This window comes from Quercus robur, chromosome 1 (assembly GCF_932294415.1).
Source record: "Quercus robur chromosome 1, dhQueRobu3.1, whole genome shotgun sequence".
Classification (NCBI taxonomy): Eukaryota; Viridiplantae; Streptophyta; class Magnoliopsida; order Fagales; family Fagaceae; genus Quercus; species Quercus robur.
In genome coordinates, this window is record NC_065534.1 from 51,608,907 (window position 1) to 51,680,995 (window position 72,089).

General features: G+C 34.3%; 4 protein-coding genes across 6 annotated transcripts; 2 read left to right on the forward strand and 2 right to left on the reverse strand.

Annotated features, from left to right (window-relative positions):
* Window positions 1-4,894: 4,894 nt before the first annotated feature.
* On the reverse strand, window positions 4,895-5,413 carry LOC126712970 (uncharacterized). The gene has a single exon (XM_050412532.1). It carries the CDS (start codon window positions 5,411-5,413, stop codon window positions 4,895-4,897), a length of 519 nt encoding a protein of 172 aa, XP_050268489.1.
* Window positions 5,414-26,651: 21,238 nt separating this feature from the next.
* On the reverse strand, window positions 26,652-28,622 carry LOC126712973 (uncharacterized). The gene has a single exon (XM_050412542.1). The coding sequence runs from the start codon at window positions 28,620-28,622 to the stop codon at window positions 26,652-26,654; it is 1,971 nt and encodes a 656-aa protein (XP_050268499.1).
* A 14,580-nt stretch (window positions 28,623-43,202) lies between these two features.
* On the forward strand, window positions 43,203-58,143 carry LOC126691545 (protein LUTEIN DEFICIENT 5, chloroplastic). 3 transcript variants are annotated; one of them, XM_050386579.1, is made up of 17 exons: window positions 43,203-43,267; window positions 44,205-44,393; window positions 44,476-44,638; window positions 45,036-45,252; window positions 45,373-45,444; window positions 45,519-45,629; window positions 46,696-46,887; window positions 47,024-47,185; window positions 49,161-49,256; window positions 49,332-49,433; window positions 50,099-50,131; window positions 50,242-50,322; window positions 50,420-50,502; window positions 53,922-54,053; window positions 57,101-57,161; window positions 57,283-57,348; window positions 57,730-58,143. In XM_050386579.1, exons 2-17 carry the CDS (start codon window positions 44,276-44,278, stop codon window positions 57,916-57,918), a joined length of 1,878 nt encoding a protein of 625 aa, XP_050242536.1. In that variant the 5' UTR covers window positions 43,203-43,267; window positions 44,205-44,275; the 3' UTR covers window positions 57,919-58,143. The 3 variants fall into 3 exon arrangements, with proteins under 3 accessions (XP_050242536.1, XP_050242532.1, XP_050242529.1); XM_050386575.1 differs by lacking the exon at window positions 43,203-43,267 and adding an exon at window positions 44,028-44,044; XM_050386572.1 differs by lacking the exon at window positions 43,203-43,267 and having other exon boundaries at window positions 44,054-44,393.
* A 9,785-nt stretch (window positions 58,144-67,928) lies between these two features.
* Window positions 67,929-68,479, forward strand: LOC126714324 (uncharacterized). The gene is made up of 2 exons (XM_050414424.1): window positions 67,929-68,080; window positions 68,181-68,479. Exons 1-2 carry the CDS (start codon window positions 68,018-68,020, stop codon window positions 68,433-68,435), a joined length of 318 nt encoding a protein of 105 aa, XP_050270381.1. The 5' UTR covers window positions 67,929-68,017; the 3' UTR covers window positions 68,436-68,479.
* Window positions 68,480-72,089: the final 3,610 nt, after the last annotated feature.

Below are 72,089 nucleotides of genomic sequence, written 5' to 3' on the forward strand. Positions count from 1 at the left end.
GTGGCCAATGGTCCATATAATTATTGCACAAAGCTCTGACTTACTTTAGGAGTATATTTAATGGAATTATTATGATAATTCTTGATGTTAGTATTTAATATAATTTATTTGGATTGAATTGTCAAAAAGGAAAAATCTAGAAGTACTTTTGAGATGTCTTTCTCATGCTTTGGACCCCTTTGGGGTTTAAGGCATGACAGATAAGCTCCCAACAAGTGTAGAAGGAAGGCCCTGGCCATATGGACGCACTCCTCCGTAGTCCTTTATGGGAGAAGCATGTAATACGACACCAAGTCAAAGTAGTAGATGGTCTCGATAGAGTACTTCCTCCCCGACATGTCAAGTCCCAGATAGATGCCTGACACGCCATCCAAGTTGATGATGGCCCCTTTGAAGCTAAGACCAGTCATGTAGTAGAAGTCGTAGGGAGTAACAATCATCTCCCATTCAACAATATGAAAGCTATGAGTAGTATCCCACCACCTCTTAATGAGGCATTGCACCAAGGTTGCACTTGTGGACCTTTTCGTAGGAAGGCCAATGATAGACTCAAAGCCCGCTTCTTAGATATAAGCCCTAGTCTCAAGAACGAGGAGGTTGTACTACTCCACCACCTTGTTGGTGCTTCCCCTACCAGCATAAGGGGATAAGGACTACGAAAGAAGAAGATAACATTAGATTCTTGATTCAAGCAAAAATGATGAGAAATGATGTTTTTGATGAAAGAATAAAGATAAAAAGAAGGATGCAGTGATGTTCAGACGTAAAAATGAAAAAACAAGGTGTTAAGATTGCATATAGAAGTGAAATAGTTAAAAAAAGAAGTGGAAATGGGCAGAATAAGGCCTCTGCCAAGTGTCTCACATACGTAGGTCAAAACCTACGTATGTAAACAGCACCCCACGTGCACAGGTTCATCCCCACATATGTAGAGCCTCAAGAACAAACTTGCATACATAAGAACAAAGCTGCGTACGCAGGCTCGAGCCCACACACACAGAAGCACAGACAGGAAGACTCCTTCGACATTTTCTAACATATATCACCCAAAATCATTCCTAAACATGTTCCTACCCCTCCTAATGTGTCAGGTTTTCATTTAAACCCATCTCACAACAAAACTCAAGCATTTACATAGCCAAAAACACATGTGAAAACGGAAGATTAGAGAAATTTGAAAATGAGAAAAGTTTGAAAAACTTATAGATTCAACCACAGGAATTTGATTCTCTGGCCAATATGTCAATGGAGGCCCCATCAATCTCACTACCCCACTCCAACGAGTGAGGTGGAATGCCTCAGAGGAAATGACATAAGAAGACTTCTTGGCCTTGGGTACCAGTGGAGGAGATGAAGAGAGTTTAGAGAGAAAATGAGAAAATAAGGGAGTTTAAGAGAATGAGAGGATCAAATGGTGTGAGGAAAAGAGAGAAGAGGGAAGTTCTTATGGAGAGAAAAAAAAAGTTATGAAGAATGTGAAGAGATGAGGGAGATGAAGAGAATGAAGAAGAAAAAGAAACAGTTGATAACTGTTAAGAAAAATGAAAAGGCGGGAACAGACCTATTGGCCAAACTACATGTAGTTTAGGGCTCACCACTAAACTACGTATAGTTTAGTCATGAATAGTAAAATAAAAAATAAATAAATAAAGAAGAAAAACATCTCAAGGTTGCCCCAATTAGGCATAAAGTCACTAAGGACCTCCCTAGCGAGCAATAAAGGAAACAGAAGACTCTTCCCCCAATGAAACATGTATATCCCAAAACCATTTCCAGCAGATCACATAAAATAAAGAACACTATCCCCAGCAAGGAAACATAAGATTCTTCCCCAGTAGATCAAGCATATCTAGAATATCATCCCCATGAAGGAGGCAGAAGATTCTTCCCCGATGGATTAAACCACATTTAAACTATCCCTAGTAAGGAAGCAGAAGATTCTTCCCCAATGGATCAAGTACATCTAAAGTATCCCTAGTGAGGAAGTAAAAGATTCTTCCTCAAAGCCCTTAGCATACCATGAAGGAAGTAAAAGATTCTTCCCCAATGGACCACACATCTACAAAGTTACACTACTCCTCAACGAGTCCATTTCTACTACACATTAGCGAGTTTCTCATCCCCAAGAAAGAGGTAGAAGATTCCTCTTCATGCATACCTACACCTCAGCGAGTTTCCCATCCCCAAGTAAGTCATGAAATAGGCAAAAGATTCCTCCCCATTCATACCTACTCCTCAGCAAGTTTTCACCACCCCTAATGGATCCAACAATCAAGACTACTCGTGCACATATCCTCCAGAAATTGAACGAACATGCAGGCATGGTAGAAAAATGTAGAGATAGTGATAGAAAAAGACACCAAGGTCAATCCGAAGCAAAAGCCTCACTAGTAAAGGTAGAGAAAGAAGCAAAGAAGGCAAGAGGAGTAAGTCACTAAGAGAAGTTTAGGGCAAGAGCCCCGGATGGACACCATAGAGACTATATCCTTTTGTTGTTTGTTAGGTTAGCTCGAAGAGCTCCCTTGTTTGTTTTCTTTTTCTTTTTAAGTGACTCTAAGATAGTGAGTCACTCGCCATTTGCTTATAAGTCGCAAAACAGGTTTTAGGATAGCAAACCTATCATTACTCATTTCCCGAGCAACAAAGGTGGGATTTCGGACATATGAATCCCACGCAGCTCTTTGGAGTTAGACCCCGCCCCATGTATGCATGATGTGTGTTAGGTGTGTGGGTTGGGCTCGAGCCGTACGTCGAAACAAAATGTTTTGTCTCTTATTCTTTTGATTTCATTAGTGAAGCTCATAAATCAAAAAAGGGGCATTGTAGACACCGCATTTTGTACCCCTTACGACTCGAGTCCCCGTTCCCCAATAATGCCTGAACTTTAAAGCGCAAGGCCAATTTAAAGCCCAATCAAATATCAAATTGACTTGAGGAGTGTTAAAATGGAAAATATAATTTTTTAAATGAGCAAAAATCTATTTTTGGAAATAAAATGACCAAAGTGTTCCTCAGCCCATGTATGTGGACAGTGGCTTGCGTACGTGGGCCAAAGCATGCATATGCAAGCATTCTCTTGCATACGTAGCTAGGGTTTCAGAAATATAAAAAAGACAATTTTTCTGCAATAATGGTTGAGGTTTGGAATGAATCTTACATCGTTTAGGAGCCGTTCCAAGCCCCATTTTTTTGCCACTATATAAAGCCTTATATGGTACATTTTAAAAATATAAAAAATCCTAAGGGAAAACCTAAGATTTGCTAGAAAATAGTGAATCAAAAGGGAGTTTTTCACAAAACACCCTCAAGTCATATTTATTTGATTGGGACCTTTTCTGGCCCCAATCCTTTTAGTTTAAAGTTGCTAATCACATTTTTATTGACTTGTGATAGCTTTGACTGAGGGAATGGTCAAAATCAAAGTTTGGGAACTCCTTTTTGAGGTATCAAGCTTCAACCTTTCTTTTTCTTTTTAGCCTTTCTTTCACTATTTTAATCTTGTTTCCTTGCTTTGTTTGTGCTTATATATGTTTGTGTAGTTTAGTTTTATGATCTCTTTATGTTTGTGAACATGTTTGGTTGTTAGAATTAGGGTTTTAGTTCATGCTCTGTTTTCTGCTTAGTTTGTTTCTGGGTTAGGGTTTTAAACAACCCTGCATAAGTGTGCCATGAGCATGCGTACGCAAATCAAATCTTGTGTACATGGGATTTGGCCTACGTACGTAGGCCTCTATCTGCGTACGCAGGCCATTGCCTAGAAACCCTAATTCTTTTGTTTCATTCTTTGCTTCATATAACATGTTTCTGTTTTGGGTCTCTTTCCACATGTTTTATACTTTAAAAGTTTCTGTTTGCTTTGTTCACATGCTTGTTTGTCCTTAACATGTGTAGATTAGGGTTTATGCTTTCGTTTCTTAGTTTTAATATCATGTCATTCATTCACACATCCATGCATTGATGCCATAGGTGATGAGTTGTTGCAAGGTAAGTAAAGGTAGGTCATGCATTGATATGAACGTGCATCTTTTGTGATGAATATGTTTGTATGATGTTTGGTCTTGAGTATGGATGTTTATATGATCTTATGATTGCCATGATTAAGTAGCTACCTCGCTTTAGATGTATGATAGAGTTTCACATGCTAGGGTTTCTATATGCGTATGGGTTTGGCTCTCTTTCATCTATGGGTAGATATGTATGTGTTTTGGGATGAATGATGCCATGATTGTATGCTTAGATGTATGCTAGTGTGCGTGTGAGTATAGATACAAGTGTTGAACATGTTTTTAATAAGGTTAGGACATAAGACACAATGATGTGAGGCCAATCTTAAGGTTGGGCAATCTTAGGTGCTTAACTCCTTCCCAAGAACAAAACTAATCTCTAAACCCATATCTCTGGTAGTAAGATCAATGGTTCTTCCTTAGGAGGACGCTATATATATGGTTCCTAGACCATTGCAAAAACTAGGTGGCGACTCTTTCGTTGTATCCACACCTATCACATTATTGATTCATTAATGGATCCTTCATGGCTTAGAGGTTTGCTACCAGAAATTAATAGTTTAATTTATATTCCATCAAAGAAAGTATTGTGTTTGCTTTCTTCAGGCTTTTGCAACATTAGTTTCACTCTCGGAAATAGACTTTTTTTTTCTTGTAGTGACAACAAAAGAATTTTGTTTACAATAATAACTTCTACGAGTATTGTACCTCAATTAACACTTCGTGGTGTTTCTAGAAAAGATATGCCAAAGGTTCAAAATCTCCATCCCCATATTGTACTTATCGAATTTATCAAAAAAATAAAAATAAAAACATTACTTTATAGCCAACTTTTAAAATTGATCTCTTTTTTTTTTTTTTTTTTTTTTTTTTTGAGAAATAAACTTCATTCATTTAATCATAATAATAACGAATCTTGATACAAGGCTTCCAAAGCTGGTAGGGGAGTCCTCCAACCAATACAAATCATATTCTAAATTTCTAGCATGTTGAGCAAGAACATGCGCTACCTTATTGCCTCCCCTCCTAATCTTACTAATTGTAACCCACTGTAAGCCAGACATCAAATGGTGAATATCATCAACCACATTGCCTAGGAATGAATAGTTAGCCACATCTGAAGAAATAGCCTGCATAACATTGTTATTATCTCCCTCTATCATTAATCTAGTGAAACCATCATCCATAGCGAATTCAAGAGATCTTCTGCACGCAAAGAGTTTAGTTTCCTCACTTGTATCCACCTGTGGCCCAATAGCAGACATACCAGCTATAACTTCACCCTTCTCATTTCGAATTATTGTTCCTATACCAGATTTCTCCATCCTTGAAAATATTGCTGCATCAAAGTTTAACTTATATACCATTGGTGGAGGTAGCTGCCAGACTTCACTGCTTGGTTGCTCCATCAGACTCACTGTTAAATGCACTTGGGCTTGCTTAAACTCCTGCAAAAAACTCCTTTGCTCTCTTGTTAAGACTGGTCGGGTTCTTCAGTTGCCCTCCATATAGTACACAATTACGTTGGTTCTGTTGGAAAATCTGGTTTTGCATCTCATACAAAACACATAGCGGAAGCAACAATCATGGATTTACTTTATTCATGAGAGATAACATGTAACCTTGAATTCTAGAACAAAGAATAGAAAGCGTACCTTGATGCAGTGAAATTCAAAACCAAGACTTGAGAATACCTTTAATCTTCATCTCAATTCCACACGGTGCCCAAGAAGTATGGTCTCTCAATTAGTCTTTTTGTACATTGATTCTCAAAGAAAAATCCTTCTTTTTCTCCTTGCAGAGAAAAACTGTTTTCTTTTCTTTTCATCATACGTACATACTAACTAACTTGATAGTTACTTTATTTAATAACTCTTATTAAATAAAAAATGATTATCTAATTGGGTTAGCCTTTTGGGCCTACCCAATTAGGCTTTAGTTTATGGCTTGAGATGGGACTAAAGGAAACAAATAAGATTTTAGTTCCAATGGGCCTTGGTCTTTTCCGTCAACTCTTGACAAGTCCAAAGTTACCATTAATTATATTTAATACCACTATATAAATATAATTGCACTCTAGGCCTTATTAATAAATTATATCCCAAGACTTTATTATATATGCAACCCCTTCATTAAAATATTCATAGTAATATAAAGTCATGAATGTTGACTGTCACTTTGAAGATTATTACATATTAATCTTTGAATACCTGGTTTAATCCTTTATGTTATTCATCATATATTTATGAAATCCAATTTCATAAATATATTCTTTAGTAACTCCTTACTAAAGTGGTTGGGCCTAACACTCTAAATAACCAAACCAATTAAACTTATCTCAAGGGAATATTTAATATCTCCATAAAGAGATTATGAATTCCATCTTGAGAATATATGTTCCATCAACACTAAATGTGGCTGCCCAACATACTGAGGTTTTGATCGTGACTTATAGATCTCACTCTTGATATATCAAAGCAACCTACACCTCATGATCAGGTTCATTATTCTCTCAGGATTTAGAGTTGATGTAAATAGAAATCGTGAGATTTATTATTCATTTGACAGTCGTTAGGAGAATAATAAGTCTCACAGTGGTCCAGTTTAATATGTCTTAACTCTTAAAACATATCAACTAGAAGTCTCCACTTCCATGATCAAAACAAATTATCTTAGTTGATATGTTATAGTCTTTGTAGATGAAATGCCCAATTTCATCACCGACTACGAATTAAAATTTTGAGTTTACAAAGAATTTGTGATTTATATCTTCTGTGACTAAATCACATAAATCACATACTATGCATCTCATGGACTAAGATAATGTTCCATTAGTTCATTTATAAATAATCTCATATAATTAAACAATTTAATTATTTATGACATGACAATAAATTGGATTTTAGGGCATAAACCCCAACAAGTTCCATATGAGCCAACTATGAACCCAAAACAGCTCCATTTCTTCAGTTGAGAGCCAATCCACCAAATGCTCCATCAACTGCATTATATCTTGGAAACTGAAGCTCCCTTCTGTAGTTTTGGGATGCTCCCTACCCACACATCTTGCACCGCTGCACAACCCCATAAAACGTGTACTACTGATTCCGCCTCCCTAGTACAAATGTGGCATTAATCTTCATTGATAATTGTTATCTTTACTAGGTTGCACCTTGTTGGTAAGATGTCATTGCATGCCCTCCACCCGAAAATTTTAATTTTGTTTAGTATACAAAGCTTCCACAAAACCGGCCAGATGAGTTTCCCAACACAACTCCCTGAAGATTCAGCCCGATTCCCATTGCCTCGCATTCTTCTTGCTACCTTGTATGCAGATTTGATAGTGAACTTCCCATTTTTATTGTGTAGCCAATTGATTGAATCTAGAACAACCCTTCTGCTAAGAGGAATCTTGGTAATTGCATCAGCATCTTTTCAATGGAAAAATGACATGATCATATCACTTCTCCATACATGCACCTCTAAATTAATTAATTCTGAAACAGCCATCTCATCAACCAGCTCATTAATTGGATGAACTTTATTTGTGGGATGATTGGGAAACCATTTATCCCCTAACACACTTATTGAAGACCCATTGTCCACCGTCTAACAATAGCCCGATCTAAGAATAGGAAGTGCAGCCAACAAACTTCTCCATACATAAAAACATCCAGGAGACTCTTTAGCATCAAGAAAAGAGGACCAAGGAAAATACCTTGCTTTGAAACACTTGTATAACAATGAGTCATTGCCTTGAATCATTCTCCAACCTTGTTTAGCCAACATTGCTAAATTAAAATCTCTCAAATCCCAAAATCCCATACCACCCTCCATCTTTGAAGTTGAAAGCTTATCCCAATCGTCCAATGAATTTTTCTTTCATTGCCTACTTGACCCCACCAAAATTTGGCACATAAATTATCCAGTTCATCACATAATTTCATAGGAAGTTCGAAAACACTCATAGTATATGTCGGTATAGATTAAGCAACTGCCTTGATGAGAATTTCTTTCCCAGCTCTAGATAATAACATTCCTTTCCATCCTTGCAGCTTCTTCCATATTCTGTCTTTTAAATAAGAAAATGTGTGGTACTTAGCCCTTCCAATCAAAGTTGGCAACCCTAAGTAAGACTCAAATTTCATCATTTCCTTGACACCCAAAATGTGCAACATCTGCTGCTTCTGAACTCCTATTGTGTTAGTACTAAAATAAACAGAGGACTTCTCCAAATTTATGCTTTGGCCTGAAGCGTTTGCATATGTTTGGAGAATCTCCACAATGGCCTCCCCTTCATTCTATATAGCCTGACAAAACAACAGAGAATCATCTGCAAACGATAAGTTAGTAACTCTGGGTGCTCTTCTACAAATAGAAACTCCTTTTATCCTCCCTTCAAATTCTACTTTTGCCAATAAAGCTGTAAAGCCTTCTGCACATAACAGAAAAAGGTACAATGACAGTGGGTCTCCTTGGTGTATTCCCCGTGAAGGATGTACCATACCATAAGGTTTGCCATTCACCGAAATAGAGAAGGATGGTGTGGTTAGGCCTATTCAGATTTCGCCAACAGTCGACAAAATGGGCCTACACCGATCTGAACCGCACCTTACAGAGCTCCACCAAAGGTGTATGGCGCAGTGGTCGGAGGTGATTTCCAAGTACCAATGATAGTCGGTGAGGCGAACAGTTGTAGATTTTGCTTTCCGATGAGTAACCAAACCAACCGCCCTATATATATATATATATATATGTGTGTGTGTGTGTGTATATATGGATAATATTTAACATATAAATATATGATTTATAATCAAGTTCTGTTTTAAGAAATTTTCAAAAAGAGAAAGATAGTACTTGTGCTACTGTGCAATGTGATTAAGAAAGGAGGCGTGATAACAGAGAGGCGTGAAATGTGAAGGAAGAAGAGGAGAATATAGGGTTAAGTTAAATGAGTTATAAAACGATGTAGTTTCATTTTTTTTTTTTAAATTTGATACAAAATGACATCATTTTGGACATAATATTAATTTTAATTTTAACTTCAAAACTACGTTGTTTCAGTTGGAGTCTAGGTTAAGTTCTGAATTTTTTGGTTTGGATCAATTGATCCTCTTTCTGCCGTTTGCCCCTCTCTCTCTCTCTCTCTCTCTCTCTCTCTCCCTCGCCGCCACTGCTGTTTGCAGTTCCCAGCCACCGCCGTTTGTAGTTCCCCACCACCATCATCAACTTTAACTTGATTCCGCTGTTTTCCAAGTTTCCCTCTCTTCTCTCTACTCTCTATCATGGTTATTATCTAGAAATTTTTAGAAAATGATTTGTAGCTCAATTTTCAATACCTAGTTACTATGCTTTCTACAGGTATGTAGAGTTATATAATGCTTAAGACCTAGGCTACTTATCTAGTTATCTTCTCCTTGCTATGGTTTCTAGAAGATTGTGAATTTGTTGAAAATTTTGTGTGGGTATTAGAGAAATATTTTGAACACATTTGTTTATTAATATTTGAGTTTTTTGAAATTTTTGTGTGGGTTGTTTGATGATTTTGATGTGATTTTTTATTTTTATTTTTTTGCACCAAACTAACTGCACCGCACCGCTATAGTGAACCAGTGTAGACCAGTTACTACCATCCACATGTGAGTTGTGGCGAGCATGAGGGGAAACTGCACCTTATAGGTGTGGTGCAAAAATTCCCCCCATAACCAGCCGCACTGCACCGTGTACAAGCCTAGGTGTGGTGACACAACTCATCGCCCTCTCTATCCATTGTGTTGGGAAGTCCATTTTCTCTATAATCCCTTGAAGGAATTGCCATTCCACCCGATCATAAGCCTTGTTGATATCTAACTTCAATGCCAAGGTCCCTTTCTTGCCCTTCTTCCTAGCATGCACTATATGTAGTGTCTCATAGGCCACCAAAATATTGTCTGTAATCAATCTTCCCAATACAAAAGCACTTTGTGTGGGCGAGATAATATGTGAAAGTACCTGTTTCAATCTGTTTGCCAACACTTTGGAAATAATCTTGTAAATCACATTACATAAACTTATTGGCCTAAAATCAGACATTTTTTCTAGGTCTTTCACTTTAGGAATTAAAACAATATTTGTGTGATTTATATATGGTAACATATTTCCATTATTTAAAAAATCCAACACAGCAAAAACAACATCATCACCAATTATGTGCCAAAATTTTTGATAGAAAAGGGCATTCATATCGTCGAGTCCTGGGGCCTTGGTAGGTCCCATTTGAAATAAGGCCACTTTGACTTCTTCAGCAGTGAATTCACTAGATAAGACCACCTTCATATCTTTAGTCACCTTTATATGAATAGCATTCAAGCACTCCTCCATCTGATCACCAGCTCCAGCATGAAATAAAGTGAAAATAATCTGAAGCTACCTCCACCACATCTTCTATTTCCTCAACCCACAGCCCTTGAGCATTTTTAATACCCCTGATGTGATTCTTCCTTCTTCTTTGTGTAGCTTTGGAGTGAAATTTTTTTGTATTTTTGTCACCATGCTTCAACCAAGAAACTCTAGACCGTTGAGCCCAATAAATTTCTTGTTTTTGGAGAAGCTTATCCATCTTTTTGCTTAATTCCAAGTACTCAGCCTTGCTGGTTTCAGATATTTCTTCTTCATTCAATCAGTCTAATCTTTTTTGAGTCTCTTTAATAGCTTCAACTTCTAGATCAGTCCATGCTAAACCCCAACTCAATAATTTTGAGTCTTGACGATTTCATTAAAAAGTTATATAATTATATTTATATATAACTCTTAATGAAATCATCAAGACTCAAGAGCCTTATAACTCAATTGATTGACACCTCATAGGTTTCTAACAAAAATATTAAAGGTTAAAATCACTCATTAAAAAAAAAAAAAAAAAAACCTTTAAATGAAATCAAAATTTATCAATATGTCATGGTAAGGCTGATAAGTACTTATACCATAGGAAATTTACAAATAGAAATGAGGAAATTTCCTCGTAACTTTGGTGAAAAGTGAGCACTAAAGATTCTATTGGATTTTGTTCATAAGTCATGCTATAGTAACCACACCATTCTGTTTTTGATTATCTGGAGTGTTTGGTAAGGTATTTTAAATAACGATTTTCAGTATTTAAACAATAATACATGTATTTTTATACACTTTTTCATCTATATATATTTTTAAAAAATACAAACAACATTACTAGAACAACATTACTAAACACCACCTGGTATCATGGTCAATGTTGGTCAATTTACATCTCTCTCTCACACCTACCATATTTCATTGTAATAAACCTTCCTCCAATCATGAAAGTTGACTAAATCGTCTTTAGATATATTAAAAAACAGCAAAATTTGTTAGATTCATTCATTCAGATACTTAAGGCAAGTACAACATTGTCTTTAACCATTTACCACAATTGACTCTCGTGATACATTGTTTGTACAATCTAATTTTTTATAAATAACTTTTCTTTATTTGAAAAGAAACAGTTGTTTTAAAACCACGTGGCTTCTTGTACACGTTTTTCAAAACTTCTTTTTTTTTTTTTTTCGAGGATAGATACTCAATTTGACCCCAAAAAATACGCAATTACGTGGGTAATTTTTTTTTTTTTTCTTTTTTCTTTTACAACGACTTTACTTTTATTTACTCAATGTACTTGATATCTTTGTCATTCCATATAGGATGGTTTAGGAATATAAAGGTGAAGTATATGTGATATCTATGTTATTTGATGTTAATGCTCTCTCTCTCTCTCTCTCTCTCTGCCATTTTTTAAGGTACAAAATAAAGTTTGTCTCAATTCACAGGAGAAATAATTGTAAGTATTTCTCGTTCCCAATTTATTATCTTATGATTTTTGTGGTTCCATCTTTAATTCCTTCTTCTTTTTTCTATTTCTTACATGCAGAGTTGAAGATATTTTAGCTCAATTTCTGGAATTACTAGAAGAAACAAGACAAGGTTTTCTTTCTAGCAACAAAAATATAAAAATAAAAAACAATAATATGTTTCGTTAGCACTTATGTTTTCAAATTTGAGGGAGGCACCGATTGGTGTTAAATCAAATTACTTTCTAACTTTCCTTCTGGTGTTACCTGTTAAATCCGGATTATTTTACTTTTTGAGATTTTGGATACTGCCAGCCTTACGCCAAACCCAGAGGTGCTGAACTTATTTCTTTGTCTAAATTCTTGTTGCATTTTATCTCCTTGGGAAAATAAATAAATCTTGTTGGATGTTGCCCCATATATATACATGAATACCTTTCTTTCTCTTTTTTTTTTTTTTTTTTTTAATGTGATCTATGTACATAATTAGGTGATAATAGCATTTCATGTAATAACTCCCTAAGGTATTTGAGTTATGGGTTTATTGGTATAAGACATGATGTAAACTTAGGGGTTTTAGGTTCGATCCATCACACTATATTTTAGTGGTATCTCCTGGATAGAGCGTGGAATAGCTCGACTAATGATTAGGATATAACTTCCTTACATTAGAAAGTTTCATAGCATGCTATTTTAATCAAATTGTGATGATTTTTGTGACTGATTTTCTGTTGGACATTTCATGAACACAAGATATCATTGTATTCTACATGATACTTTTGAATACTATGAATTCCCACCCCCCCCCCCCCCCAAAAAAAAAAAGAATACTATGAATAGGGTTTTTGTTTTCATTAGCAAAAGAATACTGAATAGGGTAATTTGTGACTTTTAACAAAAGTTGAGTAAGATTATAATTGTTTCATAACAATTAAATTTCATAAAATTATCTTATAGTTTTTTTTTTTTTTTTTTTAGAAACGAACACACACACAAGAAGAGGAAAAGAGGTTCTAATACAAGGCACACCACAACTTCACTTAAAAGTCATGATAACTTTTAAGTGAGGTGGTACAAGTTATACTACACACAACGCACTCTCTTAAACAGTATGAAACAATTGCTCATTCTTTTTTTTTTAGAAACAAACACACACATACACAAGGGAGAGAGAAAGAGATTCTAACGCAAAAATACACTACAACTCCACTCAAAAATCATGTTAACTTTTAAGAGAGGGTGGGTCAAGTTATAAAATTATCTTATAGTTAGTTATATTAAATGTAGGAAATATTAACGACTTATAAATAGCATTCTTTCTCTTTTATTTTTTAAACAATTTTGATCATATATTGTTTCTAATATATATATATATATATATATATATATAAAAATTGATCTAATTTAGCATCCTTCCAAAAAAAGGACTAAAGTGTAAAGGAGAAAATTATATTATGCTGGGATCATTTGTTAAACACAATATTTATCTTTCTTCAATTTACATAAATCATAATACTAACAACTTAGAAGTTGCTTCTAAGTTCTAACCATGAAAGTATCATAAGCCTTCTTATATATATAATTTTTCTGGAGGTATGATACATTATTTTTTTTTTCTTTTTCTTTTTTTTTTTTTTGAAAAATGAGAGTATCTTGTTGTCTTAGAGTGTTTGACTAGTCCCTCGGATTGACTAGCTTATGATAAGTATATTCCTCTCATTTTTTATCCTTTAGGGATTAATATAAAACACCTTTAAAAACCATCTATGCTAAAATTATGTGTTTTATCATGTATGTAATTTGCAAATTTATTTGTTTAATCTCACTCTCTCTCTCTCTCTCTCTGGTGTAGGCATCAAGGCAAGTTGGGCAAAAGGACGTCAAAAAGATCAAAACTGACAATAGGTAAATCATATTGTCTTCTTTATCTTTTTCTTTTTCTAAATAAAATTGCATTGAAATAGCTCTATACCGTTAAAGACCAAATGTTTGTCCTTTTCACCAAAAAAAAAAAAAAAAAGACCAAAAGTTTGTCATTGGCTACTAAATGCAAATATATAATTAATGGTTTAGACCATCTTAATTTCTTAAAGCGAGGTTACCAAGCCATGCGCCATAGTTGTGTTATAAAACACCTAAGGACATTTTTTTTTTTTTTTAATTATTATAATTGCACTAAGAATCTCATAACTCAATTGGCATATTTTCATATTTCAATAGAGACGTTTAGGGTTTAAATTTCTTATCCCTTATTGTAATTATTGATTTTATATTTATATATATATATATATATATATATATAGTCAGCATATAGAATTTAGATAGAGATTTGAACAAATTTGAAGATATCTAGTTTTTTTCCCTCCTAATTATGCATCTGCTTTTTTTTTTTTTTTTTTTTTTTAAAAGTCGTAAATCCTAATTGTATAATTTATGTAAAAAGTAAGGTGTTCCATAATCAATGATTAGCTAGTGGTAGGCTAGATCTACATATAAGTTGATTTTTTGCCTTTCCCCTTTTTGGCAAGGCCAAGTTAGTGTAAATTCCTCCGTTTGCTTTCTTCTATAATTTATTTCTTTTCTTTTCTTTTTTCGGACACATTGTAAAATGTTCAAGAACACATTACAGTATATATATTTTTTTTCTCCTTGTATTAAATTATTAATGATAAAACACTAGGAGCCTACCTGCTGGTGCTTCCAATTCAGGATTCAAATCCTTTATATCCAACTATTAAATTATCAACAAAATTAGGGTAAATTACAACTTACCCACTTGATGTTAGCTCAGTTAAGGTTCTATAATCCACCTCCGTTGAAAACATGACTGAATATGTAATTTTGCTTCACTTTTATATTTCCCTCCTCCAAAAACATAAAAATATAAGATAAAAAATATGTTGGTAAAGATTTTTTATTTTTTATTTTTTTGGTTTCAATTGATTTTCTTTTCTTAATATCGTGGGTTTCTTTTCTTCTATTTTACACGATTTAGAAGGAAAGAAAATTGGTAATAAAGAAGAAAAGGTTCATTCGACCTGTTCCCTATACAGATTGTAGTTATATTTTTCGGTCATCATATATAAGAGCATCCCATGGTTAAAACTAAAACCAAGAAGTGGAAGCTAAAATTCGGCTCACATCTGTGTTTTGCGAACAAAGAAGCTGTAAGATGAAGAGAGAAAAATTAAAATAAAACACAGCCGCAGAAAATGATACCAAGAGGAGATACACACCATTTCAATTCTTACTGAATCAACTATACCTGCCAAATTCCAATCATATTTGGTCAAATTTATAAAGCTTACAAAGTTCATGTCAAAGGTCTAAAATTCTGTTCATTACCTTTAACCATGCATGGATTTTTTTTTTTTTTTTTTAAGAGAGTTTTAACCTATAACGTCCATTCTTAATAATAGCTCTTTATTATCAAACTAAAACACCAATCGACTTTTGATATAGGTGGAAACTGAATCTCAGATCTCTTATTCAACCATTAGAGACTTTACTAGTTGAGTTAACTAGAACTCACAACCATACATGGACCTTAATCACTCTATTCATGTTCCATCTTCTCATCTCTATTCTATTACACCATCTTGCTCTGAAAAAAGACCAATTGCTGAGATAGTTGAATAATTACTTCTTGAAAAACATAGCAAGTTCACGCAGTTGTACATGGATAGCACAATGTCACAACCCCAACCAATCCACCGTTGACAAATGACAATGAATGAAAAACTATTAATCAGATTGTGTTGGGAAACTACCGAAAAGAAAATATTACAGCAATGAAAAAATTAAAATAGTAAAATTTTCACATACTTTTGAATTGCCTGGATATATATCTCTTCTTATCCTTGTCCACTTAAATAGTTACTCTTATTCTTCTCCATCTTCTTTCTTTCCTCGTTTGAAATTCTAGTGGAGCAAAATCAAAGAAAAGAAAACCATTTGAAACAACCAAAAAATAAAAATCTTTACCAACATCTTTTTGATCTTATTGAAAATAAGAATTACATATTTAGCCTTGTTATTAACAGAGGTGAGTTACGGAATCTTAACTGAGCTAATCTTAAGTGGTTAAAGTGTCAAATTTTAAACCACAAGTAAACAACTTAAATTTCGTTTAAATTACAAGTGGGTAAATTGTAATTTGCCCAAAAAGTTAATAATAAAACACCAATCTAATCCGGAAGTAACAATGTCCTCTTCAAAGGTAAACACTGATCGTGTAACTTTACTTTTTTTGATTCACTATCAGTCTGTTAGTCTCCATTCTGTTGATGAATCGGTCCACATCTGTAAATATCATCTTTATAATAATCATACTTAATTAAGTGAAGATTATTGATGATTGTTTCCTATGTTTATAAGATAATCAACGCCATTTTGCACGGAATAGAATTAATTTAACTTCTCCAAAGTTTTAATTCATTATGATGACAACTTTGAATAAAGTTCTAGCTACCCTGCAAAACCGAATATAAATGCACCATGCTTCCTATCATGAGAAACTATTTGATTTTGATAAGGTTTTTCAATTAATAGTTTCGGGAGGTGGGGGGAAGCAGTTTAAACATAATATTTTTGATTTACAAAAAATGTTACTGCATTACAAGATAGTAATGAGGGGAAGGTGTGAAAGATTATTTGTCAAAGAAGTGGGAATTTATGAATGAATATATATATATGGGAGGTTTACATATTAGCCATATTTATGTCATCATAATTCTCCCTTTTTATTTGAATGTCTAATTGCCATAGCTTGGCTCTTTTATCCTACACATTTATGTTTTGATTGACTTTTTAACAATTTTGTAGCAATTAACTTTGACTCAATTTTAGATTTCATCATGTCAATTGAAGACGCTGAAGCTCGGGAGAGGGTCCTTGGGGACAAGTTAAAACATGCGGCCGATGGAGGGGTAATGCTTAATTGTTATTCTTTGACACTTCATTTTGATTGTAGGATTTTTTTAAAGAGAAAATTTCGTTTCTATTTTTTTTTTTTTTCAAAGTAGAGAATTCCTAACATTTTTACCATTTTATTAATTACTATTTTCCTACCTGAAAACTTACTAATTTCCTCTCTTCCCTCAATTAAAAAAATAAATGAAAACAAAATAAGTACAGGAATAATTAGTAATCTCCTAATTGAGACTAATTTTTTTTTAAAGGCAATAATAGAGGCTAGATGATTTAATTCAATATTCCATTTGTTTAGGTTTAGATATATCATAGCTCTATTCATAGCCCTTTCCCCAAGGTATTTTGATGCATTTGACAGCCTGAAGCAAAAACTGAATTGATGTCATTTATATATTTAACTATGAATTTTTTATTTAAAGAAAATCTAATTATTAATTACTTAAACTTATTCTCTTGTTTTAAATCCAAAATTACTAACATATGAACAACGTAGATTTTTTTTTTTTTTTTTTGAGAAAATCTATAGACACAAAATTTGACCAAATCTTTCACATTTATTAAAAAAACGATGTTAGTGATAGACCTAGATGAGAATTAGTAGAAGTTTGCCAACTCAACTATTACGAAATTTTTGTGTATTGCTCTTTTGTTTTTTTAGAAGTGCTAAATTCATAATATTTTCATAACAAATTTTAAGCGTTAAGTTGTTACTAGTTTTAATTTGAACCCACCACTAAAATTACTTTTTTGTCCACCAATAACAAGCAGTAACAATTGCCGCTTAGATTTTGTTTTTAAAGTTTTGTGAAAAATGTTGTGGACATACCATTTTTTTCCTTGTTTTTCATTTAATAAAAAAATATTAGTTTATTTATTGTCTAATATTTGAGTTTAATTAATACTATTACAATGAATGAATGGTTAAAACTTAGGGGCCTTCTTTTACTTGGATGCCTTCTTTATTTTGAGTCTTAGGTGACTGTCTTACTTACTTATACTATACGGTAGAGTAGACCCTGCTTTCCCTCCAACCTTCATAAAGTGAAATATATTTTCATATTTTTTGTATTATTTTAACAACATGACCAACCACTGTACTATAAAATTTAAAACAGAAAAAAGATATATTCCGAGATGACAATTTTTTTTTTTTTTTTGAACTGTTCCTAGATGACAATTAGGAGTTTATAAAATGATATAAACTTGGGGTGTGCCTTAAACCTAGAGGTTCTAATTTCAATCCACTACTATAACACCGGATCTAAATTTTTTTCAAGATTAATCACTGGTTTAGGCTTTTTTAGAGGAGACACAGGAACCCTAAATGTAGAATAAGTAACTCTCCAAAGGTCCTTTTCACATTCTCTAGGTTTTTGCTTTAAAGTTTAGCCTTGGTTGTACGAAACCCTAAAAACCTTAATGGTGTTTTTTTTTTTTTTTTTTTTTTTTAAATTATTATGTATATACAAAAAACTTAATGGGTTGAACAAGCTGCATTTGCAATTCCGACTGGCACATTTCAATTGACTGAATTAATGGCTTGATTGATCGAAAATATTAAATCTCGATCTATCCAATAGCTGTCGAACAAGATTTAAACTTGAATCTAATATGCAGAACTCTAGGCATCTGTATTGACTCTGAAACAGACTTCAGCAAAGACAACCACAAGACACATTTTTGTTCACTGTTTTCCGACCTAAACTATAAACCCACATGCTTTAACTTGAATTTTATTTAATTATTTTTCATCTCTCCAAATATATATATATGAATTCTCACTCAAAAATTAATAACTGTAACCATCTTATACAGTTCCATAAATTTTATTTATTACCTATACTGTTTTTATTTTTCGGAAGGAAATGCGCGGAGAGAATATTGATCCAGCTCAGCAACCAAATGACTTGGTAAGATCACTTATAAAATCATAAGGGACACGTTAATTCCTTATTAAGTTGGAAAAAAATCATAATGATAACTTTAATTTGTTAAGCAGGAGCATGAAAAAACAAGAGATTCATCCTCTTCTTCCTCAGATGGAAGCAATGAAGCTCAACAAAGCCAGGAGAATTCTGAACAAAATATTGCTCAATCTACAACATTGCTCCAAAGGTGTGGGTCTCTCACAAGAGATTCCACCTCTGTTGTTTATGAAGCTAATTACAGAAGCATATGTGTTCTAGCACTGATACAAGTACTAGATGTGTATGCATGCATTGAATTAATCGTAGCTATTTTTAGTCTCTCACACAAGAATTAGGTGTATATATATATATATCGAAACTTCCACTTATGCAACACGTACAGCTTATAATATATATCTGTCATTGACAACAAACTATATAATATATTCAGAATTTTGCTTCCTTGACACGCTCCATGTTATTTAAGGCTTAAACTATGTGATTGTACTAGACCACAAGGAACATTTGAAGTACTCGGCGTTGCAAATACAGCACACATGCAAGAAGCAGGAAGATCAGTACTCTCCAATTCTACATCAGCCATAACAACACAGTCCTTCCACCCCACCACAGTATGATTCACACAGCTTGAATCCTAGATTATAAACTTCAAAATTCATATATATATATATATATATATATAGTTCTACAAATTAAATGTGAAAGATAAGGATATGGGATGTACATTTGATTTTTTTCTCTCACAACTAACCTAGGTAAATTATTATCAGATAGAGTCATCACAAGAAGATGGAGTCCTTCAACCATTCAATCATGGGCGAGACATGAGTTTGATCCCTAGAAATCAACTTGGTCTTGCTTCCCAAAGTGCCTTTCATGTTGAGAATTTTGTTCCGTATGTTTGAATTTATTTCATGACCAGTTTTTTTTTTTTTTTTTTTTGAGAAGCATATTAGATTTGACATTGAAAATTTGTAGGTCTCGGACAAGTGGAATAGTGCACCATGGTTTAATATTTCCGATAAACCACCAAACACAAAATTTTGGAAGTATTAACACCTACCAACTTCCCACATCGAGCTTACCGCCCGAGTTTCGCTTGGAATCTTCCTCTAGAATGCAGTTACCCCAGATCCAACAGCCACAATCTCAAGTATCGGTGAGCATTGTTTTGTTTAATTAATAACTTTACCAACAAAACTTATACTATTAACTTTTTTCAACAACTTATGAAGTAATCCACTGGATAATCACTTTTATATGGATCATCACGTTTTCCTTTTTTACTATTCACAATTAATTACTTTAACAAGCTGTAAAAAAGAAAAAGAAAAAGAAAAAGAAAATTCAATTGTGACGAAATTTGTGTTTTTAGAATTTTACGATATAAAATTTAATGACTCTCTTTTTACATCAAGCGTTTTTCTTTTTTAATTTATTGCTACATTTGCATAAAAATGTAAATGATACCTTAATCCTTGTTTACTTATAGACACCACTACTACTAGGAAGTGGAAGTGGCGGATCACAATTCAGGACGACACAATGGGCTAATTGGCATCCCCAAAACCAAATCACTATGCCTGAGACATCAACTACAATAGGGTATAGGAAATTTAATACGTCGGTTTATTATTGATCCTTTCAATTACCATACATAATTCATATATATAGATATTATTGCTGATTACATCTTTCTATTTAATTATCAAATTTATAGGTCACGAGAAATTCAATTCCAAGGATTATTGACTGATCAGGCTAAAGGATCAAGCAGTTTTTTTCCAACTGGAGTCTCTTCCAGTCAAATTCAAATCCCAAACATTCCAATTCAGCAAGTATATATGTGTATTATCTTCTAGTATTTTTTTAAGTTTAAGTTTCATTTACTTCTTACTGTTCTAAAGTTTTGTTTTTGGGTATTTTTATTTATTTATTTAAAGGGAACGGGTCTTAATTATAGTATTGGATTGTCACATCCTTCTCATATAGAAAGCTCTTCTGCTGATTACAGTAGGGTATGATCTATTTTCATAAAGAAAAGGAGAGAAATAGAATAATATTAATAAAAAATTCTTAAAAATGAAATATTATTATTTTTATGTGGCGAACATATTTTTTCCTTTTCATGGAAAACAGATTGTTTGTAGTTTTGTTCGTACTAAAAAGATATTTTTGTTTTTTAAGTAGATGAAATTTATTTATGAATTTTAACCATATATATATATATATATATATATATAACTCGTATAAACAAACTGCACGAACATTTGTGTATCTTGGAATGTGTCTGTAAACCCAAAGCTTCTTTTCCATCACTTCTATTTCTTCAAACCAAACTGAGTTTGTTTTGGAAATCCTTTTCAGAAAAGAATGCAGGGAAGTGCTATGACTACTAGCCAAAATGGAGTGGAAGAGCCATGGAAGAGGAATGTTAGGGTATTGCATTATTGTGGTGGCACCGTTTCCATTATTGTTACCAAGTGTCCTATTATTCTAAATGATTATTTTCGCAAAATTTTTCTACATACTTTAACTTGGTCAACTTTAATGAGTGTAGATGAAAATGGCTTGGCAAGAGAACAATCCACCAATGTCCAATCTTCAGCTACCTAATTGGATTTCACCAGGTCAAGGCCCTCAAGGCCAGAACTTTGGAATTCCTAATGCCTCAGGCTCAAGCTCAAGGTAGTTCACATCATTGTAGACAAGTTCAAAACTTTTACAAGGACAGTTTTTCAATTGATTTAAAAGAACCTACTCCAATCCATTAACTGATGATTTATAAAATTATTAACGAATTAAATAGGCTATAGGCTATGTAACTACACGTTCATCTGAATTATTTTATCAACTGTTACATAATAAATCGGAGGAATTTTCTTTTAAAACAATTTAGAGATGAACTTTTTTTCTAGAATCATTACTACTATCATTATCACAAAATTTGACGAAAAATCTACATACAGACCTAGGTCTCTTAAGAATTCGGTTTACGATCAAATGTACGAATCAATGGGTTTGCATGTGGACCCTCATTTACGCATGTTTGTGGCAAGACGCGAGACTGGTAATTCTGACATGTCTTCTTATTTGTCTAATTGCATATTTTTCAAAGTTGTCACACAAAGCTATTGATGGTTTATTAATATGTTCTCCTTGGTTTCCATCATACCAGGCAGCAGTGAAGCACAGTGAGAATCAAATTGATCAAAGGAAATCCTAACATTTGTTGTTGCTGTTAACTATGACTATGTCTACACAACCCTAAATGGGAGTTGTCAAATTTTTAACATATATAGCATGGATTATATTAGTCGTTTGGTGGAGTTAATTTGAAAATTGCCTCATATTGAAATGTTTTAGACCTATTTCGTTTTTTACCATTTGCTAACTAGGTCTTTATTTTGATTTTGGATCTTACTTCTTTATTTAAACTTTATTATCATTTGAGAGGTTCTAGTTCGAGTTCTTAAATATATCAAAGGTTTTGATGAATTGTGCTTCAACAAGGAAATTAAAAGAAAAAGAAGCGAAATATATATCTACCTTTCAGTAAAGAAAAAAGAAGAAGCAAAATAGAAGTTCACAGCATCTCCAATTTTGTTAGCATATTAATCAACTTAGTCTACCAATTGTTGGAAAAACATAGTTTGTATCACATACAAAATATACGCAGCAAAAAATAAACAGATCTACTTCATTTACAATTAATAACATATACTATATAAACTTCAGAATTTAAAAACAAGAGAGTGTACATTGGTGAGGTGAAATTCAAAACCAAAGATTAGAAATACTTGTGAATAGTTTTAATCTTCACTCCAATTCCACTTGTGCCCAAGAAGTGTAGTCTCTTAATCAATTATGTATATGTTCAAGGGAGAATTAGAGAGTGGCTTACACTCACATACTCATCATTTTATTCTTTTATAAAACTCTGTATGTTTCTCTCCTTATAACTGATTATCTAATTAGGCTAGTCTTTTGGGCCATTCCAATTGGATTTTAGTATGTGGTTTGAAGTGTGACTAAAAGGGAACAAATAAAACACGAGCTCCAATGGATTTTGGACTTTTCTGTCAACTCTTGACAAGCCCAAAATTACCATTAATTATATTTAATACCACTATATAAATATAATTGCAATCTAAACATTATTAATAAACTATATCCCAAGACTTTATTATACATTCAACCCCTTCATAAAATATTCATAGTAATACAAAATCATGTATGTTAACTGTCACTTTGAAGATTACTACATCTAAATCCTTGAGTATCCGGTTTAATCCTTTAAATTATTCATCATATACAAAATCATATTAGGCATCGCTTGCCTTAGGTGACACAGACTGTGACAATCACACCGGAAGAGGGAGCAAGTATACATATACATACATCATGCATAATGCAAGCACACAGTGCAGAAAAGTAAATGCCTACATCCCTAGAGCACGGCCCAAAATATAAGTTCAGGAAAATAAACACGATTCGCCATGCTTTAGAGATAAGGACGAATGGTACACGACATAATATACCTAATACAAACCATCTAAGAGAGAAAGTGGGGAAGAAAGAAGGGGGTTTAAATAGAGTACATAACCAAAAGGTAGAAACTGCTTGCTCACTCCTAAGTGCAGGAGATCGTAGTAATATAATTCTCAGAGTACCAAGGTTGAACCACAAGGAGCAGGGTAAATTCAAAGACAATATAATTAAATAACAATTTGAGTAAAGAAGAAAAATACTTTTGCTTGGTGATTGTTAACAAAAATAATAATAAAAACTTATTTAAATCAATAATGTAAATACCAGGGCATCAGGGTGTTTCCCTATATCGATATAAGATTCTTTGTGATCTAGGAAAATATCTATTTCATAATTGATTGTTCTTATACAACTAAAAACTTATGATTCGGTTGAACGGAGACAATTCAAGAATGCATGATAACCTCGATTGATAATACGGTTAGAAAAGTTTTCAGAAAAACTCATTCACTTTAAATCCTGATTTCTATTTGAAACTATTAGAAATTCATCTAAACAATAAGAAAAACATGATTGAACTTATTGAAAGCATGGAAGAACTAATACATCAAAAGAAATCTAATTGAACAATCAAATATGTTGTAGATAAAATCCTAGAAAGAATCACATTGAATATTCATATCGTATAGAAGAAACATAACCCCTAGCCCTAGCAAAGAGTTTAGGCTGCCATTAGAGAAAGAAAAATACAACGTTTTCTCTCCAAAATTCGTTCTACCAGCCTCCCTTCAAAACCCTAATGTCTAAGTGTCCAAAGAAAATAAAACATTTACTATTTTAATTTTCGTCCAGGTTTACAGCGGTAACTTGTGAGTTAATTTCAGTCTTCAAAAATTGAGAATTTCGAAAAACTCAAAACTGGAAAGTTGTAGATATTTAAGTCACGGTTCCAACCTATCTAGCCTTGTGTCAATTGGATTTTTGAGGAGAGAGATACACCCAAAATAATGATCAGTGCTCAAATCAGATTTTTCCTTTTCAGATTCTGCTTCTTTGATTTCTTTCCTTATTTGAAGTTTCCAATCATGGTAGACGATCCAAGCACTCCAGCTGCACCTTCTTAGACATTTAAGCATGGTCCTTTAGCTCCACTTTAATTCTAGTTTGGCCCCCATTCTCTCACAAATTTCTGTAAACTCATCTTTCTCATATAATTTCCTGAAAGTAGAAAATTACACACAATGAATAGCATTTTATTCAAAAAATTATATAAAGATAAATAATGGGGACTAATGCAAATCATGGCTTGATTATACAAATTAAGCATAATAATAAGGAGATAACGCCCATATAAATATATAACAAGTATACATTTTAAGGTGTTATCACACCCCCAACTTAAATCTTGCTAGTCCCTAGCAATCCACAAAGCACCCATGTGTACTAAAAGTGAAAAATTAAAACTAAAATATAAGCCACTTTCGTAGGCTACACGACTGCACTTCCCATGTGCAGCAAGTCTTTGAACCCCTAAGTCACCCTAGTGGACGAGTTTACTCTCGTGAGGGTTTGCAGTGACTCTACCCACAAAAGTCAAAGGTTTCCTGAAAATTCTTGCAGCAAATGTTAGTCTGCTTTATCATTATATCATACAAATAAATTTTCAATTTTGAGTTGGGATACTATTCATCATATTAAAAAGCTTTCACTAGCTTCACTTTTGGAGTGTGTGTGTGCATAGCCCATCCAATCAAACTGGCTTTTCCAAACATGCATAGACCAAGAATAATCTAGATTAGAGCCTCTACTCCAAAACCTCTCTTAAGTCATCAACACTCTGAAAGAACACACATAGAAGTAATGGTTTCTCTCTTCAAATCACATGTGACCAAAAAGGAAAGAAGAAGTTTTAAGAATATCACATGTGTATACAAAAACAGCCGCTAAAACAATGGAAAAATATCTCTTGGAAAGGATGTTGAATTCCTGGAAACATGAGGTTAATACCATTCTCATCCCTAGTTTTTATCCCAAACACATACCAGCCATGCAGTTTTAGGATCAAGTAGGACTTTAAGCTCAATGGTAGTATAATGTTATGGCTAGGTAAAGGCAAATTGCTCTCTTTGAAATATTAGGTATATGAATCAAATGCAGAAAATTCAAGCCAAACCCAACTCATAACAGTAACAACCAACTTGAATCAAAACACCCTTTACTCAACCATATAACCCTTCTGAAATACATGAAAGATGTGTAAGACACCAATGATTTATTGATTGGTTATGTATGTCTCCTCTTTCTTTTTCTTTTTCTCTCTTCTTTTTTTTTTTTTCTTCTTCTTCTTTTTGATTTTTTTTTTTTTTTTTTTTTTTTTTTTTTTTTTTTTTTTGAAGAAAAGAGAGACAATGGTGGTATCTAAGCACATCAATTGCTCAAAACTTGAACCCCCATGAGAATACCCATAAATAAAAATGTTTTGTGGTATTGTAGAAGTATTTCTCATAGCTCAAATGATGGTGACAATGGTTAATGTAAAGATAGGCTGAATATTTGTTTAGCTGGTGACAAAAGATTGATGGCCTTAAGCTCTCATCTCCTAAAATTCCACATAAACCAGCATGCCTAAGGACAAAAATAAGTAACATCATGGTATATCTCCCTATAATGTTTCCAGTAGTCAACCAAAAAAAAAAAAATATAGAGATCTTTTACAAAAACTGAAGCATATGAGAGAAATTTAAGAGTTCAAACAAAGATATGCTCTCACAAAGAAAAGTAAGGCTCAAGAACTCTCCATATGGGTTGAGTTTTAGCTTATATCTAGCTTGTTCACGATCCATGCATATCCAACATCCAACCGTCCGCTAACCTAGCTATTGTGCTCAAGTGTTTCCAATTGTGCTTTTCATGAAAGAGTCTTAATATAGCAAATAGTATAACCAACTCAGCATTATTCATTCCATCACATGATATAAAAATAAAACTTATAACTCTACTGCATTCAAATTCAAGGTTTTTTTTTTTTTGGCACAGAAAGAAAGAAAAATAATGCAAGGTGTAGCAAAAAGTGTAGACCTCTCCCCCCAACTAAAATATTGCATTGTCCTCAATGTATCAAAGCCAAAATAAATTCAAGTATAAATGGAAGAAGTTACCTTAAGCATTTAATTTTTTTTTTTTTTAATTTCTTTCACACCTGCAAATGTTAGCTCACAAAAAAAAAAATAATAATAATAACAAAACAAAAAACAAAACAAAACAAAAAAAAACAAAAAACAAAAACAAAAACAAAAACAAAAGGCAAAAACAAAAGTAAAACAAATATGGTACAACTTTATAAGGCTCTTTTAGAGTTCACGTAGCATCCCAATAGGAAGGGATCTTCAGTGACATAGTCTCCTCCTCTGGTATAACTCCCCCTAAGAATGGTTTTAACTTTTGTCCATTTATTTTCAAAATCCTACCATCTCAGGGTCCTCAACTACTACAGCTCCATGGCTAAACACTTCCCTTACAATGAAAGGGTCATCCCATCTAGGTTTTAACTTTCCTGGGCCTAAATATGCATATTTAAGACCACTGGGCAACGGCTTAAGCTCTAGCTGTGGTGCCTCTTCACTTGAATGCACGAGCTTTTTTTCATTTTCTAGTAGCTCCTCAAACCAAGGCTTCCACCCTTTATTAATTGCCATCATCTGTTGTTCTTCCAAAACCTGTGAGGAATCCAACAAAGAAAAATTTTCAGATACATGAATATCACATTCTAAATCATAAGAACGAACAAAATTATTAAGAAGAGTTTCAAGAGGATCAGAAAAACAATTCTTATTAAACTCTTCTTGAACCACCGCCCCAATGAGGTTCACATAAGCACAGTCATCATCCTCATGTGGTTGTTTAGCCACATGAAATATGTTTAGCTCCAAAGTCATGGAACCAAAAGTGAGTTGCATTCTCCCATTCCTGCAATTAATTAAAGCATTAGTTGTGGCAAGAAAATGTCTACCCAAAATAATAGGGATATGAACATTAGGATGTAAAACAAGTTGGTAATCTAGAACAATAAAATCAACAGGATAATAAAATTGTTCAATTTTCACCAACACATCCTCAACAATCCCTCTCGGTTCCCTTACAAAGTGATCAACCAACTGTAAAGTTATTGAAGTAGGTTTCAACTCACCAAGTCCAAGTTTTTGATATACACTGAAAGGGATCAAATTAACACTTGCCCCAAGATCTAGCAATGCATGCTCCATGATGTAATCTCCAATAGTACAAGAGATCATAGGACAACCTGGATCCTTATACTTTGGCAGGGTCTTATGTTGGATAATTGCACTTACCTGTTCTGTTAGGAATGCGGTCTTCTTCACATGATGCTTTCTCTTGATGGTGCATAGGTCCTTAATTACCTTGGCATATGCAGGCACTTGCTTGATAACATGCAATAATGGCAAATTTATCTTGACTTGATGCAAATGCTTTAATATCTTAGATGCGGTGTCCAATTTCCTAGGTAATTTTAAGGCTTGGGGAAATGGTGGTGGGATTGGGCATTGTTCAATGTCATCAAGCCCAAGTGGCTCAATTTTATCCTTCTCTTTTTCAACTATGGTCTCCTTAGATTTCTTAGTTACTAAAGGAGAACTTTTATCAATCTCTTTACCACTACTCAAAATGGTCACAGCTTTTACTTCCTTATGTTTATCCTTAAAGCCAATTTTTAGATTTTGATTGATGGGATTGGGTTGAGTTTGGGAATGGAGCTTTCCTCTCTCTATCCCACTCAATGAATTTGTAAGACTGGTTATATGACTCTTGGTCTCTCTTACCTCTTCATCTAGCCTAGTGATCATGGATTCAAACTTTTGATTTTGCTCACTTTGCCTTTGAATGAAAGTACTAAGTGCATCCTCCAAGGAAGGTCTAGATGATGATGATGATGATGATGATGATGCATGTGGTGAATTAAAATTCCTTGGAGTAGGAGGATTCAACACATTGTCACTCTTATAACTCAAATACGGATGGTTTCGCATATTTGGGTTATAATTGTCAGAATATGAAGAATTATTTGGCCAGTATGAATTAAATGCATGTACTTGTTCTTCTAGCACATTCAAGAATGATGAAAGTGATGCACATTCATTTGTAGCATGGTTTATCACATGACAAATTTTACACACCTCCATTGGGTCCTCTCTAAAGATAGCACTAACATTCCTACTTCCTTTCATTTTGAGTGCCTCAATTTCTTTAGTTAACATGCTGATTTTTGCACTCATGTTATCATCTTCCCTCAACTTGAAAACACTTCCACTAGAAGTGGTAGTGTTAGTTCTAGTCCTATCAGTGGAGTCCATAAGGCTAGGTCCAGTCCATGTGTTAGAGTTTTCAGCTATCTCATCAAGATAATCCATTGCATCTTCGGGTTCTTTTTGTAAAAAGTCCCCTCCGCATGAGAGTTGAACAAACTGTCGGTCCCTAGGTGTAAGTCCTTCATAAAAATAGCTAACTAATCTCCAATCTTCATACCCATGACTTGGGCAGAAATTGAAAAGATCTTTGTACCTTTCCCAAGCTTGGTATAAGGTCTCATTTTCTCCTTGGACAAAACTAGCTATCCTTCTTTTTACTTGCTGGACTTTGTGGGGAGGAAAATGTTTCTTAAAAAACTCTTTGGCCATCTCCCCCCAACTACCTATAGACCTAGGTTTCAAGGTGTAAAGCCAACTTCTTGCCTTATCCTTAAGAGAAAAAAAAAAAAGAAACGTAACTTAGCAGTCTCAATAACATTTTGTGCATAGAAACTACTAATTACCTCTTCAAAAGCTCTAACATGGACATAAGGATTTTCATTTTCTTGTCCCCTAAAGTCAGGAAGTATTGCTAATAAACCTTGCTTCAATTCTACATGTGGTGCATTAGGTGGAAACATGATGCATGAAGGAACAGAATTTTGTGTGGGATGCAACAATTCATACATAGTTCTTCTATTCTCCTCATGATTATTACGTGTTTCATCACCCATGATTGATGAAGAAGGTGAAGGCAAAGGTGTGTCAAAAAGATTACCAAAGTAAGTTTCAAAATTTTCTAATCTGCCTCTCTTGTTTCTAACCCAAATGCTCATGCAACAATGAATGCACAATAAAATAAAATAAAAACAAACAAATAAATAAAAACAAAATAAGGGAAAAAAAATGGAACGAAGTTACCAATAGAAGAATTTCCACTAGCTATGCTCTGCTCCAAAAAAAATAGCCTCTAAATCCACAGCAGCTCCCCGGCAACGACGCCAAAATTGCTTGCTTACTCCCAAGTGCAGGAGATCGTAGCAATATAATTCTCGGAGTACCGAGGTCGAACCACAAGGAGCAGGGTAAATTCAAAGACAATATAATTAAATAACAATTTGAGTAAAGAAGAAAAATACTTTTGCTTGGTGATTGTTAACAAAAATAATAATAAAAACTTATTTAAATCAATAATGTAAATACTAGGGCATCGGGGTGTTTCCCTATATCGATATGAGATTCTTTGTGATCTAGGAAAATATCTATTTCATAATTGATTGTTCTTATACAACTAAAAACTTATGATTCAGTTGAACGGAGACAATTCAAGAACGCATGATAACCTCGATTGATAATGCGGTTAGAAAAGTTTTCAGAAAAACCCATTCACTTTAAATCCTGATTTCTATTTGAAACTATTAGAAATTCATCTAAACAATAAGAAAAACATGATTGAACTTATTGAAAGCATGGAAGAACTAATACATCAAAAGAAATCTAATTGAACAATCAAATATGTTGTAGATAAAATCCTAGAAAGAATCACATTGAATATTCATACCGTATAGAAGAAACATAACCCCTAGCCCTAGCAAAGAGTTTAGGCTGCCATTAGAGAAAGAAAAATACAACGTTTTCTCTCCAAAATTCGTTCTACTAGCCTCCCTTCAAAACCCTAATGTCTAAGTGTCCAAAGAAAATAAAACATTTACTATTTTAATTTTCGTCCAAGTTTACAGCGGTAACTTGTGAGTTAATTTCAGCCTTCAAAAATTGAGAATTTCGAAAAACTCAAAACTGGAAAGTTGTAGATATTTAAGTCACGGTTCCAACCTATCTAGCCTTGTGTCAATTGGATTTTTGAGAAGAGAGATACACCCAAAATAATGATCAGTGCTCAAATCAGATTTTTCCATTTCAGATTCTGCTTCTTTGATTTCTTTCCTTATTTGAAGCTTCCAATCATGGTAGACGATCCAAGCACTCCAGCTGCACCTTCTTAGACATTTAAGCATGGTCCTTTAGCTCCACTTTAATTCTAGTTTGACCCCCATTCTCTCACAAATTTCTGTAAACTCATCTTTCTCATATAATTTCCTGAAAGTAGAAAATTACACACAATGAATAGCATTTTATTCAAGAAATTATGTAAAGATAAATAATGGGGACTAATGCAAATCATGGCTTAATTATACAAATTAAGCATAATAATAAGGAGATAACGCCCATATAAATATATAACAAGTATACATTTTAAGACGTTATCAGAAACTAAACTCCTAAACCTAATGATTGTAGCCACTCGACTCAAGTCTACGTGCTCGCACCCGCGCCCTTTTTTGCTTGTGCCCTAGAGACCGTGCCCTAGCTCTAAGCATCCTGGCTCCATGTGTGTACATGCAAAGGCAAAGACAAGAAACCAGCAGACAAGCAATGGAAGGAAAATGTGCAAAGAGTGTATGAAAGAGGCATAAAGCAGATAAGCATGTAGACATGGCAAGCATAGAAACAAGCATGCGAGCAAACAAGCAAGAAGGCAAATAAGCAAGATAACAAGCAAAAAGGCAAACAAACAAGAAAGCAAACAAAAGGTGGTATCCACGAGGGACAAATGTAGGTTTGGATCAGATGTTCATAACTTTATTGTGTTGAAGCATGGGTGACACACTAGCAAGCAAAACTCATGCATGAACATGTAAGTAAGCGTGTAAAGATGCATAGAAAGCTAACAGGTGGCACAACAAACATGGCAAGCATATCATCACACAGAGCAAAAAAGGGGATAGGTGTGCACAAAGCAACCGGCATCATGGCCATGCATCCCAAGTGAAGAGAAAACCAAGGAGAAGAAGATCGGGTATAAGAAAAATATCTTGTATTTTTGGTGAAGAGAGAGGAATCAAGAGGTTTTGATGTGTTTTTGTGTGTTTGGAAGAGAGGAAAAAAAGCTCAGAAATCATCCAGGCAAAGAGCAAAAACCTAGAAAATTATGTATGATTGTGTTTATGGTTATTTTTGTTTTGATTGTTTCATAATGCATAAATTTATGTTAAGAGTAAAATTCTCTTCATAAAAAAATATTTTCCATATTTTTTAAACATATAAAAACAGAATTGGTTTTTCTGTCATCAAAAAACCATTTTTTAGTCCTTAAAAAAAAAATCTGATCTTTTATAAATCAAAGGCCATTTTTCTAAATCATTAAAAATAGATCTAGTAATTTAATGAACCAAACTCTTTTTTTTTTTTTTTTTTTTTTATCACTAAAGCAGATCTGAATTTTTTTTTTTTTACAAGGAAGAGAATGAATTCATAAATAAATTTGTGTAATTTAATTTTTGTGTCACATATTCAACATATCATTCATAACATACATAAAAAAAGGTACATAAGTCACAAGAGTCTAGAAGACCAGACTCTGTCTGGGCAGAATGGGTGCCTAACACCTTCTCATTCCGCAACCTAGCCTTCGAATTTAGGTCTTTGGATAAGTAGATCTAAGTCTTGTCTTTATTTTTATTTTAGGTAGAATGTAACTAGGACAAGAAGCTATGTATTTTTGGTAGATTGTAACTAGGACCCAAAGCCATGTAATTTTCAATTTTTCAATTATGTAATTTTTTTATTCAATCAATGAAAGGATGCTATTCAGTCATGTTGTATTTAGTTTTTCTTATTTTTGTATAAAAAGTAAGTAGTGACTCTACACCACTTACCCAAAAAGAGAGATGCCTTAAAAAGCACTCAAAAATCTCTCTCTTTTTTGGGAGACCTAATTTTCCACGGTCTCTTACATGGGCCTCTGCTTGCTCAAATGACAATGGGTTCACTGCTATCTATATCATCCTACCAATCAATCTCCCTTTCACACACTGGTGATAGGTAGACAAAACTAGATGATGCTTGTGCAACCATGGTCTTCCCAATAATATATGATATGAAACTTTTGTTTTCACCACATGGAAACTAGCCAAGGAGGTTATTGGTCCCACTTTCAGCCATAGCTGAATATGGCCTGCAGTATACTCACCTCTTCCTCCAAACCTCGTTACTTCCATTGGACATCCCTGCATCCTGCTTTTTGAAATTCCTACTACTTATAGTGTGCTAAGTGGGATGAGATTCACCAAAGCGCCCATATCAACTAAGGCTCTCTTAATGGGGATTGGTTAATGATGGCTGCCAAGTAAAGGGGCCTCTTGTGGTTTGAGTATCCTATTTCCATGTCTTCATCATTGAAAGTAATCTCATTGGTGTCTTGTAGAAATGCTCTGTTAGCTCTAGTTTCCACCGTGAGACATTCTACTCCCGTTCCTAAGGCAACACTTTCCAAAGCCTCCGTGGCAATACTTCGTGTGTTGGCTGTAAGTTCCAGCTGATCAAACAAGTTCTTAAACCGAAAACTTTTTTGCAAGGTGGTAATGGCTGTGGTAGGCAGAGCCGGCCTTTCTTCTTCATCCTCTCCTAAATCTACGCAAATAACGACTACTGCTACTCCCTTCCCCTTGTGGTTCGGGAGTGGGTTCCTCTGCACTTTTGGCTAGAACTCAAAAGTTCCCTCTCTAATTTTGCGGGGCACTAGTCTGTGGAGTGCCCAACATTCCGCGGTAGGATTCAGCACATAATTATGCAAACGGCAAAAACGTGAGTCCCTCCGTTCTTCCTCGGTGAGTTCTCTGGAAACTTCATTGAGTTTGAAAACCCCATCTACAATCCATTTACCCAAAAGCACATATAGCTCCGTTGGTGTACATAGTATTGGCGGGGGGTTCTCGTACTCCTTTCCATCTAACTTCCTCTTTTTCTCACCAGTGAATACTGCCATCACCTATGGCATGGATCTCCACTCCTTAGGCTTGTTAGAACTCAGCCTGATTGATTGAGCGATCTTTCTAGCTTTTTGCAGCAACTGCGTGAACTGTGAAATTTCCAAGTTCTCCAAGACAGCTTTGTATTCCATGATCATGTTTCCCATGCATATTTACACCAACGTCTTTTCTTCATAGTGATCATAGCAATCGAGGGCTATGTCCCTGAACCTTTTGATGTACTCCATCAAGTCTTCACCATTCTTTTGCTTAGTTCCTTGCAAAGTTGCAGATGTTACTGTTTCTTCTCCGTGAAAATACTTGGTGCAGAACATGTTTACCATATCATCCCACGTCGGGATTGATCCTAGTTTCAAGCCAGTGTACCAGGTGTACGCCCCATCACAAAGGGATTTAGAAAACTCCCAAAGACACAAATCCTCGTTTGCTACATAAGGACTGAAGGTGTCAATAAACTTACTCACATGCTCAATAGCACTTCCCCTTTTGCCATCGTATTGTGCGAAAGTTTGCGGTTTATATCTCTCAGAGTATGGCTCACTGAGTATCCTCAATGGATAAGGAGGTCTTCGTGCGTAGAATCTCTGCTTGGGCGCTTTAGCCCTTTCTTGCTCTAAAAGTGCTGCAACTTCGACCATTGTAATGAAACATTGTTCTACATTCTGTAGGCCACCACCTACAGGGGTTTCTTCCTTATCTGCCACATGCTCTGGGTCATATTGGCTTCCTTTCTCTTTAGTCTTGTCCGCCTTCAGTTGGCTAATCTCTTCCATCAGCTACTATTGGGAATGCTACATAGACTGCAGTACCTTAATAAAGAAGTTGGTATTGTCAACGTGAATTCTTTGCTACTGTTGTGGCACAACCCCCGCTCCATTAACACCTTCCGCTTGATTAGGCTGGTGAGGCATGGCTAGCCTTGATTCTACTTGTGATGGTACGATACTCATGTTTCACGTCGTCTTTGATCTTGAGGGCATAACTTGCGAGAGCTTTATCTGCTTTCCCTGTCTTTTTCCCAAATCCCTAATGAAGTCGCCAATTTGAATATAGTGGGCCTTTTTTGTGTTTTGAGCTGGATTTCTCCTACTATACCACGTTTGGTGATTCTAAGGTAGGAGAGTTGGGGACTGGCTTAACTAAAACACACTATAGGCCAGATTGTGCGCAAGTTAGGCCATCCCCACATAGACACGCCTTGTCAAGAGCCTTAGATGTATGTACCGCATGTTCATGGTAGGAACAACTGTTACAGATGTTACAGCAGAAAGCACGATGCGGCAAGATAACTAAAACATTTCTACTAATTAACAATAATACATAAATAACATGACAAGGGAAAGTAAAGAAATATAATCACGAATAACAAGATTACAGCAAACAGTTTAGCAGTGGGATAATGAGTTAGTCATTTATCAGCCAAAATAGGATTTGTCTACCAAAAGAATTGGCCTAGCTGTTTAGTGGACACAAGTCCAAAAAGGGAGCCGATTTATAATTTGGATAACCTTAGAGGGAGTTCCTGCTGTAGAGATTACACACTTGGAAAAAATGACCTAAATGGCTGAAACATGAGTTCTTAGCTTATCAGAGAATGGGTCTATTGAGAGGGAGAGAAATGGGTAGCCTATTGATGCATGTCTCTATTCCTAGCACTCATGTTTCTTCCTTTCTTTGGGATTTCTATATCTTTCCTTTTATTTTTTATTTCTTTGTTTGCTCTGCTTTCTTTTCTTTCTTTCTATCTCTCTTTTATTGTTTGTCGTTATTCCTCCTTTCTTTCATTGTTCACGCCTATGGCCTTTTATACTGGTTGTTGTGACAAGATTTACCATTTTTACCCCTTAACTGCTTTTGGCTCATTGTGGGCGTCCTTCCAATACTACCTACTAGCCTGCCGGCTGCCCAGCCACTACCATTGCACTGTGCAGGCTTACACCATGCCTCATTCCCAAACAAAAATGGTTTTTGTTTTGTCTCTTACCTCTCTTAATACTCTCATTCAGATAAGGGATAAACCTCTCCCTTACCTACCTCTATGACATGCATCTAGTGATTCCAGCTCATGTTTACTTCTTTTGGGTGAGATGTCATCCCAGCAGAACATCTTTCCCCAAAAGAGTTTGAGCGGGAACCCCAAAATAGGTTCCTCCTTTTTCTCCACCGCTAGACCACAGGTAGGTAGTGCTTAAGCCCTGTGTGCATGCTTCACTTCCATTTGAATCATTTACTTTTCTAGCCTTCATGCATTTGCCATTGCCACTGCGTTTGTCTGATTCTACTGCACGTTCTAGTATTTGTTTAACTCTTGCAGCGTGAATGATACATGGGCCTTTAGGCTTTCGTTCTCTGCATTCCATCTCCTCTTTGGACTGGGCATTGTTTGGGTGTGGGCCCTCTCCCTCCTACCTGGCCCATGTCCATTTTTGTCCTATGTCCATGGGCTAGCTAGGGCTCCTGCCATGCCACTGCACTGCTCCTGCTATGATATCACTTATTTTGTTATTACCTCTGGGCTTATGGGTTGAAGGTCCTGCCAGTCCATTTCTTACATTCTTTCATCTTTTAGGCTTCATTGGCCAGCTTTTCTACTGGGCCAGCCAATTCTATGCCTTGGGCTTCCTTGGCCCATTTCATTCCTTGGGCATCCTCGGCTCATTTCATTCATCAGGCTTCCTCAGCCCATTGTCTTCTTCCTTACCTCTTTCACTCCCATGAGTTTTTGCTAAATCCTTTAGGCTTCCTCGGCCAATTACCACATCCCTACCTCTTATTACCTTTCGGGCTTATTGGCCTTTATGCCAACCCTACGAATTTACTAATTCATTTCTTGGGCTTCCCCGACCCGTTTACATCTTTTCTACCTTTTACTATTCCTATGGGTTTACTACTTTTCTTTGGGTTTTCTTGGCCCATTTGCTCCTTCTTGGCCACTTATTATTTTTGTGGGCCCGTTGACCATTATTCCTGCCATTTTAGCCTACTGGTCTTTACTTTACTATTTTCTCCCCATCTTTTTCATATTGTTGGGCATTTTCTGCCATTGGGCTCTTTTGTCAAAAGTGGGCATCAACAGGGTATAATATCCAAACACCCTAAAACTTTAGGGAGTAAAATCCAAACACTCCCAAAATATAGAGGTAAAATCCAAATTTTAAAACGTAAAGGTGTAAAATCCAAACATTTCCAAACTACAGGGAGTAAAATCCAAATTCTGAAACTTCAGAGTATAAAATCCAATCACCCCCAAATTTTAAGGGTGTAATTTGCAATTTACTCTATATAAATAAATAAAAAAATTTCCATTTCTATTTTTCATTGTAAATTTGATTTAATAGTCGATAATGGTTTCTACTATCTTTAGGGATTTATAACCTCAAGCCCCATCAAGCAAGGGATTCCTCGTCGGATTCATTCAATCCATTACGAATAAACAATTGGTAAAATTCTACAAAACAGAATAAAGTTAAACTTTTTTTTTTTTACAAGATAGAATTCTACTCTAGCCTAATCTAAGTGTACATATGTGTGAAGCTCCCTCTTAAGACTTGAACCTCGACCCTTACCCTCCACACCCCACAAGCACTTATACCTATGGAGTGACCATTGCACCAAGGGTGTGCAATGGTAAAGTTAAACTTTTAGTAGTCTTACACTTTGAACACGCTTAATTATATATGGAAAAACTGAGAAGGACAAATTTGAGAAGGCTCAGAACATGCTTAATTATATATGGAAAGTACTTACAAGGCAATGCAATTATACATGTCCTTATAAGACTGGAAACTTTTTTCCTTTTGTAATTCATTTGACTCAGTTAATTTCTCCACAATAATTTGAAGAAATTTTTTTTTTTTTTTTAACTCGATAATTGAGAAATATATATTTGAACCCTACACATCTCTGTTAAAAACACTAGAAGCAAAAGGTAACGGCAAAGCAAAAAAATCCATCCAAAAGGGGCCAAAATGACTAATAAAAATCTTATGTAAAAAAAAAGGATTATTTATTTACAAATTAACTTTAACCAATTAAAGTTGTCATTAAAAACTCATTTCCATCTTGTTACAAAATTTTGTTTTGACAAGTTTCATGGTTGAAAATATACATTATGTAGTTACGGTTGCAATAACAAGAGTAATGATAAACCTTCAAGCTTTAAAGAGAGTTCAGTATCAAAAGATTTAACAATTGAGACAAAGGATTGAACACTAGTTTCTAAATATTGAACATTTTCTGTGAGGAACCCCTACAGGTATATAGATAATAATTGTTGTAATGTTGCATTTAGTTAGTATTTGGTTAGTTAGTTACAATTCCAAGCATGTTAATCACATTTAACATATATTGAAATTATTAATACACATGGGGAATAATAGAACCATTAGGATAAAACCATGTGGGCCAATAGAATAGTTTCTCTATGGATGGTGACTACCTCAAATTAAATCAATTTCCCTGTAATTCTCATACATTCCCCTACAATTCTTACCCATCACCATTTGGAACCACTAGGTTCCTAACAAGTGGTATCAGAGCCATCGATATTGAGATGACTGAATCCATTGCAACTTATCAAGTTTTCATGGAGTTTTATTTCAGAGGCAGAGATCTTTTTCGGTGACTTATCAAGCTTTATGAATTCATTGCTCTAGACAACACACCACCACACCGCATGGTTTTCATTGCCTCTTATTACATGGAAGGAGAAGCATGGAACGATTCCAAGATGCGGAGGGCATCGGGTTTATGCACAAATTGGGTGCATTTCACATGCGCCCTACAAGATCGGTTTCAATTGCATTAATGGGGACTACCAACCAAGAATCTAAGATTCAAGTGTTGGAAAACATAATTTTCCATCTCATGCATAACAAGTAGGGAAAGCAACACAATGATCTATTTTTTTCATGAGAGATAACATAAAACCTTGAATTCTAGAACACAAAATAGAAAGCTTTCCTTGATTTAGTGAAAATCAAAAACAATAAATAGATTGTATCCTGAGAAGACCTACAATCTTCATCACAATTTTACATTGCGCCCAGGATGTGTGGTCTCTCAATCAATTCTTACGTATATACTCTTCTTTGTTGAAATGTGTGTTCAAGAGAGAACAAAGAGAAAGCAATTTTCTCTTCTTTTAATTGTACATACATTTTAACTGCCAAAGACAGTTATTTTATTTAATAGCTCTTATTAAATAAACAACCGATTATCTAATTGGGTTAGCCTTTTGGGCCACCCTTATTGGGTTTTAGTATGTGGCTTAAGATGGGACCAAAGGGACAAATAAGGCTAGCTCTAGGGTTTCGAGCTTCCATCAACTCTTAACAAGTCCAAAGTTACCATTAATTATATAACAAGTACCGGTAAGGAAATATAATTACACTCTAGGCCTTATTAATAAATTATATCCCAAGACCGTAATATAATATCATTTGATATCTCCATGAAACATCCATGATGAACAAAGTCATAATAAATTGTCACTTTGTAAATCATTATTTATTCCTTGAGTCCTCGGTTTAATCTTTTAGTTATTTATATATTTTATGAAATTTGATTTCATTAAATACAAACTTTAGTAACTCTTTATTAAAGTGGTCGGGCCCAACTCCTTGAATAACCAATTCCCATTAAAATTATCTCAAGGGGATTTTTCATGTCTTTATAAAAAGAGATTATAGACTCCACCTTCAAAACGTTGATGTTGAAAGTAATGTACAACTCAAACCAACATATGTAATAAAGGAAAACAAAAGGAGTTATTTAGTGACTACTACGGAGCAACAAAGGAAGAAGATACAAAGAATACTTTAAAGTTGTCTTTCAATTTATTTGAAATATTGATTAAGTAGTTTTTTAAAGTTGTGTTTCATACATTTATTGGATAATTGAGAATGTTAAGGATTGGAATCTTAATTTTAATTTTAATTTAAGTTTGATTTCTATTTTTCATTACGTAGTTTAATGTTTCATATCAAGGATAGGAAATTTTGAGAATATAATGTACAATCAACAACAAAGAGACAAAAAATTGCTTACATTTTCATACATAATAGCTTTTCCGTGCATGGCATTGGTTAGCTACTAGTTTATATAGAACTGCAACAAACCTTTTGGATGGTTTGGGCATTGGGGCTTGTTTAGTTCGCTACACACCGATATCTAAGAGCATCAGCATCAACTATGCTAAAGAAATGCTATTTTTTGACATGTTAAAAAGTTACTTTATATATTTTAACACACCATTTTACAATACGCTCTACATTAGATCTTTTATTTTAAGATTACAACACATTAAAATATCTTAAAATAATAACTCCTACAGTATAAACAAAAAAAAAAAGAAAAAACCCAACAATCCAACCATCACCATGGCCAGGGCCGGCCCAAGGCCTAGGCCTAAGGCCCCACCTAAAAACAATTCCCCTTGGGGAAAAAGGCCCCACTTCCAATGGTTAACGGCCTAAATTTTTATTAAATTATATATTTTTTAAAGGTTGTGTATTTTTTTTATTAGTGATGTTAAGGATACTATAAATTTTACTATTAACTTATAAATTGCTATTTGACTAATCACAAAAAAGTGATTTAAACATTCATTAGTTAGATTGATGAATTTCATCAATGAGAGTCAATATCACATCATATTGTGAACATTTTATAGTGATTTTAGCACATTTTTCCTTTTTCATTTCTATTAAGACTTTTAATGTATGTGACCAATAGAACTCTAACCCAATTGAAACTCTAAAATGTTTAAAAAAATGTTACAAATGTGTTAAATCATCAATTATAAATTAATCTCCCCTAATAGTTTGAGACTTTAATTTTTGTAAACTGATATCCTTCAAAGCCACACACCAAATAATATCTGTGGGGATCGGCCCAGAATAATAGGTTGACTGGGCCCTGGGCCGTCCGAGGAGACATCCGTCCAAGGAGACATCGTGGCCCAGAATCCTTATTTAGGCCCACTGGGGTAAAGAGAATATTTCCGAGGAGTAATTCCTCCTCGGACATTCCAAAATCCGGATCAAAGGTGCGTCCCAACTACTGTAGTCCTCCCTCCAAGTACGTAAAAAGAAAGGAAACCCAAAATATCTCAACAAAGGCTGCCACCACCATATTAAATGCACCACAACTACTCTCCTGGCCGCATTAAAGAAGAGAAGACCCCTGAACAGTGCTACCTCGGCCATTGCAACTCACAAAGAACTGATAAGGGTGTCTGATGGGACAAGTGCTCAAGTAGGGGTTTAGATGATCAACAAGTGTAAAGCCCAGATGATAGGAGAGGGCCTATATAATATGTAAAAGTCCCCCAAGAGTACGGGACGGAAAAAAACAGAGGAAAAGAGAGGAGAGAACACGGTAAAGAAATTTTATTTGCATGAATCTATGCCCATTGATCAAGTTTGAGACCTTATCATTTGAGAAGGATCTCTCTTCATGGCAATCTCTTTTTGTTCTTGTTTTTGTATCCCCTGAACCCATGCAACAAACCGTTTAAGCTAACTGGAACCAAGTTCTTTAGCCCATACTCTACAAAAAATTCATTGTGGGGGACTTTTTGGGCCAAGACTTGACCAACAAGGATCGGGTCAACTAAAATCGTGTCCCTACAATATCTATCTCCCTCTCTTAAAAACAAGATATAAAATTAAAAATTAGATTTTAACTTTACTTAACTATGTATCATTATATATCCAAAATAAAGTTTTTTTTAATAGTATATTTTTTTATATTAATATTTATGGTTCAACTATGATATTCAATTCTCTATATGAAATTTAGTTGGTATTGTTCATCAAATTATGTATTTAATGTATCAAATTAATCTTAATTTGATTAGTATTAAATAATTTTGTTTAATTAATATTTACATATTAAAAGCCCCACATAAATTTTTCACCTTAGGCCCCAAATAATGTTGGGTTGGCCTTGACTGTGGCCATCACCAGACAACCACCAAAATCAACCTAAGCTACAATTAAAAACCTAGCAAACCACAAGTTTTAATACAATACACAGAACCCACCAACTGAGACCTAGCACCTATAGCCCAACCCACCACCAAATCAAAACCTGCAACTAGATTAGGACCCACAAGGGCCACAACTACCCCAAACCCACCACCACTAACCATCATTAGCCACCCACTAAAATCACCTACAGCAAAAAAATTGTTATCAGAACTAACAAACCATAATTAGAAAAAGAATGCAATGAGAAACAACCCAATGTTGTCATCTAGTCATGGTGGTTGTTGGTGTAAAGGAGGCTTCATCCTCAGCAAGGTGTGTAGTGGAGAGAGGAGGGAGAGTAAGTGTAAGTGAGAGGGAGAAAGGAGAGGGATGACCATGGAGATGGGACGAGAGAGAGAAAGAGAAAGTGAGAAGAGATATGATATTTTATTAATGAGCGAGAGAAAGTATAATAAAAAATTACCCAAATATTATAGCATACTTGACTGTACTATTCCAAAGATATAACTGCACTGTAGCTTATGCCAAAATTTTTTGACATTTAAGAAATCTGATGGAGCAATATTTTTAGTGTTTGGTGTGCTAAATGTTATACATTTATCATTTAGCACACCTTATGGTAATGCTCTAATTATCTCAAAGAATCCCAACAGAAGTAAGAAAGCCCACTTAAAAAATTCATACAAAAAAAAAGTCCATTTAAAAAAGATTCCCAAATTGTCTTTTAGCATTTAAAGAGACAAACCCAACGTTCGGCTTTACTTTGAGAGATTTTGCAGATTAGAACAGTGAGGGGAAAATATATGATAAGTTAACATACGTTGGGAAGGATTTTGGAAACTAGCATCTCGAATTTTGAAAACTCGAGATCAATGATGGAACTCGAGTTTGAAAGTCTCAATTTAGCCACATAGATCTCAAGTCTATAAGACTCGAGTTCTAAAAAGCAAAACCGAGTCTTACAAACTCGAGTTCCATAGAAGAAGAAGATGAATCTGAAGAACATGATGAAGATCTAAGATTCTGAAGAAATTGAAGATGAAGAGGAACCCACAGAAGATCTGAAGAAAGAATGAAGAGACACTGGGTGGGCAATCTGGCTGGAGAAGAACGCTTTTTAGAGCGACTAGCGACGAAGAACATAGAAGAACACGAACAGACACAAGGAAGAAGAAGGGAAATCAAATGGTGGAACTTGAGTGTTAAAAACTCGAGTTCCACATCACCTCCCACCACTTACAAATTAACACTTAGAAACTCGAGTTTTATCTTGGAACTCGAGTTTTAGACACTCAAGATACTAGTTTTCCATATTATTTTGAAACGTGACAACTAACTAAATGGTTTGATATTTAAGGTTATTTGGAAAAAAAAATACGCTTTATTTTATTATTTAAAGGTCTATTTGGATAGAACTTATTTTGTTGAAATTGAAAACTGAAAACTGAAAATACTATAGCAAAATAATTTTTAAATGTGTGAATAGTACCGTGAGACCCATTTTTAATGAAAAAGTTGCTGAAAGTGAAGTTTTTGAAAAGTCAAAACATGCTGCTGAAAAAAAAAAAAAAAAATGCAAACATGGATCCTTGCGGATCCAAACGGATACTAAGGTCTGTTTGGATAGAACTTATTTTGCTGAAACTGAAAACTGAAAACTGAAAATACTGTAACAAAATAATTTTTAAATGTGTGAATAGTGCCATGAGACCCATTTTTAATGAAAAAATTGTTAAAAAGTGAAATTTGTGGGTCCATGAACAGTGAAAGGATACACTGTTCACGGACAAAAAGTCAACAAGTGCGGCTACCAAAAAAAAGGAAGAGCTGAAACGCATGGAAAACTAAACGTGGACGCCAGAAGCTGAATCCAAACAGTCACTAAATATTTATTCATTTTTCTTCTCTCTCTCTCCGTTCAGTCTTTTGCTCTATAAAGTTTAAGGTAAGGAGCAATTAATTCACCTCAAGCAACAAAAGCACATCTTCATATCCATCAAAAAGGCAAACGTGGATCCGCAAACGCCCCCTAAATATTCATTCATTTTTCTTCTCTCTCTCTCTCTCTCTCTCTCTCTCTCTCTCTCTCTCTCTCTCTCTCTCTCTCTCTCTCTCTCTCTATCTATCTCCGTTCAGTCTTTTGCGAATTTTTTTTTAAAATAACAATAAATATTAAAAAATTTAGTTAATTGTCATATTTCAAAACAATTTTGAAAAATAACATCTCGAGTATCTAAAACTCGAGTTCCAGATGGAACTCGAGTTTTTAAGTCTCGATTTGGAGAAAAAAAATTGCGCTAAAAATCGAGTTTTAGAGACTCGATTTCCATAAATTGCAAAAAACGCCGCTATATGGCTTTAAAACGTCACTATAGGGATTAAAAACGCCACTATAGGGCACCCTAAACCTGGTACTTACAAAAATTTTTTGCAGGAAAACGCCGCTATAGGGATTTAAAACGTCACTGTAAGGCTTAAAAACGCCACTATAGGTGAAATTTTTTGCATAAAACTCGAGTTTTAAAGACTCGAGATCTATGTGGCATTTTCCCACTCAGAACGCGAGTCTTTGAAGGTCGAGTTTTTTAAGTGGATCTCGATTTTTTGAAACTCAAGATGCTATTTTCTAAAATTGTTTCAAACGTTGTCTAACTTACAAAATAGAAAGGCTGAAAAAGGTTAGTATGCTCAAAACCTCGTCTTTTGCTCTATAAAGTTTAAGGTAAGAAGAGCAATTAATTCATCTCAACCAACAAAAGCACATCTTCATATCCATCAAAAAGGCAAACGTGGATCCGCAAACGCCCCCTAAATTTTCATTCATTTTTCGTCTCTCTCTGTCTCTCTCTCTCCGTTCAGTCTTTTGCTCTACAAAGTTTAAGGTAAGAAGAGCAATTAATTCATCTCAACCAACAAAAGCACATCTTCATATCTATCAAAAAGGCAGTCTTCAATGGCTGCTCATTTTCCTTTGCTTCATGCCCCACCATCTCTCTCCGCCAAAACTCTTCATTTCTACAGGTCCAAACCCACTACCCCATCTTTCTCTTCATACCCCAAAAGACGTAAAGGTCAGTTCCCTTTAAGCAAGCCTTCAATGTTAATAGTTTTTGTATATATTTTCTCTTTGTTTTGAGCGTGTAGTTTTTGCAGGTTTGTATGGTTTATCTACAATCATATACTCTTCTTCCAATGGTCGAGACCCTAATTCAGTGGACAGTGGAGTCAAAAGCGTTGAGAAGCTACTGGAAGAGAAACGCCGTACCGAGTTGTCTGCTCGGATTACCTCTGGAGAATTTACTGTGGAGCAATCTGGGTATGCTTTGGAATTTACTATGCTTCTCTTTTTGGCTATTTTCATTGTTAATGTGGGAATTCGTTGTGTTTGCTTATTATTTTACCTTTTTGTGTTAAAGAATTGTGTGGATATATGCTTGTATGGCCGTGGATAAGAATAACAAGGCCTTCCATTTATATTTTTGCTTATTGTGGTGAAAGCTTTGACTTCATATGAATAAGTGAATCCTTTGGTCTTATTTCACTCATGAATTCAAATTTTCACTTGGGTATGCATCTGAACAAAAATCATGATAAGAAAATTTATGTTCATGTTGGATACAAGTTTATTTCACTGATGGCCTTTTTTCTTTTCTTTTTCTTTTTCTTTTGGGATTGTTATTTATTTATTTATTGTCTTCTGTTTTGGATTCAAGTTTTCCATCTGGAGCAAAGAAGAGTTTGTCGAAGTTGGGGGTTCCTAGTGAGATTCTGGAATTTTTATTTAGTTGGGTTGATGCCCATGAAGATTGTCCAAAGATTCCGGAGGCAAAAGGAGCAATTAGTTCCATTCGGAGTGAAGCCTTTTTCATCCCCTTGTATGAGCTTTTCCTGACATATGGAGGAATTTTCCGGTTGAATTTTGGACCAAAGGTTTGTTTGTTTTTATTTTTGTGTATGTGTACATTTCTTCTTTAATCTACTAGATTGTCAAGTGGTTATTGTCATTTGTCCATTATGGATTTTTGATGGATGCCTTGATGTTGGTTGTAGTCATTTCTTATAGTTTCGGATCCTACTATTGCAAAACATATATTGAGGGAAAACTCAAAGGCTTATTCAAAGGTAATCGAATTGGCTCTCTCTCTCTCTCTTACACATACACACACACATAGCGGCAGATAACACTTGGTTTTCAGGGTATCTTGGCTGAAATTCTAGAATTTGTAATGGGGACGGGGCTCATCCCAGCTGACGGGGAGGTATGGCGTATTCGACGACGTACTATAGTTCCAGCATTGCATCGGAAGGTAACTCAAGTGATTTGTGAATTCGATGATGATGGTCTTCACTAACCAACCTTCACATCTTCTTTTGATTTGAGTCTTAAAATTAGACAATGCTAGTGAGTTGATCTATAATGTATGTGAAGTTAAATGTTTTCAATATCTGAAGCGAGTCATGACATTGCACTCCCTAAGGGAACTTCTAAACCTTTTGGGGTTATATATTGATATAAATAGTAAGTAGTTCTTAGTTATGCAAATAGACAAGTGTGATTTATATAATAAAGCATTCTATCGTTTGAAGGATATAGGAATAATGGATATTTATCCATTATAGTTGCCTTACAATTTTTTTGGATTAGATCCTCAACAAATTAGTTAGGGTCGGCATATGTATTCTTTCTACTATTCTATTCCATCCGAAGTCGTAGTCTTTGTTACTTGCTTATTAACATGTTCTCTTTTACCACTTCTACTAACGTTAATTTTGGTATTCTTCTACTCTTTGTCGATTGTATAATTTATGTAAAGTAAAATGTTTTTAATAGCCGAAGAGAGGCATGACATTGCACTCCATAAGAACCTGTCTAAACCTTTTTATTGCTATATATTGATATTCATAGTAAGCAGGGGTTGGTAGCTATGCAAATAGATGAGTATAATTTATATGACTATAAGTAAGCATTTCATGATTGAAGGAAATAGGAGAAATGGTTATTTATCCATGACAGTAGGAATTGCGGATATAATTATTATAGTGGGAATTTTCTTCAAGAAAGAAACATGGTAAAAAATAAAATATATCAGAAAAGAAACTATGCTTACCTTTGAAGTGGTGATTAAAAAAAAAAAAAAAAGACACTAGGACAAGGATGGAAGTAGCATGCCTTTGGTTATGCCTCTAAGTCCGACAAATTTTCTAACAAGTGCATTACCTACTTTATATAATGTTTTGGTACTTTGGATCTGCCTCACCCTTAGGTGAGCCTTGATTTGGGTCTTAAAAAATGTTTTGTGACTTTTGTCATTGTTAGGGTTGACCTGTTTGCCATTGATTTCCCTTTTCCTTTGTGTGGGTTTTCGTCTGTAGTATGTAGCTGCTATGATTAGTCTTTTTGGACAAGCTACAGATAGGCTATGTAAGAAGCTAGATGCTGCTGCATTTGATGGGGAAGATGTAGAGATGGAGTCACTTTTCTCCCGTTTGACATTGGACATCATTGGCAAGGCAGTATTTAACTACGATTTTGATTCATTAACCAATGATACCGGGATAGTTGAGGTATTCTATTGTCCCCCCGCCCTTTTCGGTTTGATCTTATGTTCAGTTTGTATTAGTTCATTCCTGTTTCAGTTCACACCTTCAATAATTTTTCATTAATTTTGCTATTGTACAAATGCTTCACTGGCTAGACCAGGCCGTTTACACTGTCCTGAGAGAAGCAGAAGATCGGAGTGTTTCTCCAATTCCATTCTGGGAGATCCCAATATGGAAAGACATTTCACCCCGGCAAAAGAGGGTTTCCGCAGCCCTCAAATTGATTAATGATATACTCGATGATTTGATTGCAATATGCAAGGTAAATTTCTCAATTGATGGAGCTGCATAAACCTTTGCTCTTCAATTTCTTACTATATATAATGGTGTACTGTAGTGGACACGTGCTAATACTACTATTTTTGTGCCTATATATGTTCTACCATGCATACATGGGCACATGGTGGAGAATGCATGCTGAGCTCACTGACTCTTCCCTTTAAACTGGTGCCAGATATATCACATGCAATGCTGAATATAGTTTAAAGGGTTCACTTCAGCATTTTATATGAGAACTATCTTAATGAGTTTGGATTAGAGATGTTCTTCATTTCTATACTTCTAGTGTACTAGGGTTGTGCCCCCTTTTTGTGCTTTTTTAGTGAATCTTATTGCTTATTTGATGAGTGTGGGTTTGAGATAAGCCAATTTGCAGTGTCTTGTCCATAAATCGTATGCCAATGCCAAATATATCAGAAACTGGTAGGGGTTCCTTGAATATCCAAGCTATCAAAAGGTCCCTAATACATATATACATAATGTGTATGTATGTAACGTAAGCATTAGGGCTTTTGTGATAAATGGAAATTTATCAAGGTAGCAAAGCAAGTGGTTCTTGGATCTTGTTTTGAATCCTATCTCCAGTCTAATACACTTTACCTCCCATTTAAAAAAAAAAAAAATGAAAATTCTACGTGGTCATACTTATTGAGGGAGAATTTCAATCCACAAGTGAGGGAGTGTTAGAAAATAATGGTAAAAATGACTAAAATCACAGTATCCTATTAGCTTAATCTTTTAGGATAGGTGATAATCATCTGTGTATGTAATTATGAATAAGAAAGAATTATGATCAATTGCTTCTCTCTCTCTGTTAGAATGTGAATGTGATAAGGACTCAAGAAAGGAAATAAAAACCAAAAAATATTGCGAGGCATGATTCAATGTTCTGCTTGCTAAAGGAACAAAAGCAGTGAGAAGGAAGTTCTGCAGATTCTTATGCTTACAATTTTACCATAGTTGAGTTGTAAAATATGAAAGATTAGGGTTGTGTGTGCGTGAGAGAGAGAGAGAGAGAGAGAGAGTAGAAAATTATTTAAGGTTTTAATCAATTAGTCCTTCAACTTAGCACATATTTTTATTAGAGTGATATTACAATATTACTAGAATATCCTTATGCTAATATAAAATAATGACAAGCTAATATAAAAATAACAAGTGTAACTTTAACAACCATAAGAAGCTTATCTCCAAATATAATATTCTTTGAATCCTAATTGTCTTCCAACTGTGTCACATCTATCCTATCTCTTGGATAGCAGCACCATGGAACTTTTCCAGATCTACTTTGTGGATTTAAAAATAATAATAATAATTAGCCTACTCAACTATTACTTCATTGGTAGTAAAATTTCTATTCAAATGTAAGAAACTTTATTTATAATGATATGATTCATCAATTATGATATGGCTCAATTATTTGATAAATGGCATCATCTGTCAGGGTACAAAACACATTGTCCAAATAAGAATTTGGAGATTCTTTATGCTCGAACTTGAATAGAATTCTGGCTTTTTTCAAGAAGGCCACTAACAGTGTTGATCTTCCCAAAGTAGGATCCTCAAGGAGAGATATAAATGCCCTTAATCTTCAGCAGTTTCTCTAAGATAAAAATGTGAAAAAAATTAGGTGGTGTTTGAACTTTGATTGGTAAAGAATTACAGCTTAAAATTTTTATCTTTAACTCTTGTATTGATGAAGTGGACCTTTTTTTATTTTTTCCTTTTTTGGTAAGAAAATATGAATGGCTGATGTGAAACTAAATAGTTCTTTATGGCTGTTTTTCTTAAACTGGAAGGTTTTGAAGGTTAGTTTTCTGAATCTATTTTTCTTATGTGATTTTATTGAGGTGGAAGTCCATGAGTTATCAAAGTCATTTTGTGGGTCTTTTGTATGTACTTTGATGCTAAGTTTGTGGGTTTTCTTTAGTGTAATATTTTATTTCTTTCATCTGCAGAGGATGGTAGATGAAGAAGAGCTACAGTTTCACGAGGAATATGTGAATGAACAAGATCCTAGTATTCTCCACTTCCTTTTGGCGTCAGGAGATGATGTATGTTACTAGAGATCATCAAATGTTTTGGTTCCAGCCCAAATAATTGAAGCTTTTCTCTCAAACTCTCTGTAGGTTTCTAGCAAGCAACTTCGTGATGACTTGATGACAATGCTTATAGCTGGGCATGAAACATCAGCCGCAGTATTGACATGGACCTTTTATCTTCTCTCCAAGGTAAAGTTTGGTTAAGGTTTAGTTGTTTCTTACTGATACACTACCACTTGTCCCAATGGCCTAATCTGTTAGGAAATGATGAATTTTATCATTTAACCATTCTTCTAATACTTACACTGCATTTAACAATTTCAAATCAACTTCCAAAGTGCATAATGTTTTCAGAAATTCATTAGGATGGAAAATTTTTAAATTATTATTGTATATTTATACATTATTGGAATTCCTTTTATGAATAAAAATTTATGTTAAAATATAAATAATAATTTTATAAAGAAAGCTTAAAGAAAATTGTCTAATCATCCTTCATTTGACAGTGTTTGCATTCTAGGATATATTTGTTGTTCTGTGCAGATTCTACCTGCAATTAATGTATCAAGAGATGTCATGTAGATTTCTAGCAATCCTCTTTTTCTTTTTCTTTTTCTCCTAATCTCTTCCTCTTTGTCAAGTATGGTAATATATGCTCACACAACCCTAATTTTGACGTAACAATAAAAGGAAATGAATCTAATGGTAGTATATGCATATACATACATGTAAATATGTGTGTTAGCACCTGTATGTACATATGTATGTCTATGTATGTGAGGACAACGATTATGTCTTTCATGAATGGCTGCTTTGTAAAAGTAATCATTTTCTTTCTTTGTGATTGAGTGCAGGAACCTAGTGTCGTGTCCAAGCTTCAAGAGGAGGTATCTTTACTTTTCTTATGCATATGAGATTAGTATCAACAGAAAGCAGAGTGATAATATTCTAATCTATATTATATTATGTAATAGAGTTTTTCTGCTTTACTTTCTAGGTTGATTCTGTCCTAGGAGATCGGTTTCCAACAATTGAAGATATGAAGAAACTCAAGTATGCAACTCGAGTAATCAACGAAGTGAGAAGATGACTTTTAAATAATAAATAACAGTTGGACTTCATTGTTTGTGTTCAGGCATTGACATTTTTTTTCCCCTTTTTTCCCTTCTTTGCAGTCCTTGAGGCTTTATCCACAACCACCTGTATTAATTCGTCGTTCACTTGAGAATGATGTGCTTGGAGCGTACCCCATAAAAAGGTCTTATCCTTTTAAATCCATTGCCAATGCTACTTTTGTCTGTCAATTAGTATACTATTTTTAAAATATTTTATTACCTTCTTGCTTAGAACCTTTTTTTTTTTTTTTAATTATTTTTCTGAACATTATTTGTTTATTTTTTATTTTTGTAAGTTTTTTTTTTTAATAGCCCTTCCCATTTTCTATATGAAGTTCTTCTGTATTGTAGAACTGTAAGTGTGTTCCTTGGTAGGGAAAGGAACCCAATGTCAGCGAATCTTCACTATTATCAAGGAATGTACATATATTTCCCTATTATGTTATGTTAGAATTATTTATCAAAAAAAAAAAAAAATGTTATGTTAAAGTTAGCAAAAAATGATTTTATTTTATTTTATTTTTTTAAAAGTGGTTCTTTTAGAAAAACAGCTTTGACTGCTCAGTAGTCAGTACTCCTGTAGCTTTATGCTCTACGTTGTACTTATTAAAGTGTATATAAAAAAAAAAGTTTTAAAAAAAATTAGAAAATATACAATTAGTGATATTTTTTTGAAAAAGGTTCTTATATAACCCAAATGAAATGTAAATTGCAACGAAAAGAATTCTTACTACATAGCTTCAAAGTTGGTTTTGGGTTCAAGAGACTCACTCCTCTGGATTTGATAGCGTTTGCCAATGTGGAAATTGTGATGCCCCAATTTGAGTAATTGTGTGATGTGTATGGGTGTGTGATAAGTCTTACATCGGGCATATACTAGGTTGAATTGAGCTTTATTAACTACTACAAGGAGCCTTAATTGTGACTAGTTTTTTTGAGGTATAGCACAGATGTGGCTAGCATTCTTTCTTGGGTCGTTACATATGATATCAGAGCCAGCTTGATAATCCCGTGTGGGTTCAGAGATACTAACCCCACAAAATGTGCCCTAACGAGGATGTTAGGGATTTAAGTGGGGGGAGATTGTAATGCCCCAATTTGATTAATTGTGCGATGTGTGTGGGTGTGTGATGAGTCTCACATTGACATATACTGGGTTGAGCTTGGTTTTATTAACAATTACAAGGAACCCCAATTGTAATTAGTCCTTCTGAGATATAGCACAGATGTGGTTAGCGCTATTCCTTAGGTCGTTACATATGGTATCAAAGTCGGCCCGATAATCTCTTGTGGGGTCGAAGACACTACCCCACAAAGTGGGCCCTAAAGGATGTTAGGGATTTAAGTGGGGAAGATTATAATGCCTCAATTTAATTGATTGTGTGATGTGTGTGGGTGTATTATAAATATCACATCGAGCATATACTAGGTTAAACTAGGCTTTATTAACAATTACAAGAATTCTCAATTGTGACTGGTCTTTTTGAGGTATAGCGCAAATGTGACTTGTGCTATTCCTTGGGTCATTACAGAAATGTCATTTATAATATTTGTAATGATGGAATAATAAAATAAGAAATGAGAGGTATAAGGGTTCATCTAACTTGAAAATAAATAGTTCCTTCTAGACTAATTGTTTAGAAAACAAATTGTATATGGTAAAAGAAAATGGACAACACAATTTTTTGCCCTAGTGCTTTAAGCTTTTTCTTTAGCATTCAAAGATATTGAGTTTATTTATTGCAAAAAGTTGCTAGTGTACCAGAGCAGATTTCTATAGCAAAAACTCAAGTCACCATAAATTGGCTTATGTCACTTAATAACAAGGCAAGATTACTATAATTAATGAAACAAATTATTAAATGGTCGCACTTTTGGGTAACAATAGCTACTTACTGAGATAAGAATGCTTAATGAAATTTCATGAGTTTGCTTATATAGATAGTTTTGGTCTAAGGGTCCTCCAATGTAAGGAGAGAAGTCTCCTAAAATTCAGCATGAAACAAAGAGAAAAAAATTAAAAATTAAAAAAAAAAAAAGGTTTTTTCTTGGGAGGTAGCGCAAGGAGAGAAAAAAAGTGTTGGGTGGTTTTGATATGGGGGTCAGAGGTCATCATGGGTTTTGTGAGGGTTGTGATTGGATATGGGTTTTTGGTTGTTTGAGATTTTTGGTGTTGGAGTTTTTGTGTTGGGTTTATGATGATGTGTGACTGGTCTTTGGCTAAAGGGGTGAAGCTGCAAAGAACCTTTTATGGGTTTTGGAATTTTGATTTGTTGGGTATGTCATTGTGGCAACATATATACAATTTTGTCAACCTTCAACCCTTATTCCACTTTTTTCCCCTATTCTTTGTTGGTCTATTAGCGTGAACCATTAGAATTGTATTCAGAATTTTGAATGTGAGGTTTATAATTTAATAGATTTGAGAAATAAAATGTATTAGTTAACATAAAGTTATTTTATATGTACTTTAAAAATTGTACTAGATCTTTTACAAGTTTTTCTTTGCCATTTGCCTTATATAATATTTGGGTGCTTGCTTCAATTTTTGCAATAGTAGGACATTGTGTTTTGTGCTTTTAATTATTATTTATAAATTTCACATTCAATTAATCAGTTTGTGTTTTATTTTGTCAGTTTAGATAGAATATTTTCTAACATTATTAAGGCAAATCAATCAATAGTTGGAAACCACTTTTGGGATTAAAAAAAAAATATATATATGAATTAAGATGATTGAAATTCTAAGCATTCAACAATAGTGTGAGAAAATCTTTGAATTGCATTCTTTCCTATATCCAAAAGTTCTCTCCCTTCGGAATCAAGGATTACTCCCTTTCCTCTTTGTGACTAGGATAATATTATTTTAACACATGGCAACATTTTATTGGTTGCGGGACCACTAGACACTATTGACTTGACCCTCCGATTGTATTGAAAAATTTTTCCCACAATTAAAGTTACTTTCTTACCTCACACATTAAAATTGTCATGTAGAAACATTTTACAAAAAAATGTGGGTATAAAAGGCATTGGATATTTTTTACTTAGAATGGGCACAATGTACATTTTGCCATCAGGTTAAAAGAAAAATGGATTTTTTTTGAATAAGGATGTACATTTTGCCTTCAGCTTAAAAAAAAAAAAAAAAAAAAAAATCTGTAACATACTAACTAGTTTAGTGATGTAATTTGTGACAAGCCTCTTTTTTTTTTTTTTTTTTTTTTTTTTTTTTTTTTTTTTTTTTTTTTTTTTTTTTTTAAATGATAAAAAATAAAAAATAAAAATCAAAAAAAGTTATCAAAAAGGTATTATAATTTGAAATTATAAAGTATCCGCACAACATGCGGGACATCATCTAGCTGTAATAAATATTTAACAATTTACTCTTTTTTTTTTTCTTTATTCTTTTTCATAAATAGTATGCATTTTCTGATACAAAGCTTCATGTGTAATCTATTTGATTTTATCAGCGTAGCTTTCATGTTCAATGCTATGATGTCTTCAATACAATTTTTGTAATCTATTGAATTTATTTATCTTCTTCTATTATTATTTACAGGGGTGAGGATATCTTTATTTCTGTTTGGAACTTGCATCGAAGTCCAAAATTTTGGGATGATGCAGAAAAGTTTAAGCCTGAAAGATGGCCTTTAGATGGACCCAATCCAAATGAAACAAACCAAAACTTCAGGTATATTAAATCTTTGTTGTACAATTACTATTTTGTTGATCTCTCGTCTTCTTACAGCTGGTCAGTTAAGTGTTTGAATTTGTTCACGTTTTGTTTTCCCTGTTTGAGTCTTCCTGACTTGTATCACATTGTTGTAACTTGTAACAAGCTCAATGAAGTGGCTTGCTAGTAGTATAATCAAACTGTACAAGAGAACCTCCAAATATTTGTTGGAGTTAGGAAATAACTATCCACAGAGTTCAAAAAACAAGTTCCTGCAAAAATGTTGGATGAAGAGGACTGCAGGAAAGTACCTATAATACTACATTAAACTTGTCCTCTGGGCCCAGAGGAGGGCTGTGATGTCCCTATGATTATATGAGTGTGATTTTATGTCCAATTCTTGCTTATTTGCGACAGGCCAGCTCATTAAGTTATTAGATTTGCCATTTCCTGGCCACATACTGTTTGTTTGGTTCACATCAGTCATCATTTGATTAGCTTACTTGCACAACAGTTGTTATTAAATATTAGGTAAGGTCTATTTGGGTCATTTGATAGGCTAATTTGGCCTTGGCTCCTTTCAAGTCATTTGATTGACTTTCTTGAGCTGTTTTTCTTTTAGATATTAGTTGGTGAGTTCAATTTTTTATTATTATTATTATTTTTAATGATAAGGAACAAGGACCTAGTCTGAAATCTAGATTTCGATTGTTTGTGGTCTAAGTTATGATTTGGTGATTTAAGAGTGTGGTTGAGATCTCTGGTGTCAGAAGTTAGATTGTTCGTGATTGTGGTTGTCGACATCAGGATTTCAACTGGTTGTGGTCATCAATGATGTGCAATGCTGGAGTTACTGGTGGTGGGTGGTAAAAAAACAGATACACTATTCATGGAAAGGAATAGGAGAGCTTTTTCAAGAAGATCTATCTATAGAGAGACTAAGATCTATAGATTAATCTTAATTTTTTGGGTCTCTACTCTATTGGACTTATTCGTTGGGAATAGACCCCCCAACAATTTCATAGACTCATTGTATTCAGGTTCTTTGTCGGGCAACTCTTGTGTATATTACCAACAGCAATATACACCATCTGTTCCCGATGTATCTTTTGTACAAATTTAAATCAATAAAATTGCTTCTTTATTTTATTTTATTTTACTTTATAACAAAAACTTTCCAAAACTGACCTTATCTTATTCATTGAAAACTTTTGAAAATCTAAAAAATACTACTATTATTAAGAAAGTTTTCTTTTTGTTTTTATTTATAGTTTTTATTTTCTCAATCCTTTAACATGTGCTCACCAAACCCACCATACCTCTTCCTCAGACCCTACAAATCCAACACTGGGACAGGAAATTGACCAGTCCAGTTAAATATTCCCTGCAACTCATATCTTCACTCTCCAACTTTCAATCTCATACCTTTGTTCATTTTCCTTAAAATCATAGGACCAACTAAATACAATCATCATCATGTTTTTTAGAGATGCAAATGGAACACCTTTTTATCCTCAATCTCACCTTTCTCAACCATCAAAGCCTTAATATCCACCATTTAAAGCCTATGTCATGGTTACAACTCTCTAAACAAGCAATTATATTCGGGCTGAATAAATTGGTTGCCAACTTCCTCCTTAGAATCCTTCTCTACTCCCATACAATGAGAAGTATTTAATCAAATAGTTGCAGTGATGATGTGGTGAGGGTGATGCTCGTGCAGGCACTAGATCATGAGGAAGTGGGACTCAAGGTTGAGGGATGGCTTAGTGAATTCAATTTGAGATGAACTGAAAATGGGAGGGTTTTTTTGAAGTTGGTTGAAGAATGTTGCCAACTTGATCAGTAATGGTGGTCAGTTGACATTCGTCATCAGTGATGATGGTGCAATAGTTGCATAGAAGGAGAGAGTGCCAATTTACCCCTATTTTACTTGGATATGTTGGTTATGTTTTGGAACTACCAGAAGAAAATTAGTCCTTTGTTAATATAGAGGATCTTACTGCATATCATGCTACCTATGAGGATCAGTTAAGCCAACCATCAGCTCCACATCTGCAACGGGTTTCAAAGGAGGCTTCATATTGTTTGTACTGAAGATGGAGACTAAAAAAAATAAAAAAATTCTTCTGGATTGAAAAGGTGACCCTGAATCAGATAGCACTTGGATAACATTAGAAGAGTTTCAGGCAGCAACAGGACTCGTACAAGTTTATAGATTGTTGGCTAGCTGCATGGTCATTAGATTGTTGGCTAGCTGCATAGTCATTAGATTGTTTATGCAACAGGATTACTTAGCCCTGAAGTGTGTCACCATGAAGCAATCTAATCTAGCTGAAGTAACCTCCTTATTGTCTATTTGCTAACAACCTTTTCTTTTAGTTTTTCTACTTTATTTGTTTATGTACACTTTTTTAAAGCCTCATTTTTTTTTATAAGGTACAACTATACCTTAACATGTCAATATAAAAAGGAGTAACTTAATTTTTGGTGATGAAAATTCTGAGATGTAATGCATCCCTCTTGGGTATGATACTCATCCCTCGTTTGGGAGGAGGAAACTAGGTTTATCTATGTTCTTTCCCATGGTTACTTTTCTAATTGCTGCCTGCTGTATTCTGATCCTTATTCAAAGTTTCCCAGCCAAAAAACAAATGAGTTCCATAATTCAAAGATCACCTAAATATCTAAATTAATACAGATCCGCAACTGATTGTTACTTCTCCCTAAACCAGCCCCAAAATATTAAATCTTTAGTGGTTAGGCCAAGCAAGACCCGCTTCGGATTTTTTCAAAGCTCATTGTTGTTCATCTTTTCTCTTCCTTTTGATTAAGAATTTGTCTTGCTGAATTTTCATACTAATTGCATTTGGAAAATGAAACTACAGTCAAAGAATGCTTATTGCTTCCTTTCTGGGGAAGGTGAGCCCTAGCGCTGGTTCTTGCTTAAAACTTATTTCCACTCCATGTGTATCTCTACTTGTTCCACTCAGGAGCCCTTTTTCTCAAATGTTACTTTTTCTATATATGTATATTAGTATATATATGATACTGTCTTCTTTCAGTTATTTACCCTTTGGTGGAGGACCCCGAAAATGCGTAGGTGATATGTTCGCTTCATACGAGGTAATTTTGTTAAAGGTTTCTTGCATTAGAAACTTGTTAGAAGATCAAATGTTATGATATAAATGATTTATGATGCCTTTTGTTTAGAGTTAACTTAATATTTGTTCACATTTTTTTGCAGACTGTAGTAGCACTTGCAATGCTTGTCCGGCGATTTGACTTCCAAATAGCACTTGGAGCTCCACCTGTAAGTAACCTGCTCTTTTTTTGCATGTTTTCTGTCCAAGCCTGAGATTTTTAGAGCCATGTTTCAAACTTGTTATCTTAACAAATCGCCATTGTTGAATGGAGTAAAATCTGATAACTCTGCACATCTGATACTGCTAGGCTCTCCCTCTCTCTCTCTCTCTCTCTCTCTCTCTCTACATATATATATGTATATATAACTTATAATAATTTTAATAACTGATTGTTTGTGCTTGGTGTTGATCGATCTTTAAACTGAGCAGCTCATTTTGTTTATATTAGGTAGACACAAATGAGCATTGACTTAAGTTGCTAAAGTCAGGATATTAACGGACTTTAAGAAAGTAAACTTCAACTTTATCCATTTACCATGTCCGTGCAGGTTGAGATGACTACTGGAGCGACAATTCACACAACAGAAGGGTTGAAGATGACAGTCACGAGGAGAATAAAACCTCCCATAGTACCCACACTGGAGATGCCAACATTGAACGCGGATGCATCAGTCAACCTTTCAGAAGGGGATGCTCTGTTGGGTCAGAAAGGTGAAGTTTCTTCTGCTCATTCCTGATTGTTACCCTGGCTACATTTTGGCTTTATGGCATAGGATCTATTTAACATGGAGAAGTAGTATAGGGAGAAGAAAATAAAATTGTAGCATTCTCTTCTATTTTGCTATATTTATAATATGCTTCCACATATTTAGCGGTTTAATGGGTTCAAAGTTTGTACATAATTTTGTAAAATGACAGACTCTATTCATGAAAGGAAACACGCCCATGGCAAAATTGCCTCATGTTCTTAAATTCTCCTTCAAGCCATAGTATTTCTTTAATTCATCCTACTCTTGGATTATCTTTGTTAAAAAATTATTAACGTTATTGATGTGCTACCTTTCTTCGTCATATATAATGCCTCTGTTTATACTGCTTTACTTGAAAGTAGTTAGTGACGGTAATGCCAAGATCTTTGTAGTTTAGTGGCAATGTGTGGTCTTAATAAAGGGAACCAAAATTCAAATCCTCCCTCTTCTACCTACTTATTATAACAAATTTAATTAAAAAAATAATAGTTGGTGACAGTAATGTGTGTTTGTTTGGGGGGTAGGGTCACCAAAATACAAAGACGGAGTTGGTTATTTGGTAAATTGGTATGGAGTGTTGGAGTACATAATCAAAAAATGTGGCATGAAAAGCAACTTGCATTGCTTCGAACGTTGTATTAGGGACTAATGAATTTCCTTTAGTCAAGGCCCTCCAGGCTCAAAGGTTGTTGATGTGGTAATTGGTACTCATCTGGGTCTGGCCGGTGTCGTCTAACTTGTGGTTTTATTGAGAATAGGTATGTCATTACTTAAGTCTAATTGTTATGAACCTTGTAACTCAATTGGTTGGAATCTCTTGGTATTTATAATAGGTATTTATAATAGACATTCAAGGTTCAAATCTTTTCTCCCCCAACTCTCAAATTAAAAATAAAAACCTAACTTGAACAAAGTAGAGACTTTAAGCGGGAGTGCATGAGCTCTAGCCATGTAACGTTCTAATATTTCATTTAGCATTTTCAACATATTTTCTTTAATTTTTTTTACTGTTATCCAAAAGAACACATTGACTTTTTTATTATTATTTTTTTTAACTATTATCTAAAAGATAGGCTATAGTTCGAAATTAAATTAAAATCAAATCAAACCTTATGAAAAGCTCAAGCCCATTTATTATCTTACATATTATGATCCAAGCATGACCCTTCCACATTAATTTTTTTTCCCACATTCTCCAAAATATGGTTTGTGATCATAAAATGGGACACACTTTGAAAAACTCTACAATTTTCCTGATAAGACTCTTATTATTAAGTGCCACATCAATTTTCTCTTTTCTCTTCCTATCGCTAATAGTATTTTTGCACAAAAATGAATTATTTCTACACCATCTTTTATATGGTGGAATCTATTAAAAATAAATAAATAAACGGTTTATATGATAGAAACAATAATTCCTACAATTTGTGTTTTGTTTTAATTTCTAATGTAGAAGACTCTTGAAGCCAATAAATTATATGCCCAGTTGTCCACTCCCTTTGTGAGAGACCGCAAAAGTGCCTCTAAAAAAAAAGAGATTTGGATGCTTTTAAGGGCATCTCTCTTTTTGGATAAGTGGTGTGGAGTCACCACTTTTTTTTCTTTTTTCTTTTTTTAATTTTTTTATACAAAACATAAGAAAAACTATACATGACTGAATTGTTCCATTATCATTGATTGAATAAAAAAAATACATATTTGAAAGTTTGAAAAATGACATGACTTTGGGTCTTAGTTACAAATTACCAAATAATTACATAGCTTATTGTCCTAGTTACAAATTACTTTGGACCTAAATTCGGAGGCCTAGGTTACGGAATGGGAAAGTATTAGGCACCCATTCCACTTAGATAGAGTCTGGTCTTTTGGACTCTTGTGACCTATGTACCCATTTTATGCATGCTATGAATGATATGTTGTACATGTGAACAAAACTAAATCACTCAAATTTATTTATGAATGCATCCTCTTCTTTGTTGTAAAAAATCAAATATATTGTTGTGAGCAAAAGAATTTGATTTCAATTTATAAAAAAAAAATCAAATTTGCTTTTGTTATGTAAAAAAAAGTGGTTTTTGGAGAGAAAATTTAGATCTATGTTTATTAAATAAAACAAAGTCTTTTGGTTTTTTTTTTTTTTTTTTTTAAATCAGATCTGTTTTTAAGAACTTAGAAAAAAAATGGTTTTGGTTTATAAAAGATCAGATTTGTTTTTAAGAACTAAAAAATATGATTTTTTATGACAAAAAAAATTAGATCTGTTTTTATATGTTCCAAAAAAATATCAAAAAGATTTTTGAGAAGAGGGTTTCATTCATGAAATAAATTTATACTACATATATTGAACAAAACAAAAACAATCATGCATGATCTTTTTTTTTTTTATTCAAAATCCGCATATGTTAAAAAAAAATCAAATTTGTATATAAGGAAGATACAAATTAGTTTTTTGTTTTAAGAAAAATTTAGATTGCATCTAATGAAGATGCAAACCAGTTTTTGATTTGAGAAACATTCAGATCTACATCTAATGAAGATGTAGATCTGTTTTTATTATAAAGAAAAATTCAGATCTACATCTAATGAAGATGTAGATTTGTTTTTAGTTTTAAGAAAAAGAATTGATTACATGCAGATCTTTGAAATTAAGAAAGAGATCATAACAATTATAAAATATTCAAGATCATGCTTTAAACAAAACAATAATTAACAATTCATGTTATGGATATTCGAAACAACTAAACTAAAAAAAAAAAAATACATACATACATGCGTCATCACAAAAGAGAAGCATAAAGAAAAAGGGTTATCGGAAACAAACTCTTGCATGGAGCACTTCTTCTTGAGAGGATATTTTAGGGTTTAAAGAAATTTATGCAATTATCTTTGAAACCTAAAAACCCTAGTTTAAGAGAGAATACCAAAAAAGGGGAGTGAGAAATTTGAGAGTGTGAAAAGGTGTCTCTCCTTGAGCGTAAAAGAATGTGCTCTCAGAGCGTAAAAGAGTGTGTTGAATTTTGAGATCCAATCCCTATTTATAGAGACTGGAATGCTGAAAAAATAAGCAATGATGGGTAGAATGCGAATCAGGACGTGTCTTTTTGCGAAAAAAAGTCGAAAAAGGTGTGCCTTATCGGCACCCGAAGAGAATTGGGCCAAAGCCCAAAAGAGTGCAATTCGGCACTTTTAAAGTGTCAATCAACACTCCAAAAGTGCCGAATGGTACTCATGGGTGCTGATCACACTTTTGTGTTTGGGTGCATTTTAGACTCCTTTTTTAGGTTTTCTTGAACCGGGCCTTGCACTTAGACGTATGTCCAATCCATATTCTAAGATTTTATCTCTTTCTTGGATAATTCAAGTCTTTTTAGGAACAATTATCTTGTAGACAAATATCCTAAAATAAACTTTGATAAAGTTCAAATCATCTACAATTTTATTGTTATCCAATTATCCATTTTATTCCTACGCAAGCAATCCTATTTTAGACACTAATTGTCAACTAATCACAAAATTATTTAATTAATTTTAATTATTTAACTAATCAGAATTAATTTAAACTAATCATGTGTGGTCGACTCTACCTAGACACAATGCATGCTGACTGTGCAAACTTGATCATGTGATATTTTCGATCCGATAGTCTGATTTGGAAACCAAACACACCATTGTGATCGTTAGAATCTCAAGATCATTTTTATGATATGCAATGAATGAATTAATGTAATCATGATTTTTGGGGTACATGGATGGTCATTCCGGTCATCTTCCTTGATTAAATCATGGGTGCAAAATCGAGTGTCTATAGAATGCCCCTCATCAACAGAGCTTGGAAAACGAAAGTCAATGTAAAACAAAGACATTGATTTTAGTGGCCATGATTTAATTGAGGTTGAATTTTCAAAGATTACCTAGCCCTCGAACCTAAAACTTTGGAACATAGAACTAGTGCCTTACATTTTGACAAAAATGAAATACTTGACCTAACTGATAGCTGATAAATTTTGGAAATGATTCTTGACAATTGATGTAACCAAGAGACTTTTCCATCCTGATCTTGATAATGGAGTTGTTTGCAACCAAGGGGCTTTTGAACCTTGATCTTGACGATAGGAACTGTCTGCGATCCCGATCTTGACAAAGGAACTATCTACAATCTCAATCTTGACGAAGAAAATGCCTGCGACCAAAGGACTTGATCTTGACAAAGGAAATGTCTGTGACGAAATGACTTGATCTTGACGAAGGTGATGTCTGCAACCACGATCTTGATCTTGACTACGTAAATGTCTACAACCAATGGATCTGATCTTGACTAAGAAAATGTTTGCGACCACGATCTTGATCTTGACTACATAAATGTTTGCGACCAATGGATCTGATCTTTACTGAGGAAATTTCTACAACCATGAGCTTGATCTTGATCTTGACTACGTAAATGTCTGTGACCAATGGATTTGATCTTGACTGAGGAAATGTCTGCAACCATGATCTTGATCTTGACTACGTAAATGTCTGCGACCAAAGGATCTTGATCTAGACCAAAGGTAATCAAAGGGATTCCTCATCCTTGAAACCAAGTTACTGCCTACAAAAGTCAAAATTTGGAATTAGTCTTTAACTAATAAATGTTTTTTTGTTCCCTTGCTTTTTTGTGTGATTTTCATTTGTCTCTTCTTGATTCGAACCTTTTTCATTTTTATCAAGAAAACTTTGATTGGTTTTTGGTGGTTCTTTGAAAAAGATTTGATTTTTGAAGTTTGGAATTGGACACTGGAAATTTTGAAATTAAAATTTGAAATTTTGGAGACTTAAGATTTTTGGAATTTGAAACCTTGCAATTTTGAAATTTTAAACTTGAGATTTTGAAAATTTTGAAATTTAAAATTTTGAGACTTAAGGCTTGGGCTTTGAAACTTGAAATTTTGAAAAATTGAAACTTGGAATTTTGGGAGTCTGTGGTTTGAAATTTTGAACATGAAATTTGAGGTTTGAAATTTTTTGCAACTTGAAATTTTGGGGATTTTGAATTCAAAAATTGGGCATTTAGAATGTGATATTTTTAAACTTGGGAATGAAAATTTTGAATTGAAAATTTGGGATTTGGAGTTTTAAAAAAATTTCATCCTTAATTCATCCTTTCTTTTGAAAATTTGAACTTAATTCATTCCAAAAAATTTTCATCCTTTCTTTTTTTTTTTTTTTTTTTTTTGAAAATTTGATTTTTTTTTTTAATTTTTCTCTTTCTATGATGTGATTTTGATTTTTTTTTTCTAGGAATGGAAAAGAAATGGAAATAAAAATAAATTTTTTTTTTGGGAGTTGGCCAAGTCAACTCAGTTTGACTAAGTTGACTTAGCAACTGAGCTGGTTTTTTATGTGGGGCTGAATTTTGGCCCCCCATTCATCATATCTCTCTTTTCTTTTCATTTTCGCTTCCTCCTTCATCACCTTCTCTTCCTCCATTAACGCTATTCACCTTCTTCTTCCACTTGATTTTTCTTCTTCATCTCACCATTTCTTCTATAAATATTAAAATAAAAAAATAAAAATAAAAAACACTTTTCTAAGCTTCTCAACCTTCCCTTATCCATCTCCCTCAATATTTCTTTAGATCCTTGTGTTTTTTAGCACTTTTGCCACATACCCATTTTCAAACCATTTTTCTTTGCATCAAAATGTCTACTTCTTCCAATGGATCCCCTTTTCTTACTTTTCATGGTAAGAAATATGATCCAACATTTGATTGGCATGATGAGAAGGGGCTCCTTCAAGACCCTAAGACCCGTGCTCCATATTCTCACATGGACACCAAGGTGAGTTTTTCTTTGGGTTTCTTTGCTTGGAAAAAGGTTGTTTCATGCTTCATTGAAAATTTGATGGTGAGACATTGTCATTTTGTTGTGTGTTCTTGTTGGAATTTGGGGTATTGTATGATAGATCATGTTGTAATGTTGGTTTTGGAGCATTTTTGAAGTGTTTATTTTTGTTCATGGTGCAACTTGGACAATGTTGGTGGCTTATGGAATTTTGACAATGTTGGTAGTTTGTGATGTTGTTGAATGAATTTTGGCTTGGTTTGGGAGCATTGGCATTGTGAAAAATTTGTGCTATGGGCTTGTATGAATATGTTCATGATGTATGTAGAAAATTTTGTTGGCATGTGTAAACTTTGTTTTATGAACATGGCAAAATATGGGTATGTGCATGGATAAATTTGTGGGTATGGACAAATTTTATGGGAACTTTGACTTATGGAAAAAAAAAATTTGGATATGTGATGTTGGTTCATGGAAAATTTTTGTAATACCCCAATTTTGTTTTTATGATTATCACTGTACCTTACCATTTTAATATAGAGTTGATGTACTATATGTGTGTGCACCATAAGATGGGAGTGGACAATTTTGTGGTGCTGCAAATAGGACAGAAAAATCAAAGTTTTAGTGCATGCAATTTAGTGAGGCAATTAAAATAAATAAATAAATAAAAAAAGAAAAAGAAAAGAGAAAGATATTTTATGGGCCTCTTGGAAACTAAAGAGATAAGCTGAAGTTGGTTTTAAACTCCAGCCCACTACCCCACCAAGTCCACATCTCTTAAGTGTTAAAATATAAAGTGGAGAAAAAGATAAATTAGGGTTTCATCACTAAGGAGGCTAAGAGGTGTTTTTCCTTGGAGTTTAGAGCACATACAATTGAAGAGGCAAAATTGTTTAGGGGCATAAGATTTGGGCTACAAAATCAAGGTGAGAACTCCATATCAATACTACTATACTGTTATAAACCTTGAGATATATTTACGGTTTTGGCAGAAAGATGTTTGTATATTAAGTAGTTTTATCGTGTTTCTTGGGTTATATGCATATTAGAGGATGGCTTACATTAGGATAACTTTAAGGTGGTTTCGTTGGTATATATATATATATATATATATATATATTAGAGGATGACTTTAAGGTGGTTTCGTTGGTATATATATATATATATATATATAATCCTAGTTTTGGGCCACCGTGTGTATCCAAGAACATAGTAATGGATCAAATATTATTCATGAATATGGCCTTCACGTTTTCATCAGAGTTATTTAATTAAATCCTAGGTTGCCCACTGTGTCTCTAGAACAAGCCATGGATTACAAATCTCAATTCAAGTATATGGCTCTTACTTTTTCATTGGGGTTTTATATTAAACCCTAGGTCAATGATATTTTGGCTACTGCCTTCCTCATGGCAATATAAGTTTCGATTAATACAAGAAATATTATTGATTAGAAAAACATTAATTTAGTGCTGAAAGTGTTATTAGTTCAGCATAGTATAATTCTAGTGAGTCCATTTGTATAGTTCTATAAGCTTTATATTTTGTAGAGGATATTAAGTATATTTTATGATTGATGATAGGTCCTATTTAAGAACTCTTTTGAGGCTTTTTAGAGGTTGTTTCGGCTGGACTTTCAGAGAGATTCAAGTGCTGTAAGTAATTATGCATAATATGCACAAGTTTTGTCCATTAGGTTCATAGAAGTTAAATGTTTTCAAAAGTTTTGTATTTCAAACTTGTATTTTCTAAAGTTTGTCAAAGGTATTTTTGTATCATTGAAAGAGAAATTTTGACTATTAAATAAAGAGATACTTCGAATTTTAAATAAGTTTTGAATGTCCAAATCTCATTTAAAAGATGATTTTTAGACTAAACTATTTTCCGAAAATAATTGAGTTTCAATGTAAGTTTTCTAAAAAGGTTCTTGTTCATTAAGTTTGTTTAAAACCAAGTGATTTCAAAGTTATATTCTTATCTTGCAAATGGTATTTAAGACGTTTCTTTTAGCAAATTGAGTTTTCAAACTTACTCAAGAATTGTAAAAATATTTATATAAACTCTTCAGTTCTTATTCCTTTCCTAAGAGAGTCAAGCATCCTTTGATTTATGTTCAATTAGATATTGTGACCTTTGATATGCCTCTGTATTTGGAATAATTGTTATTATCAAGTAAATTAGTATATTTTGTATAAACTTTACTTTTGTGATATGTGACTCAAAAAATAAGTGTTTTTTTAAAATTGATCAGATATATCAGATATGTGTAAATCCGCTCACAGGATTGTATATGAGAATATGTGTTGATCCCTCACCAGCAGGGGTTAGATGTTGGTATCCACTCACAGGATTGTATGTGAGAATATGTGATGTGTATATGTGACACTGTGCTCTGATCAATTATATGTATGCGTTTTCTAATGATTTTAAGATGTGATTACAATTGTATTAAGTGATTCAGTATATGCTTTGTGGAATAATTATTTTTGATATCATAGAATGAGTTTGTGAAAAATCAAAATACTCGTGCCTGGCTTGACTCTATTTCCGTTGTGTATTCTGTATAATTACTTACTGGATGTGTGGCTCACCCCATCAATTACAATTTTCAGATTAAAGTTTAGTTGGGGTACAGAACCTTTGGATTGCTTCATAAGGTGCAAGGTAGAGCGTGGAAATTTTAGGCGAAGTCAATAATACTTGAAGCCTTAAAAGATTATTAGTTTTTTTTTTTATTCTGCTTTAGATTTCACTGTATTTGGAGATTATTCTAACTTTGTGGAGTTTGGATTTTTGTAAGAGGTTTAATTTAAGAGTATTGTTTCCTTGGAGTTTTAATTTATTTTGGATTAATTATGTTTATGGAGTTATATAAGTTTAGCAAGTTAGTCATGCATCTAAATTCATGTTTCATGGATTTGGGTCGTGACAATTTTTGTGGTTATGATTTTGTCTATGTGAGAATTTACTTGTGGTGCATAGATTCATGGAAAATTTTTGTGGTTATGATTTTGTCTATGTGAGAATTTACTTGTTGTGCATAGATGTGTAGGAAATTATTTGTTGGCTATCTTGGTCATGTAGAAATTTTTGTGCATGGTTATGGAAAAAAGATTTGGTAGTTATGTATGGATATGTGAAACATTTTTATTGTGGTGAAATTTTTGGTGGGGCATTAGTTTTTTTTTTTTTTTGGGTGGTGGGGCATTGACCTTTTCAGGCACATGATTTTTGGTTGTGAACAATTTTTGGTCATGTGGGTTTTGGTTGTGGGAATTTTTTTTGACATGGGTTTTTTGTCCTAGTATGGAATTTTTGGACACGTGGGTTGCGGCTTGAGAATTTTTCTTTAACATGTGAGTTTTTTTTTTTTTTTTTTGCTTGTGATTTGTCATGGAATGATGAGCCAAACTGTTGTGTTGCACAGCCTCAAGAGTCGAGGTAGTCTCCAAGTGTTGAAGAACATGTGGAAAGCATTATCTCCTAACATCAAAAACATCATCAATGAAGCGGGCTTTGGTACTTTCTTTGAAGCTCCGTTAAATCAAGAGACACATGAATACAAGGATCTTTAGTTACTCCTTACCTTAGCAGAGCGCTTCTGGGACACTACATGTACCTTCCATTTTCCAAGCATTGGTGAGGTAATGTTGACACCTTACGACTTTTCTGTTATCACTGGTCTAAGGTTGGGTGGTGAAAGAATCAGTGTCAATGACTCCCTTACTTCAACTGAAATCAAGAAACTTCTAGGTGTAGTGCCTTCCAGAATGAAGAGTAAAAATATTCATTTGTCTTGGCTATGTGAGAATATTCCCCAATATGATACTGAGTTAAAGGGTGCTAGCATGTTCATGCTTCTTTTTATTAGGACTTTCTTATGTCCAGATTTAGGTAGTAACAGTGAATATGCATTACTTGTGGAGTTTGAGAAAAATTTAGCGAATCTGGAATTATGACTAGGGCGGTATGGCTTATGTGACTCTGTTGCATTTCATGACTCAACTTTCTAGGCGAAGCCTTTCAAGCTTGGGGGCTCCATTTGTATGGCAGGTGAGGTTTGGAATTTTTGGCTATGTTTAAGTTTTGGAAATATTTTTTGGCTAGATTGTAATGGAAGGTTATCTTGGCTATGTGTGGTAATGGTGTTGTGAATTTTTCAGGTTTGGATGTATGAATACTTTGGAGCTGGTCCTAAAATCTGGGAGGAGGTTGCTAGCATTTTTCTTAGATTTCCCCATTGGTTGCCCAAGCACCATTTGTCGATGCCTTCCAGGCGTTCTTTGGAAATTTGGCGCTTGGTGATTAACAATTTGACTGCTGATGATGTGAGTCCTTCCCCCCCCCCCCCCCCTTTTTTTTTTGAATCCTTGGTGCTTGGTTATGGCTTGGTCTTTTCTCATTCTGGGTTCCTTTGTGATTTTTCAGATGTCTCTAAATCCTTGGGCTGGATGTGAGGGGTATGCAGAGTGTGAGTGGGCATTGGAGCTGAATGACCATTGGTATTGTTTGAATGTGGGCATGGAAGGTATTGGTATCTTGGTGATCGAGTGTTGCCCCAAGTTCAACATGAGTATCCTCCTACAAAAATTCCAATTCCTCCTTGTCCCTCCATTCGGTTGGCTGACTTCCTTGTTGATGAAGAGATTGCTCGGGGTGATGGCTATATCATTGCAGGAGTAGAAGGGGATTATTTTGAATTCATTTGAACTCATTTGCAAGGTTGCTTGGCTGGCATAATAGTACTTCTCTTCCCTTCTGAAGTCAAATTTTCATCTCACAAATTCTTTTTCCATATTTCTACTCAGTAACAAAATTTGCATGTTGGATTTTCAGCCTCCATCTTCTGAAGGAGAGGAAGGGGGAGAGGAAGAGGAAGAGGAAGAGGAAGAGATTCCCTCTCCTCACCATGCTGGTAGCTCTTCTAGTTCCTTCATGGAGACTTATCCCCATTTTTTGGCATGGCAATATGATGTGATGAATCCTAATGGAACATATAGTTCCATGCCTTTGAATAGGCCAGAGCACACACCGAACATTCCTTGGCCCGATCCAATATGTTCTTACATTTTTATTTCTTTGTCTTCATTTCTTCTTGGCTTATTGAATGGCTCATGATATGGTAAATTTGTGCTTCAGGTTGATGTGGATCTTGTGGAGGAAAGCATGTGAATGATTGGAGGCTTGCAATCGTTGGCTCGTACTTAGTCCTCCCAATATGTGCTCAATAAGGTGAGCTGGGTATGCAATGATGCTTTCTAAGTGTCTTTGGCTTAGACTTTTCTTGTTGATGAAATTAACACTTGATTTTCCTGACTTTTTAGGCACATCAAATGGAAGCTGCTAATGCTACCAGAAGAACTTTAGAGGAAAGGACTAGGAGCCTCAAACTTGAAAATCGTCAGTATGATCCTTGATTTTTCACAAGTCAAGAAGGAAATACTGAAGGTGGCTCCTCCAGAGGTGGGTTAAGGAGATCCTCACGCAAGCGGACCTAGAGTCCCAATGATATTTCACTTGTATTTTTAATTTTTCCTACAAAACAAAAAGAAGTGTTCCTTAGACAATCTTATATTACTTTCCATGTTTAGCTCTTTGTCCTTGGAATCGCCTTGTATCATGTAGAAACTTTAAATGTGACAAGTTTAGAATTCCCCTGATGTGATCTTGTAGTACCAATTTAAACTTATCTTGATTAGATCTGTTGGAAACTTCACTTACTTGAATGAGGCGAAGCCGAGTGCCCCTAGTTTAAAATGAACGCATGATTTTTTGGAAATCTTGATGATGAATTTTTTATAAAAAAAAATGATGATGGTGGTTTCTTTTTTTATTTTTTTTGAAAATGAAGGAGCCATGGGCGAATGCCCCTAGCTTGGAACATGAATTCATGAGTCTCAAAAAAAATCTTGATTTGATCAATTTAAAAAAAAAAATGATAGAAGCGATAATTTTTGAAAACAAGTGTGTTGGGCATGTCGAAATGCCCCAGTTAACCCAAAAAAAAAAAAAAAAAAATCTTTTTGAGTGTTAAATGATCCTAAAAAAATGTCCGAGAACGCAAAATTGCATGGACGTACGATGGAGGGGCTGCGTGCCACTGGGCACATGAGGAGTGCTATTTGGCACATTGAAAGTGCCAATCAGCACTTTTAGAGTGCTGAATGGCACTTCGTCACACCATGACGCTTACGTCATGGTGGGCCGACTCTGATGCGTTTCGCGTTTTAATGTTTTTTGAAAAATATTTTCTTCGTTTGTGATCATGAAACATTCTCCTACTCAGTTACAAACTCTCTGAAACCTATTTCAAACCTGCTTAAGAACTGATGTAGCTCATATAAATGATTTCTCCTGCGACAAATCTCTGCATCAAGGTTCGTAAAACACAATAGTCAGAAGCAAAAGTCATCCATGGCTAGCAATCATAATTTTTCTCATTCAACAATTCATGATATCAACAGATGGATTCATAGCTTTGATTTCAGTACCAAGACCAATTTTACAGCCTACAAACTAGAGGGAATTAAGGCGCTGAGGAATGTCAAAATCAAGTGGGATTTCCTTCGTACCGTTGTGAAATTCTAGGATCCCAAAGATAATGTGTTCCGGTTTAAAACTGCTGAACTTTGTCCGACAACTGAAGAATTTTCCACTATCTTGGGCTATGATCCTAGCAAAAAATCTATGGCAATTTCTTGTGATCCCAAGCATAGGGAATCTTTGTCTGATGCCCTCGGTCTTCCTACTTCCATCACTAGTAGTATGGTTGAAGGACATATGGTGAATCTTCGTGCAATTGTTTCAAGGCTAATTGACAAACACACCTATGGAGTGACCAACAATATGCAGAAAAGCTTTGGCTTAGCCCTATGCTTGGTGGGAGAATTTTTGCTTTACTCTGGAAGGCACGGTTTTGTGGATGCTCGAGCCATAAGTGTTGTGAGTCAAATTAAGGATGGTGATAATCCTGTTTCTTTGATCTTGGCAGAAACTCTTCTAGAACTGGATGCTGTATTTCATGGTGGAGAATCTCAAAACTTCCTAGGGAGTCCCTTAACTTTACAGATATGGCTAATGGAGAAACTGGATATGATTGCTAAGCCTACAACTAGTAATTATAGGCCTTGCAGTTTTCTTAGCAGGACTATAATTAAAACTAAGTGCCAAACTGAAAGTGACTGGGTGAAGTTCTTGAACAAGAAATCCAGTACCTCAATCCAATGGAATTGTTACTAGTGGAAGTGCCCACCCCCTCTACTGTGGTCTCCAAGATCAAATCACATCTTCATTGTTGGGTTGCAGAGGGCAACCTTCTATAAGGCAGATAAACTCCTGAGGTAATTCCAGTATAAGCAAGGAATGCTCGGTGGAAAAAGAAGAAGAACTTTCACTCTTGTAGACACAAATCCTACTTCTATAAATAACATGCTCTTGGGCTTGGAGATGGTTGACTAAGTGGACCAATCTTTTGCCAAAGTCCACTTTCACTGGATGACTACAAAATACTCTAACAGGCTGGTGAACAAGATCGTTGACAAGGAAGCTGAGATGGTTTCTATGAGAAAGTAGTTTCTTAGAGATAACCAGGAAAGACACGATGAAGACAACTATGAATTCAAAAGAAGGGACAAGGATGATGAAGTACCTAACACAGAAGAAATCAGTGATCAACAAAAAGAGAAAAGACTGAAGACAAAGTGACCTTCTTATTCTTTGGCTTTGAACATGTTTATTTAAAAGTTGATGTGAAACTCTTATGTTTAGGAATTATTTAGGAATTCTAGGTTAAGGGTTCTGTTTAGAGTGTAGGCTTTTGGGGTTTGATTATTATTATTATTATTTTTTTTTTTTTTTTTTTTTGTGTGTAATGACATGGTTTAATGGAATGGTTGAGTTTTGGAAAAAATTTGTTTAATGGGCAAATGGTGGTTTTGGGAAATTGTGTCTGAACCAATGCATGGTTACCTACATACCCCCTTGGTAGAAGGATCAGGTAATCAAGTAGTTCATTTATTTTTCATATGCCTTAACTTTTGCCTAGGCCACCCTTTTGGGTTTTCAACCTGGCAGGCTCTCTCACTTTCTTTCTTTTTTTACTCTCCTTTTGCGTAGGTTGCCATTTCGGGTTTTCAACCTACCTCTTTTTTTTTCTTTTTTCTTTTTTGCTCTAATTCTTTCCTAAACTATCCTTTCGAGTTTTCAGCCTAGCAAGCTCTTTTTTTTTTTCTTTTTTTTTTATGAACCTAAGAAAGAAAATCACATAATCTACAACCACTTCAAATGTGGCCATTCCTTAGACTACCACCTCAGACGTGGTATTTCTTCAATTGATCC

Excerpts from the sequence above, each read along its gene's own strand:
- LOC126712970 (XM_050412532.1), bottom strand. The coding sequence starts at position 5,413 with ATGGAGCAACCAAGCAGTGAAGTCTGGCAGCTACCTCCACCAATGGTA.
- LOC126712973 (XM_050412542.1), bottom strand. The coding sequence starts at position 28,622 with ATGGATTATCTTGATGAGATAGCTGAAAACTCTAACACATGGACTGGA.
- LOC126691545 (XM_050386579.1), top strand. The coding sequence starts at position 44,276 with ATGGCTGCTCATTTTCCTTTGCTTCATGCCCCACCATCTCTCTCCGCC. Across the intron at positions 45,253-45,372 it reads GGTTGAATTTTGGACCAAAG|TCATTTCTTATAGTTTCGGA; the intron begins GTTTGTTTGTTT and ends TGTTGGTTGTAG. Across the intron at positions 46,888-47,023 it reads ATGATACCGGGATAGTTGAG|GCCGTTTACACTGTCCTGAG; the intron begins GTATTCTATTGT and ends TGGCTAGACCAG.
- LOC126714324 (XM_050414424.1), top strand. The coding sequence starts at position 68,018 with ATGCCTTCCAGGCGTTCTTTGGAAATTTGGCGCTTGGTGATTAACAAT. Across the intron at positions 68,081-68,180 it reads ACAATTTGACTGCTGATGAT|ATGTCTCTAAATCCTTGGGC; the intron begins GTGAGTCCTTCC and ends GTGATTTTTCAG.